The sequence below is a fragment of the Ambystoma mexicanum genome, chromosome 6p, assembly GCF_040938575.1.
Source record: "Ambystoma mexicanum isolate Mex_15411 chromosome 6p, UKY_AmexF1_1, whole genome shotgun sequence".
Classification (NCBI taxonomy): Eukaryota; Metazoa; Chordata; class Amphibia; order Caudata; family Ambystomatidae; genus Ambystoma; species Ambystoma mexicanum.
The window spans coordinates 219,198,283-219,270,371 of NC_090935.1; positions in this window are offsets into that span (position 1 = coordinate 219,198,283).

A 72,089-nucleotide genomic window follows, 5' to 3' on the forward strand; every position below is an offset into this window, starting at 1 on the left:
TGTCATTCCGCCCTTGTAACAGACCACAGTTTAAACAAATGTAAGCAGTGAGCATAGATCAAAGCCCAAAACAAATTGATGCATGAACATGCTGCATAGTAACAGTGATAGAGAGAGACACAAATTCAAAAACATCTTATTGCTTCTAATACATTTTGTTCTTCTCATTGTAGACCATGTTTTTTATATAGCAGGTTTTAAACAAGTACACCTAACCAAAGTGGAACTAACATAACCTATTGTTCCTCTAAAATGAAGACCTTGGAATGGTCTAACATAGCCAGGCTAAAGGGTGACCAAAATAATGGATCGACGTCACTGAAATGGATCTAAACTAAGGTTTTAAGGGGACCTAACAACACCCTAAGGGGTTGAGAGTGTCCCAGGACGTTTCGGCTTTCAGTGGGTCACAGCCTTCTTCATGGAGCCAAGGAAAGGAGTCCCCTTTCACCGGACTGGGTCCTAAGTGGGAGCCAGGGGCTATGGATGTTTGAAATCTGATGAATTCCTCATCTGGGATGTGGTGCATTAAACTGCAGCGAAGAGCTTGAGGTTGTGGGACAAAAATCCAGCGTGGACATCAGTATTTTCTGAATGATAAACGTACTGGAAATGCGTGCTGGAGAGGCCTAGCGCACGGTGAAGGAGCGGTGCTGCACGAGTCTGCCGTTCAGGAGCCGCTGTGAATGCGTCAATCCGGGAGCTAGCTGGATCCCAGAATGGTTCTCTATTCTGGGATCCAGTTCGCTATGGATGTTTGAAATCTGATGAATTCCTCATCTGGGATGTGGTGCATTAAACTGCAGCGAAGAGCTTGAGGTTTCGGGACAAAAATCCAGCGTGGACATTAGTATTTTCTGAACGATAACGTACTGGAAATGCGAGCTGGAGGGGCCTAGCGCGCGGTGAAGGAGCGGTGCTGCACAAGTCTCCATTCTGGGATCCAGCTCGCTCCCGGATTGACGCATTCACAGCGGCTCCTGAACGGCAGACTCGTGCAGCACCGCTCCTTCACCGCGCGCTAGGCCCCTCCAGCACGCATTTCCAGTACGTTTATCGTTCAGAAAATACTGATGTTCACGCTGGATTTTTGTCCCACAACCTCAAGCTCTTCGCTGCAGTTTAATGCACCACATCCCAGATGAGGAATTCATCAGATTTCAAACATCCATAGCCCCTGGCTTCCATTTAGGACCCAGTCCGGTGAAAGGGGACTCCTTTCCTTGGCTCCATGAAGAAGGCTGTGACTCACTGAAAGCCGAAATGTCCTGGGACACTCTCACCCCCTTAGGGTGTTGTTAGGTCCCCTTAAAACCTTAGTTTAGATTCATTTCAGTGACGTTGATCCATTATTTTGGTCACCCTTTAGCCTGGCTATGTTAGACCCTTCCAAGGTCTTCATTTTAGAGGAACAATAGGTTATGTTAGTTCCACTTTGGTTAGATGAACTTGTTTAAAACCTGCTATATAAAAAACATGGTCTACAATGAGAAGAACAGAATATATTAGAAGCAATAAGATGTTTTTGAATTTGTGTCTCTCTCTATCACTGTTACCATGCAGCATGTTCATGAAACAATTTGTTTTGGGCTTTGATCTATGCTCACCGCTTACATTTGTTTGAACTGAGGTATGACAGTTACTTAATAAAAGCTGTTCCTCCCCTCGTAAACAAGCTAGCACATGTGGATTATTATTCTCTTTCATGTACACCTACCCTACGATATGCATAAATAGTGCCACCAAAGGGTAGTGAATACTCCATAACGTTGACTTGCAATAAATAAGTTGCAATTAGCTCTGACTCCTACAGCCAGGACGAAACCCCCTTTTTGTACACATTTATTTATAGCCCTTAGTCCTGGGTCTGTGTTGGGCACTCCCTCCTGTGTATACTGGTTGCAGCATGACAGGAGTCATATTGAGGTGGAAATAGCGGTAGCCGCGCCTAGTTTGCTCCGGTCGATTATCTTGCTGGCCCCGAATCGGACCCGCTCTCCAAAGAATTTGGTGGAAGTAACATGTAGGGCCTGGACTAGACTAGAACGAAAAAGGAGGGACGGAGTATTATACTCTCCCCAGCTTCTGGTTATATATACGCCGGAAATTCCCCTTACTAGTGAGAAAAGCTTTGTGGACATGACGAAAAGGCTGGGCATCACAAGCTTCGGAGATCTGTTTCCTGTGGGGATATTTGTGTCCTTGGAGGAATTGAGGGGGAGGGGGAGGCTCTCAGCCTTGGATGTGTTTCTTTATTTTCGGCTTAGGACGAGTCTCCAATTAGTGTTTAGTACCTTCCCTGACCAACCGCCGATATCCCCCATTCTGGACAAGACGCCTAAGGGTCTGCTGGGGAAGCGTGTGACCACGGGATTGTATTCAATGGCCATTCAGTCCAGAGGCGTGGGCGGGTCACACCCTCGGGTAAAATGGGAGAGGACACTGGGGAAGGAGATCCCGGAGGATGTATGGAAATACTGTTGTGAAGGCATAAGGAAGGGTGCTATTAATGAGGGGTATAAACTGATCCATTTTAAATACATCCACCAGTTTTATTATACACCTGCCAAACTTAAGGAATTTTTTCCGGATGCCACTGGGAGATGTAATAGGTGTCACCTGGAGGGGGCAGATTTCCTTCAAGTTGTGGGGAGCTGCTCGAACATACAACAGTTTTGGGTAGGTGTGCTTGAAACCATTGGGGGGATTGTTGGCCGAACAGTAGACCCGGATCCACTGATGGGGTTACTGGGCTATACTAAGGAGGTCCCGAGGGGAACGCGGAAACTGGTGACCCTGCTCCTCATATAGGCTAATCGGAGGATGGCCATGCTATGGGGGAAAGGTAAAGCCCCAAACATCTCCCAATGGAAAGACGAAATCATGTATTGTAATGACATGGAGAATGGGTGGGGGTCATTGTACAGGCAACGGTGTGTCCATCTGGGTATGTGGGATGCGTACACATGTTATTTGCTTCAACAACCTGCTATGGCAGATACTGAGTCCTTGGTGGGTGGCACTGGATGAAAGACTTTGATGAACTGGCCGGGGGTTAACTGTTTGATGCTGGTCACGGGTCAAGAGATGCTGGAAGATTGTGATGTCTGTTCAGGGGTAATACGGATAACAATGATTAATGCAGACTGTGTTTTAGATTGGCGGCCAATGTTATATTAGGGTGTGTCAAGGGAGGGGGAATGGTGTTGGGGGGTTTGTTAGTATGCTGTGTTGATTGTACGTTGTTCTTTTCAGAAAATCAATTAAAAAAAAGTTTTAAAAAAAAATATCCACACAAACCCTATATCTTTTTCGTCCCCGTTCTTTTGTATTTTTACCCAAACAGTTATTTTGTACCGTTTTACCCCGACCCTTCTTTTTCCCTTAAAAAAGTCTAGCAGCCAGTACTCACGTTTTCAGTTGGGTGGTCCGAGAGCCACCGTTCACGGTCTATCCACAATCTGGTCCGCACCCCAACCAAGCCATGACCCGCCCTGGCGAGCAGATTTTAGTTGGGTATTTGGCAAGTGGGACCCCTTGAACCCGCTCTTTTGTGCGCACGAACTGGTCAACCGTGGAGGCGATGGTTTTGATGGAGGGGTGTCCCGGATCTCACTGCACGGCACGGGTGCCTCGGGACACCTGTCCCAATCACGTCACGGGGGTCACCAAAATGTAGGCCCACTCCCCGTCTTATACGTCCAAAATATAACGAAATAAGACAAACCCCAAAGGGGAATGAGACGAGGAGGACAGGCTGCAAGAGTTAGTCATTTATGTAAAAATTGGCATCCAGAGAACTCTGCTGCCCGAGAGCGCTCTGGCAAACATTACAAAAGTAGCAGCTTAAGTAGGTATAACTCGTCACACATGACATCATTGTATAGGGGACTACAAAGACACAGGATTGGATAAAACAGTTAGATACATATATCTTGGGTGACGTTGCTCCCGCTCGATTGGTTGTTCAGTTGGCGGGAGGACACGTGCCACGAGGTCCAGTTGCCTGTGCCCAGGTGGGGTGAGGGTCAGGTCACGATGAAGCAGGTCAGGCACTAACTAATCTAACATAACATATTGTCTCAAGCATGCACTAAATAACAGTTACTGAGGCTCCTTTAAGCAAATCATTATACTCTATAAATTCTAAATCTATAACAACACCATTATTCACTGGGGTCTTGGGGGTTTATCAAGACTTGGGGGGCTCGGCCCAGGTGGGATCATTGATCCTGGGGTGGATCTGGGCACATCAAAGAGACTAGGGGGCATGCTGACATTTGTTAGTTCGGAGGTGCAATATATTGTGACAGAGGATGGCTTTCATTAGTTGGGGCACACTGGGGTTGGCATCACACCGAGGTTACGTGTCTGGCACATCAAGAGAATACCTAGCGGGGCCATGGGGTTATATTGGCAGTCATTTTCCAACGAGGGTGAGGGGGGCACAGGCAGGTTTGTGGAGACGGATGAGTTTGCCAGGCATGGTTCGAGCTGGTTCACGCACAGGACAGTGATCTCAGAGGACGGTTCAGGCGTTACATTTATATTGTCGCAATTACCCCCGGTTTAGGCGTGAGAATGGAGCTGCAGGGCTTTCAGACACGGGGAAAAAAGGTGGGGGCCTTTGAGAGTGCCATACATGGTGCTGTAGAGGGGAGAGAAGCCTTCTCGTAGTAACGCAGTGAGGCCTAGTCCAAAGATGGAGTCGAGGGTGCCCAAGATGGATGTCAAGTGTCTCTACAGCAGCCCCACCTGCGTCGTCGTCAGCACGGGGGCTGGTTATGCACACAGGGGCAAAAGGAAGCATCCCCCACTGTTGGTCGAGAAAGTGATGCATCTTAAACTGAATGGGTGAGGGGGGGCCCGAATGGCCCTGCCACTCCCACACACGTTCGATCCACTTGTGATGCTTTAAAGTCTTGACAGTATTTGTTCAATTCCCGGCTGGCCTTGAGATTCGCAGTAGCCTGACCTATCATTTGTGTCATCCTCCGTCTGAGGCCTAACACATAGTCCCCCACTTGCTTGGCAGGACCTGGAGGGGTGGCTTCCAAACCTTCTCGGATCAAAGCAAGGGGCCCCCTCAGTGGATGTCCAAAGAGTAACTCAAAGGGGCTGAAACCAACACCCTCTTGAGGTACCCATTTCCTCCTTACGAGCTATTCCAAAGCACCTAGCATGCCCTTGAGAGTTTTATTAAATCTCTCAACCAGACCACTGGTCTGGGGATGGTAAGAGGTGGAAAACTTGTAAATTACCCCGCACTCTTTCCACATCGTTGTCATGTAGCTCGGCATGAAGTTGGATCCTCTGTCAGAGACAACCTCTTTAGGAATGCAACATGGGTGAAAATGTCCAGGAGCGCCCTGGCGACCACCTTGGCAGTAACAGTCCAAAGGAGTATATCCTCAGGGTACCTGGTGGCATGTTCTACCAAGACCAGGATGAACCGATGTACACCTGAAGTGGGAGGGTCAACGGGAACGACGATGTCGATGCCCACCCTATCTAATGGTGTGCCCACCACTGGCAATGGTTGCAGTGGGGCAATAACACTGCCTCCAGTCTTGCCAGACAACTGATAAGTTGGGCAGGTCTTGCAGTGGGCCTCCACTTCTACTCCCATCTGGGGCCAGTAGAAATGGCACAGAGCCTCTGTTTAGTCTTCTTGGTACCAATATGACCAGCCCAGGGCACCTCATGTGGCAACTGCAGCAGGAAGGGCCTGTAAACCTTGGGTACCACCAACCTCTTGAGGGCACCAGGTTCATGCTTAGTGGGCTCACTAACAAGGAGCTCACCCTCCCAATAAATCTGGAATGCCCTAGGCACTTCTCCCTGTGCCTGGGACAGGGCCTGTTTTCTCAGACCCTCGCAAGAGTAGCACTCTTTCTGCCCCTTACAGAAGGCCACCCGGGAGGGTCCTCCTTCAGCTAACAAGCATTGAAGGTCGGGGTGGTCCTTCGGGTTGAGTACCTCTCCCACAGGAGAGTCTTCTGGCTCTACTCCCACAGGAGTGTAGGCTTGGGTACCCACTGGATCCAGCCCGGCTAGAGCATGAATCCCAATGGATGCTGCAGGAGCAGCAGGAAGAGAAGGGGTCCCTTTCGCAGAGGCGGCCTTCTTGCATTTCCTTCTTGGTTGTGCCTTTATTTTCCCCCTCGGCGAGGTTACCGGACTAACAGCTGGACCGGGTATGACCAGTGATCAGGTGACTGCCGCAGCAGTCATGGGTAGACCATCCGAGATCATCCCCATTTCTACCAAATCGTTTCCTAACAAAATGTTAGCAGGCACATTGTCCTGAACCAGGACAGGCAGACTTATTGTCTTGTCTCCAATCGTAATGTTGACTAAGGCTACAGGCGATAATTTGGGAGGCCCGCCAGCTAACCTGTCATGCTCGCTCCAGTGTCTCTCAAGCCAGTAGAAGGCTGGCCATTCAAGAGGACACTTCTCAAAAACCTATGGGTGTTCTGTGGGATTGTCGCCAGTACTTCCGTGTACTGGTCCCAGGCCCTTTGGGCCACTCGGGCAATCTCTACAGGAGAATACAAATGTGATTCCTGTAGAGGAGGGGAGGACAGTGGCCTCCACCTCAGGTAAGGAGTAGGGGTAGGTCAGGCTGACTGCCTGGTCTCCAAGTGCCTTACCCTTACACTTGGGGTCACCCCTTTTGTGATTCAGAGCCCCACAGTCCCAACAAGTGGCAGGAGTGTGGTGTACGTTACTAGAAGCACGGGGACACTTCCTTACAGCAGGAAGACTACTACTCTTACTCTCACACACAAAAGACTTATCCCCACTAGATTTATGGGTCTTAGGAGAGGAAAGTTTTGGTTTACCTGACTGTGATTGCTTTTGGGACTCCTCCGCCTTCTGAGAGGTCCCCTCTTCTTTGTCCTTGTCCTTTGCTGGCCCAATGATAAGTGTAAGGGCAAATGAAGGCCTAGCCAATAAATTGGCCAAGGATCTGGCGGATCTAGCTATGAAAATTGCACAGCAAAAGAGGCTAAGCTTGTCTAAGGTAAATGACTGCCTAAGACTGCTAGATCAGTCCCTTTTGCAAGCAGACACTGTGGTGGAGGGCCAGGAAAAGGAGGAACTAGAAGCAGTACTCACCACTAATAAACAGACTTGGGGTGAGCTGAGCTCACCACAGCGAGATGTGAGGTCCCGAGTGTCAAGCATGGATGACACGCTTGATAGGGGTTCTCATAGGAGAAAAAGGATTTCCCCCAAGGAAAAAAAAAAAAGAGAGAGCTTATCCTGAATCCACGTACATGGTCTGGGCCTCAGATGAAGATGATGGAAACGCTAAAGTGTTTGAGGAGATAGGTTCTCCGGCTTCTTCTTCCTCATCCTCAGCGTATAATTCCTTCGGTAACTAGGAGCCACAGGCGGAATAATGAAGGATCTGTGGTTACTTTGGAGTCGGTCCATATGATGCACTTACAGCAGCTAGTGATGGCATCATTATCCACATCATTAGCTCCCTTTACAAAGCTTTATGGGGGAATAAATAACAGCATAAAAGACCAATCTGCTTTGATTATAGGCCTGTCCGTCCGGCAAATTATCTGAGCTTGAGTTTCTAGCGGCAATAAAAAGGTTAGATAAGGAAGCAGAAACGTCTGTGGCTTGGCAAAGCAGGCTATGCGATCTTGCAAGGTGTGAAACCCTGGATAAGCCTCTGATGATGAAGGCCCTCCTCCAAGACTGTCAATGGATGAGATCCCACATGAAGGACTCTTCTCGAACCAAGAGCCCTCCTAGAGAAAAAAGGGGTGAAAAATCAGAACCTATTAAACTAAGCCATGTAAATGTGGAGCTGAAGCTTGACTCGGCAGCTGTGGGTAATAAACCTAGTTGCAGCCTTCCAGAAAAGAACGTTTTCTCAGTATTCAATGCCAAGAAAGGAAAGGACCATAGTAAAGTGCCAGTGGAAGCTGAGAAGATAAAAACCCAGCCTGCAAAAAACAAAAACTAAAAATATGCCATCTAATGCAAGAAAGAAAGCAAGGGGCTCTAGGGCCTTCCTAAGAAATATTTGCTCACTCCCTGTAAGGGACAATCTCCCGGCTCCACAAAAGGCCAGAAAGGAATAGTCCCTATCAAAAAAGCCAATTTGGAACCAGCAATGGCTTTTCAGGTGCCTATTGAGCTGGGAGATGAGACAGTTCCCGCAGGGGTTCTAAGTGTATTAATTGAAGAAATGGAGAGAGCTGATGATGATGGCAGTTGGAAAGATGTGAGCAATTCGGAATGAGAAAATATAGAGGGGCTCATTAGAAATGTTACAAAGCCGGCTGTTACGACACGGCCCTGTTTATGTGGAAAAGAGGCAATGAAAAAACCCCAAGGACTACGGGCTGTGCCTAAACAGCAGAAGATAAAAGAAATGGTGGTGCTCATCTCGTCCCCAGGAAGGTCGTGGAAGGTCCACAAATTCCTCAGGCCAACTTCAAGACATTAGAGGAAAAAAGAAATGGTGGTGCTAAATTAGATCATATGAAGACCCAAAAAATAAGTGATGAAATTAGAACATTCACCAAGGATATGAGATCAAGGGTCGATGAGCGGCCATATAATAAAAAAGAGAATAAAAAATGAAAGAAGTGCTGAGTCCTAAAATATATGTGGAAAGAATTGAGCCTGATGCAAGAATGACGGTGTTAAACAGAAGGAATGTCATGTGATTATTAAATTGCATAATACCAGCTCATAAATTTGCATCCAGAGACATTAAGATTGTGGAATTTGTGGAAGAGAAAAAGACTGACTGGGTCATACTTCACCTATTCTCCCAATTCAAGAAAGATCTAGTGTTGGCATCAAAAGAGAAGTACCTGCACTTGGGATACGAAATCAGTGACGATCATGCACAGATAAAAGCAAATTAGAGAGAGGCGATGATCTCCAGGGAGGTTAAGAAGATATGTCTAATATTGTATCCAAAAAGGAGGACGGAAGGGAAAAGTCAAGATTGACCAAGGAGAGGAAGGAAGAGATGACTGCGATTATAAATAAGACTTATCCACTATAAAATTGACCATTGCAAACCAAAATAAATCAATGGATGATGAGAGGGAGAAGTTTAAGGGTACTGTGAGTGAGCGAAGCTCTTGGTCTTGGCTGGCGAGAGTGCTAGGTTGCCTGAGAGCAAGTTAGACTCCTGTGGAAAGAAGACCGTCCCTCTTGAACATTGATTGTTGGAACACCAGAGGGCTCAGGTCTCTCTTTAGTGAAAAAGTCCTGGATCTTGAACTATTTGACATTCTGATGTTCCATGAGACCTGGCTAAGGAAATCCCCCCAATGTGATGGTTACTTGGCTCTATTGAATCCCGCTCCCAAGGGCTTGATGGGTCGTCCTTATGCTGGCCTTCTGACGTTAATTAAAATTGACTCTGGAAGGTCTGTGGTGGAACTCAAATGTCCAAATCCCTATGTTTAGACTCGCTTTTTAAAACAGAAAGCGGATACCTCCAGTTTTTCGCTGTTCTTAATGAATATATATTGGCGAGTAAACATGGGGAAAGAGACTAAATTTATGGACACCATAACAAGTTGTATTGATGAGGCCCTGTTGAATGGGAGGGGGTGAAGATCATGATATGCAGAGACATAAATATTAGGATCCATGTTAAAACTTGTTGACTGTTAGAGAAGAGCAAATGAAACAAAAGAGAATGGGAGTGGATGACTAGTTTGGAGCCAAGAGAAATGCATATGTTAAATGCCCAAATGGAGGGGGATATCCCGGGTCGTTCAAAATGGCGATGTGGGAAATTGGAGTCTTGTATAGACTATTGCTTTGTTTCTGAGAACCTAAGAGAGAAGATTGAGAGATTCTCTATTATGGTTCAGAAATGTAGCGATCATGAACTGGTGGCTATAGATATCCCGTGCTGGAATGTGAGTGAAGCCTTGAAAAAAATGGGATAGGTTGAACTAGGCCCTAGCGGGATTCACCTAAGATTAAAATCGCTGTAGGTGGTGAAAGTTGGTGGTCATCATCAGGCGCAGCTCCGTGAAGACCCCGCAGATATAGATTACATGGGCCTCTTAAGGGTGGTCAGTCGTAAAGGTGTTCCCAGGTCTAAACCAAATTGGACACAGAAGCATGTATACGACCCAGAGATTGTGGAAAGGCGAGGATTGTTGAAAAAGACAGTAAAAAAGATTAGGAGTGACGAGTTAGATCATAAAACAGAAAGAATAAGGAAAGCCTGTCAAGCTTGTAGAAACTGGTGTAAGAGCTTGAGGATTACGTTGCTAGAATGATACAGAGTCCGTTCTTAGAGCGGTTTGTGCCAAAAACTCCAAGAATATCTGGGAGCTTATTAATAATGGCGGTGTATTTTGTCAAGTGAATACATTGGCCATGGTGGCAGAGGGTGATTGGATTCAGCATTACACCACCTTATTCGCTGACCCAGGATGGACGACAGATGAGGAAGGGGAAGTTAGCTCATCGAGATGGAAATTTGTTTTTGATGAACATGATGCATTTATGTTGATTGGTAATTTGAGTGCCTCCCGTGTGGCCGAACTAGACGGCCTTTCAAATCAAGAACTGAAAAAATAAAGAACACTAGGGAAAAATGCTGGTAATCTTATTCACCCAAATTATGAAAAACAAGGTGATCCCTCCCTCATGGAGGGAGGCAAATAAAGTTCCCATCTTCAAAAAAGGCAATAGGGCGGAGCCTAAAAGCTACCACCCTATTGCCTTACTGGATTCAATTAGTAAACTATTCGCAACAGTGTTATTAAGGGATATGAGAAATTGGGCAGAGGAAAGTGGGATCTTGGATCCTAGACAATCGGGATTCGTAAAGGGGGTGGATATGGCCCTGAACCTATTCATCATAAACCTCTTTAAGGAAAGGGCTCTTGAGGATGGTAATACCCTCTTCCTGGCCTGCATGGACCTCGGGCAGGCCTTTGATGGTGTCATTAGAAAGAAACTGTGGGCAAAATTACAGGCCTGTGGATGTCCATGGGATTTAGTAGAGGCTATGGAAGCTTTATATACCAATACGTCGGTTAGAATTCGACTGTCAGCTAAGGGATCATTATCTCAAATAATCTGTACCTTTCGTGGGTACAGATTATTTAGCAAGGTTGCTTGTCAGTGCCCTTGGTGTTTTGCCTGTACATAGCAGATTTGGCCATGTCACAAAGAGGGATAAGAGCTTTCCCCCAAAAATAAATGGAGTAGAGGTGCTGTGGATTCTCTTTGCGGATGATTTGGTATTTTTGGACCATACTCCGATAGGGCAACAGGAGATTGGGAGCCTTTGAACTCTATTTAAAAGAGAACAGCACGAAGATCAATACTACTAAATCAAAACTTCTGGCTATGAAGGGGGCAGGAAAAAAGAAGATCGAGAAGTTTAAGTAGAGGGTGGAGAGGATCCCTTTAGAAACAGTGGAATTCATGATATATTTGGGAGTTGTGATAAACGAGAGTAAAAATTAGACTGTCTAACTGCAGTATTTGGGATCAAGGTTGATATCGCTTGCAAATCGAGGTAGAGCTTTCCACCGTAAATTTGGGAAATTTAGACTGGTTCCAACAATCTCTTTTTACAAACAAAAGGTGGCCCAAATTTTAATATATGGAGCAGAAACCACCCTTCATCTAGCTTGCTTTGTGGTGGGAGAAATTGGAGGGCCAGTTCGGGAGGAAGGTATTGAGACTCCCAAATAGCTTACCATCCTGTGCGATAAGATTCAAACTTAGACTACAGTCTTTGGAGTCTATGGCTGCATGGAAAATAGTCTCACTATACAGGAAGGATTGGATTGGATTGTATTTATTGTTTTTATATAGCGCTTTAATCCAATGCGCTTTACAGTTTAACAACAAGAATACATCAAACATGGAACAGTAGAAGCAATAACAATATACATGAATCAAACCAGAAAAACAATATGTAGAACAATTTGCATATGAGGAGAAAGAGGAGAGGAGGGGGTGGGGAAGGAAGCAAAAGGGAAAGAGAGTAGGGAGTAAAGTGAGTAGTAGTAGGAAGAGAGAAAATCATAGGAGAGATAGGGAAGATAAAGAGAAGTATGACGGGTACTAGAGGGAGAGAGAAAAGGGTGAAAGGGGGAAAAGGTTTCTGGGTGGGGAATGAAGTAGGAGCAATTTCAAGGAGGAGCGGAAGGAGGAATAGGTGGGGATGGAGCAGATAGAAAGAGGTAGGGAATTCCAGTGTAGGGTGGCAAGGAGCTGAAAGGAGCAGAAATGAGAAGAGGCACAAGGGGGACAGAAAGTAAGAAGAGATCAGCAGAATGAAGGTAACAAGAGGGGGTGTAGAATGAGAGAAGAGAGGAGAGGTATGGAGGGGCAAGGTCGTGAAGAGATTTAAAGACAAGACAAAGGAAGTGAAATTTAAGTTGGGAGTCGAAGGGAAGCCAGCCTAGGTAAGAGAGTGAGTTGGAGATGGAGTCATGGGGTGAGAGGAGACAGAGGGTACGGATTGCAGAGTGGTAGAGGGATTTGAGGGGGGCGAGATGGGAAGCAGGGAGACCGAAGAAGAGGGAAGAACAATAGAAAAAGTGAGAAAAGATGAGGGAGGAGATTAAAAGTTTGGTAACATGGGAGGTGAGAGAAGAACAGACTTTATGGATATTGAAGAGGTGGTAGTAGCATGTGTGAGAAGTAAGGGAGATATGATGGGTAGAGGAGAGTGAAGAGTCAAAGTAAATGCCTAGATTACGAGCATGGGTGGAATGGGTGGAAATAGGAAGATTAGAAGGGGGAAAATGAATGGAAGGAGGGGGAGAGGGAGGAAGAAGTGTGTTAGAAGGAAAGAATAGGACTTCCGTCTTGTAAGTGTTAAGAGAGAGATAGTGAGATGGCATCCAGTTTTTAATGGCGGTAAGACAGGAAGAGAGATTTAGATGTAAATCAGGATGAAGGAAGAAAAGGAGAGGAACAGCTGGGTGTCATCAGCGTAGAAATGGTGAGAAATCCCAAAGGAAGAGATGATAGGGGCGAGGAGTGAAGTGTAAAGGGAGAATAAGAAGGGTCTGAGGACAAAGCCTCGGGGACCGCCGTAGTCCAGAGGGAAGGTGGGGGAGGTTTGACCACCCCAAGAGACAGCAAAAGAGCGGTGGAAGAGGAAAGAGGAGAGCCAGTTGAGGACAGAGCCTTTGGAGCCAAAGTAGGAAAGAGTACTGAGAAGTAAGGGCTGATCAACAGTATCGAAGGCAGCAGAGAAGTCAAGGAGGATGAGGATTGAGGGTTGTTTAGAGTAGCGAGTGGTAAGAAGGGAGTTAAGGACATAGGTGAGAGCGGAATCATAGGAGTGTTTGGGGTGGAAGCCATATTGAGAGGGGGGAAGGAGAGAGAGGTTAGTGACAAAGGTCGAGAGCTGAGAATAGGCTAAGCATTCAAGAATTTTAGAGAGAAAGGGTAGAAGTGAGATTGGACGAAAGTTGGAAGCAAGAAGGGGATTAGCAGAAGGCTTCTTCAGGATAGGGATAATAGTGGCGTGCTTGAAGGCAGAAGGGAAGGTGGCAGAGGAGAGACAAGAATTGAAGAAGGAGTTTAGATAAGGAATGAGAGGGGGTCAATCTTGGGAATAAGAAGGGTTGGGATGGGATCAGAAGGGGCGGCAGTAGGGTGGGATTTAGTCAGGAGGAGAGAGACGTCAGAGGGAGTGATCGGAGAAAGTTCAGACATGCAAGCCGAGGGTGAGTGGAAGGACAGGGGGGGTAATAGGAAGGAGAACCATTAATTATTTGGTGAAGAGAAAGATTTTAGCTGAGAAGAAGGAGAGAGAGGAGATGTAGAAGAGATGTCCGGAGTGGGAGTGGAGAGGAGACGAGAGAGGGTTTGAAAGATACATGCACTGTGTGAGGGAGCCCGTTGTGATTCTGGCCTTGGGTAAAAAAAAACAAGACAGACATCTGGAACATTGGATATTAAAGGTGGAGACCTTTTTGAAGGGAAATGACATAGAGTTGGAAATGTTGATGCATAATCCAGTAATGGTAACAAAGAAGTTGATGTTACGGGACTGGATTACTACTATTGATCTATGTGACAGTCTTACATCGAGGGAATCGCTAACTGTGGAGGAGGGTGGTGTGAATTCCCTGCAAAATATCTCAAAATATTCCCTTGCCCAAGGTATAGAGATGTGCTACTTAGGTGTCGCTTGAAAATCTTAAATACAAGGGAGGTTCAGTGGATTCGGAAAACACTGGCGGTGGCTTATACTCAATGCTGCTATTGTAAGAACAGTGAGGTGGTGGAAACTCCTCAGCACCTGGTAACTGTTTGTGAATCCCTAATACAGACTAGAAGTTTCTTCCTTGATTAATTTAAATCTATGGGGCAGAGTCTTAGTGTACTGGATTGGTGGAAATGGGTGTTAATAGGGGATCAGACCAGGTTAGTAATCGCTGTTTTGAAAATGTTGGAATTCGTATCATCTACTGAGATCGAATAGGAAAATTGGTGGGTTTCCATTGTAGCGAATGAGGATAGAGATGAATGGGTAAATTGGGAATGTGTAAATTGAATGGTACATATGTGATGAAGAGCTGTACCCAAACAAATGTGAATGTTGACTTTATGACCTCATGCTGGTTTCAAGATTTTAATTGTGCTGGGTAGGGAAAGATTTTAGGATGTACATGATGGGATATAATGTTAAAGGTTTTTTTCTGTTGTTATTAACAAATGTTTTTTTACTATAAAACCAATAAAACATTTAAAAAATAAAATATATATATATACTTTTTGGTGATATACATATCTATATCCTGTTCCGATATAAAATATTAAAAATCATAATCTTCATCAATGCCGTCTAAGTTTAATAGAGTAATTGTTTTTTCAGCTAAATCTACATTTAGTGCAGTCGGTATTGGTTTAGGTATATGTGGTTTGTATAATATAGGACCTGTTTCAAAAGATTTCTTTAATTTGAGACGTCTGCAAAACTTGTAGATATCTATGTTGGTTTGCATATAGTCCATGGGATTTGTAGGACTAAATTAAAAGCATTTGTTAAATCCTGAGATGAGATTTGTTGAAGGGTGCATGTCTCATAGATTACTTACTATATCTTCTTGTTGTACTGTCTCATTCCTCGTGATCTTGTTGTGACTCCTGTGTCCTCTTCTTCTGCAGGATTTCCCAGCTCTTTTGCCTCTTCTACGTTTTTGAAAGTCAAATCAATAACTCAATACTATTCTTTGAAAATGTATTCTAAACAAAGTTCAAATTCAATAGCAAGCTATTTTGGAATCTGTATTGTAGAAATCTGATATTAAAAGTTTGGATTGACATCAAAACACAATTTGGAATCCATGTATTGTTAAAGCTTTTTCAGTGTCTGGCGCATTCAATCATGCAACTGCAAGTTTTTTTTTATTATTCATACAAATAAATATTGACTGAGAGAAGTAGACTCTAATATACTTTTCCCCCAAAAAGATATAACATGAAAAATAAAAAAAAATAAAAGTATTTTTCATAAAAATATTTACTTTAAATTATTTCATTTTTTTAAGAAGATTAAAAAATATATATTAAAGAATGATTTAAACAAAACGAGGAAGGCATTTCATAGAGCCATCACTTCACTTGAATCTTAATGTCAAATGTTCCACAATTTCATATTTTGGAGTACAAACCACATTCGCAATGTTCTTCACACATTGGCAATGTTCTTCGGCTACAGCCGTCATCTGATAACATAATCTGTTGTCAGTCTGTTCATTTGTGTGCTCAGCACAGTCCAAGTCAAATTGCATCTGCCCTAATATTGACTTAACTCCCATTCTTTTTTCTTTTTGTAAATGCTGTGTTGTAACAAGCATACCAAAAACAGCAGATTTTCTTGCTTGTTCCCTACCAACGTTCACATTGTGAGCATGTGAAGCCAGCCTTGTTCTGGCTTTCATAGTGTCTATGCCAAAATGCAACCTTTTAGGCCTGTACTTTAGGCACATATTATGGAGAACCTCAAAATCTGCTGTGTGGCAAAATTCAGTGAGGCCCTTCAAATCTTTGCTAGGCATTGTGTCGCACACTATCTTTTGAAGGGCTATGTGAGGAGAGGAGCCGTGCACCAGCCACCTTATGTTATGACCATGCTCATCACTCAAAGGTCCATGTACACACTCGTGATAATGCTCGGTATCCACCCAAGAGTGTATGTTTGAACTATGATGGAACAGTGAATGCCACTTTTCAACCAGAATCTGAACTGAACCCACACAAGTTCTTGAACACCACCAGAGATAGTTGCATATGGAATGTGACCATTTTAAAATGTCTTCTGATTCCTTTTTTTACCAGCAGCAGTGGCCTATTTTGATACTGATTTGGTGACATGCCATACATCAAATTGATGCTTTATATGAGGGAACTGCTGTCACATGACCTTTGCTATTCCCAGGTGCCTGTCCCGGGCTATCAATTCTATTTGCAATCCCCTTGAGTGCAGAAGTTCTATTGATTTATTGAAACCATATTTCTCCATGGCAACAGAGGATGTACATTCTGACATTTGCACCACAACAGAACTCACTATTTTATGGATGTCCATGTCCTGGCAGTGGTAAGAGTAGTACTTTGCTGAAAATCCAAGACTATCACAGTGTCCATCACCATCAGGCCTGAGCCTTTTGTCTGACAGATCATTGTCAATGGCAGTCTGAGATTCTAGGTTTGAATAATAGTAGGAAACAAGAACTATCTCTAATAATTGTATTATCGAGTTTTAGCAAGGTACTCAAGTCCTAAAAATGTACAGAACCTTGAGTTCTTACTAAATGTTGATCCACTGAATAACAGTGCACAAGAACTAAGTACATTTCCAGCTGATATGGTTCCAAGAATGGATTGAGCGGACCACAGAAATGTTGAATGGTCCTGCACACTGATCCCCTTGATCTTCCAGTTGGTGACTTTAACTTCTCAAGTAAACCTCACCAATTGCTCCCCACAAACCCTCCCACATTTCCCATAGTTGCATTGAATCACCTTTATAATCTCAATCAGGCGGCAGTCAAAACATTTATTTTGGTTCCCTCAATAGTCAATTGTCTTGTGATCTAGTCATTTCAGATTCTATGGTGGTGGATAATTCCTCCACACTGCCCAGGGTGTAATCAGTGTCATGCCCATCGTCGTCGATGATTTCAGGAAATGCCTCAGTGATATTAATATGTGATATTTCTAAATTGTCAGACTGTATTGGTGAAACAGGGAAGATGTGATTTTGTCTTTCTTTGACAGAAATAGTTTTGAAGGCGTAGATTGGGTGAGAGGATCGACAAGTAATGATGAAGGACCTTGTGTGTTGTTTGTCAGTCCTGGTGGACGTTGCCTGCTGTAACAATGATCCATCATTACTTTCAATGAGCCACTGGCGATTTTCATTTCAAATTCAGGTCACTGCACATCGACACCCCAACTTGATCCGTGGGACATGCATTGTCACCCTCAAACATTAGTTGCCCCAAAGTGACATTGATTTGACAAACAACATAATGTGTTACTGGTCTGTTCTTAGTCTTCCTATTCTTCTTCTTCCTTGGTCTCTAATAAAATAAAAAAATAAGCATTATGTATTTCCCACTTACAAAACATATGAATATCAAACTTGCAATGTAATACCAATGAACACATTTCCAAATAATGACTTTGAACCAATTTTTAAACCCTGATTCATTTTTACCCTGGTTTTGGTAGTGCGTTGAGTTCAACCACCATCTGTAACATTAAGTTGTAAACAAACGTAAATTTAATGTTTTATACATTTCCTCCTTATGATGGTAGACAATCAAATAGAAGAGTGCTTAAATCCATGCACATTCCAATGCATGAAAAATATTGAATGGCAAAGTATTTGTCGTTTGATTAGTATTTCACACATTTATGTTTTCTATACCACAGGTGATCATTTTTTACTTTATGATGAAGATTCGCAATATTCTGCATCTAAATATAGCTACATACATGGACACCTACATATTTCGTTGTTTATCTTTTTAATCAAGTAGATTATGAATTGTTTGATCCATAAGATGTACTTAATAGTACAATTCACTTTTAAGAAAGTATAATATATTAAAAAGTAAATGTATTATAAAGCTATACTATTGCAAATACTTACTCAACGTAACCATCACACAGTGTTTTTTTAGTAGAAACGATACTTACTGCTTTACCTTTGAATACTTTTATCTTTGGTGTTAAACTTTATCACAAAACATTATTTACATACCTGGTGACCATCACTAGTGTCATGGGTAATTGATGGAACAGATTCCACTAATGTATCCTCCAGCAAATGATAAAGAAAAAGATATGATTTGAACACACATAAGAACTGTGCAATTTTGGGAAGAGAGTTTTTAGGAAAGGAATCCATTATCACTGACAATGAACCATTAATTAAATCATATTTCATCTGCAAATGTGTACACATGTTAAAATAATTCTGATATCTTCATCGCCCCTAAAACACTCTGTAAAAAGCCAATCCATCTATATCGTGTTTTTTGTATGATATACTGACAGACCATTCAGCGGCCTCGATCCTTCGGTGTGATGGCCACTAATCTTTGTCCATGCATCATACTTGAATAGGAACAAGGCTGTTTCCCTGGGTGCATTCCCTCCCTCTCGTTCCCCCTCCGACCTCCTTACTTTCGAACATTTCTCCCACTCCCTCTTTTCTTTTCTTGGCCACCTCTGTCCCTGTTCCACAATCCATTTACCCTTTGCCACCAAACACATATCCCAACAGCAAACGCTGTATAGTAAACATAAGAACCCCCCTTAACCAAGTGTGTCTTGAGGTGCCATATATTTCATGTGTACAATTCGTTCAACAACATTTTCCCCCTGATGGATGCCCCCAATGCATTGAGCCTCCCACAGAAGCAGTCTACGGCACCATTCTCCTGACCATCCACATAATAATAACCAACTTGTGTATGTATGGATCAATCAACTTGGCTAATCTAAATATAGAATAATGCAGAGGATGCAGAGAAATCCAACACATCTTTCCCACTAAAATAGACCCTGCTAAAGGAAAGGGCCTTTACTATGAAGAGGCATAACTGGGTAAAAGAACGTTCACTATTGTTATACAAATTTTAGGCGCGTTAATAACATGTTAGCCTTTACCTGTGTGCCAACGTGCAAAACGCAGTGCCTTATGGGAACGCTAGTATTCTGTAAATGCACATTGCTCTCTGAACGTTTACCCCATTCATGGAATAGCATTTTATGTTTGCAGGCTGTACTTTAATATGGATCTGCTAGAAATTCAATGACAAGGCCACTGTAACAAATAATTGCACCCCCAAAAATGTGTGCAATAATCCTGCAAGGGCTGCGCGCCGAGAAGGGCATTGCGCGAGCCTGCGTGCAGAAGAGAAAAATGCGCACCTTGCATATTCATGGAATTGACAGCGCAAAGTAACCGTATTCCCGAGTCGCGCACAGGTCTTCCCTGACACGCCCACATGCAAAGCATGAACAGTCAGAAAAGCTATCTTTGCGCACTCCCCCGGGTACGAATACACGCACCCTTCAAACAGTGCGTGGGGTCCCCCATAAGCATGACTGCGACTTGAGAACCCTGTGTTGGGTCCACCGTAACTGTATCTGGCACACCGATAACATGCGTATAAAAAAAACGTATCTCAGCAATCACTCGGGAAATCTGTGTGCGAACCCACATAAAACATTCCTGCACTCCGCTATACTGCTTACGCGCACCCCTAAGTTACATCGGAACCCCGATTGAGTACATGCACCCCAAAACCCGACATTCGATCCCACCTGCATGCTGACAATCCTATGCGCAAGTGTCCTACGCCTGCCTTCGGGTGGCTAATCGTATGGAGGACTTGCATGGCCATTTCCAGGCCGAGATGTTGCGCAATCAAATCCATGAATATGTCTCATGCCGCGCAATAGTGGGCGTGCAGGGGTCTGCCTGCAGGTCGCCCTCAGAAAGTTCACTTTTTCACAAGTTTCTCCCAATTTTTTTGTGTTCTGCCCCTTCCCAACCCTCTGCACAGGCCACGCTCACGCTCTGCCCTCGACGGTTTGCACCGACGTGCCGAGCCTGCGCAAAATCCACTCAAGTCCAGGGAAAGTACAGCGCATTCAGTTCCATGAATCGACTAAGGCAGATTTGCACGCAGTTGCATGCGCAAGTACCCTCTTTTCTGCACAGATAATTCCATGAATTGGGCCCTAAGAGTATATTTCCTGAAGTTACAAATAAGAAATGCATCAATTCTTTATTGGGTTTGTTTGTTTGTTTGTTTATTTGTTTGGTAATGTGCACCATGCCCTTAGGTAGACGGGCGCAACAGAAACAAGAAATCTTAAAACTTAGTTACAGTACAAGCTAGCAATACATAGAGCAGTGATTGCAGTAGGAGCAAAAATACAGGTACAAGATACATTAAATATGAAGCAATGGTCTTGGTAAATCAAGGAGGCATTATCGTGAGTAACAATATATGCACACATACATACAAGCTAGCAATACATAGAGCAGTGATTGCAGTAGGAGCAAAAATACAGGTACAAGATACATTAAATATGAAGCAATGGTCTTGGTAAATCAAGGAGGCATTATCGTGAGTAACAATATATGCACACATACATATACAGATATGTATATACAACCTTACATGTCTACGTTAACGTGTATCCAGGGTGCATGCAAATATGACAGAACAGACGACCATGCGTGTATAGTTAACCAATCTACAGTGTAGTTTGAGGGAACAAAGGGTCGTGTAGGGGCTGGAGAGGTAGAAGTGTAATTCGGCAGTTAGGTGTCGTTAGTGTGTAGCCAATTGAGTATCTTATGTCTGAATTTAGGGTAGGGTTGTTCTAGTCTGAGGTCAACTGGTAATTTGTTCCAACATTGTGCCGCTTTAGCAGGGAAACTGGTTCCTCCTGCTGTTGAGCGTTTGAACCTAGGAATCTCTAACATAAATGAGTTTGCAGATCTCGTAGGGCGGGTAGCTGTTCTCCTGGTAATTTTAACCATAAGGTATGGGGGTGCTAGGTTATTCAGTCATTTGGAGGTGAGGGATGCTGTTTTGAGGATAATTCTGTCAGTTATTTTCAGCCAGTTAACCTCCTTCCTGAATTCGGTAATATGCTCTCTGTAAGGGATGTTCAATGCTGCCCTCAGGGCTTAATTCTGCAGTCTTTGGATTTTGTCTGTAATGTATTTGTTGGCTCCCGAGTACAGGGCATTACAGTAATCTAATCTTGACATGATAAGACGTTGGCTAGTGTGGTGCAGCTCGCTCTCGAGAGGTATGGTCTCGAAGCTCTGATGAGTTTGCAAGTGTACATTGTGGATGAGGCAAGGGAATTGACTTGCTTTTTAAGAGTGAGAGAGGCGTCTAAGTAGAATCCTAAAGTTTTAACTACAGACATCACCTTTATAGGGTTGTTATCAATGTTGAAGGATGTGTAGTTTGGGCTGAGTTTTTGGATATTAGCTTCAGAACCTAAGATTAGTAATTCCATGTTTTCGTCATTCAGGCATGGGCCATGGGATGCCATCCATGCCTGAATGAGGGTGTATATTTTGTTCACCAAGGCTGAGTCAGCCTCGAAGTTGCCCGAAAGGGGTATGAGGATCTGTGTGTCATCTGCATAATTAGTGCAGGTGACACCCAGTCTATCCACCATGTCAAACAGAGGCTTGGTGAAGATATTATACATAGTAGGGGATACGCAGGAGCCTTGTGGGACCCTGCAGGTTATTTTAATGGGGTCGGCAGAGGCTGAAGTAGAGAAGACTCTCATGGTCCGGTTAGCTAAGAAGGATTGGACCCAAGCTATAGCATCTTTGGTGAAGTTGGCGGCAGATTGGAGGTGGTTGCATAACACTACATGGTCCACCAAGTCGAACGCTGCCGACAAGTCCAGTAGGAGTAGCAAAGCTATTTTTCCATTATCCTTTAGTTCTTCAATTTGTGTCTTAAGGTCTAACAGCTCTGTTTCAGTGCCATGGAGAGGGCGGAAGCCCGATTGTCATGAGCCAAGTAGGTGGCTGGCTTCTAGATAGTCCTGAATTTGTATGTAAGCAGCTCTATCTAAAATTTTAAGTAGAAATGTCACAGTGGCGATGGGTCTGTAATTGGTAGGGATAGAGGGGTCCAGAGTTTGTTTTTTAAGTAATGGTAGAACCCAGAATTCTTTAAGATTGTCCGGTACTGTATTAGTTTTAAATGAGGAGTTTATCGACTTGGAGATAAAAGGGGCTAGGTCTCTAACTGCAGCCTTTATCATCTGTGCTGGGCACGTGTCGCCTTTACAGTTAGAAGGTTTGAGGGAGAGTATTATTTTTCTGTTTCAATTATGGAGATAGTCTTGAATCTAAATGGTGTGGTTGTCCTAGTCAGCGAAGGTTGACTAGTTTGTTGGACAGTGAGTGGTAGCGAGGCCTATTTTTTTGCAATTTTGCATTGTAAGGACAGGATTTTATTCGATAGAGCATTTTGTATGTTAGTACACCATACTTTATCCTTTGGGGCATTGTCTACCGGTTGAATTGGGGATTCTAGTTCGCGGAGGATAGAGAATAATTCTTTAGTGTTGGATTTTAGCTTCCTCAATCCTGTCATTGAAGGTGCTCTTTTTGGCTTTGGTTATTAGATAGAAGATATGTAAGGTCTCTCTCTGTGTTAGTGTTAGCTAGATACCATTTACCTGTTACTTCTCTCACGAGTAGCAAGTTAAATCGTGCTTTTGTAATAAGTCATGCAGGCGGGCTTCTTGGACCTTTTTTATAAACAGGTCATATAACAGCTTTATTACAAAGGCGTGGGGGGGTATATGCCTGAAAGGGCTATGCTATTAAAACCTATGGTCAAGAGTGGAGCACAAAAATCTGTGAGGCTGCCAAAGAGGTCTGCCAGAATACTATCGATTCTGGGGATTCATTATTTGACCTTTAGAGTATCTCGCCTATCTGGAAAAGGATTGTACCTAGTTGTAATGAATTGTTTGTCATTGTTTCTGAACTTAAGTTTGAAGGTGCTAACTCTAAATCACACCAAGTAGGGAAAAGATGAATCCATTAAGAATCTTGTACTGTGGTTTCAAGTCCCATATTTTGAGGCAAGAATTAAGGTCCCTGGATTACCATTTGCCAAACACAGCAAGAGTTGTGGCTTACTGAGGCCTCAAGCAATTCGTCCTATGCCTCTGCTGCTAGAGTAGACTTTAGAGGGCCTGTATTGATCATCAAACCATTCTTGAGCTGTTTTCAGTCGAGAAGTTCTGGCCGGTTTGGAAACACTGAAGAAAATGTGTCCATGTAATTAAATTATAGCAGTGTTTGAGTCCCTGCACTCATGGGTCCGAATCTTCTCGATATGGGGGAATAAATAATAGACTCCTGGTTAAGGGTGTGTTCTTTGGTTGCATGCTATCTGATGGTTTTGTGTGAGTTAGCTGTCTCTATCTCATCCAAGTGTGGAATGTTTGTTTCAGCGTTTTTGGAAGGGGTCCATTTGACTGTTAAGACAATTGCATGATAGTCGCTGAAGAGGTCTGGTACTACATGAAAATCTACAATAGTCGACCATCTATTTATAGAAAGACAGAAATAATACATGATTCAGGACCTACGGAAAAGTCCCTGGATATTCAGAGGGGAAATGGCCATTAACTGGTTGAAGTTCTAAATCGATTAGTAGCTCAAGGATAGACCTTCCGAGTTTGTTTTAGGATCAGTCATGATGGAGGTGCAAATATTAAGATTTAATTCCTCAGTAACACCAAAGAAAAGTTTATCCAAGCCCTGGCCTATTTTTGCATTGAAATCTCCTCCTATGACAAACCAGTACGATTTTTCTGAAATGTTATTGGAGGATAGATAAACAATAGCTTCCTTGAGGTCACCTAAGAGAGATGTATGTCTACTGCCAGAACAATTATTATAGAAGATATTTAGATATAATATATCATTTTAGTTATTCTGGAGTTGGAGTATTAATATATTATGTGAATCGAATGGTATGCGATTTATATCAAACCCAATTGTTGTTTTATGAAGGTTGCACTACCGCCTAAGAATCTTCCATGACAGCTAGTTTTTACAGCTCATATTTAGTGTAAAGTGATCCAACCAAGTTTTCTGCTGTAGGAGCATGTCAAATTGATTCAATTTATCTCTCATCTTTTGCTCAGTCTGCTTATCGTGAAAGCCTGTGATGCACCATGAAAGTAGAGATAGTGAAGTGAAGGGGCATTATCTCTCGTGATTAAGGGAAAGGCCTAATCGTGAATGGAAAAAGCACTGATCGGTTTGTCAGTGTTATTCCTTATAGTGTGAAGGGAAGGGATGGACACGGGGGTCTCTGCATTGTCACGAAGTCAGACTATTTCCTCTATAGTGGATAATACTTCAAAACTTCAAAGCTTTGGCATAAAGTGCTCTATAAATAAATAAATCAATCAATCAATCAAAACTATTTTAATTAATGAATGGCCCACTGGGTCCACGTATGGTAGGGGGATTCCTCGGGGGTGAAGACCTTGGGCCATTCAAATTTATAGGGGGCAGGATAGTTTCCCTTACACTGCTGTCAAACTTCACAGAAGTTGTGGATTTGATGATAAGACCAGGTTTGGTCCATTCATGTCAATGGAGTATGTGTCGTGATTGGCATAAATTTTGACGGTTCCTTACGCATTGTATGTACATGGTCAGAACTCTATGTGTGCCTAAAGGTGGAAAGGTAGAGGTTAGCTTTAATTATTGGAAGAGACATTAGCCTTGGAGGGTAGAAAATGACAGTAGGACCATTGCAATGTTCCCCAATCTATTTGGTGTGATCAGGTTGGAGGTGAGCACATTAAATTGGGTCCTTGAGTCAGAGAACGTGAGTACAATACAATCACTGCTGGACTGTTCTTTTCGTCAGACCAACCCATTGAACACATCTAGCCATATGGGATTTTCGTGGGTTAACAAGCAGGCCCTGGAATATTAGTGTTGGTCCAGTGGATGGATTTATTTAGTAGAGAGACTGTGTCCTCAGACTAACCAGCTTTAAATTTAGGGTCATCTATCAGTATGGCCACAGGATGTGCAGCAGCTGGTGGAAGGTCTAAGAATGAATTTGTTGTTGGCTATATCCATCCTTTGGGACTCGTATAGTTAAAGGGCTGAGTGGAGAAATGTCATGCAAATGGTATGTCTTTGGATGTAGAGACTTCTGCTTTGTGATAATAGGAGGGTTAGGATAGATTCCAATTGTGGGATCTTCCTGTGAAGGAGAAGGCAAGTTAGGGCCCTGTATCTTTCCAAAGATGTGGTGTTACAATAGCATTCAGTGAGTCGTTCCTTATAGACAAGGTGACTATTGTTTTCTGTTTAAAGTTCTTTAAGAAGGAGAATATCTCCTTTAGGCTCAGGGCTAAGGTGTCAATCTTTCTGATGTGTTGGTATTATATCAATAGAGTCAAGCAAAATGGGCAAATCGGCAGTGTTAGGCGTATTAGCAGGTTTTCTTGACAATAAAGTTTTAGTAAAGTACAATGGTTAATCCGACTTCTGTGCTAAGCAGGCCCAGCTCCATGAATTTCTATCTGTGTGGGACAAGTTTGTGATCAGGGGGGCCCAGCTTTCATTGTGTGTGGATGTAGCAGTACCCTAAAAAAAAGTGCTGCCATTAAGCCTGATTTCTCAGATCCGTGATCTGGCAAAAAATGTAATTCTGGATCTAGAAAAATAAATGTTCATCCGTAAATTGGTTTAGTCTGCTTCATAGGGTGCGAAGCCTGGATTCAAACCCAGAATGTGAGGACCAGGGTTGACATATTTACCCGCAAGGCTACTTGAATGTCTGATAAAGATTCTTGTTAGGATTGCACTCCCTGGCAGATTTAAGGCAAATTGATTCTTGGGCAAGGCTGTCAGATAGTCCCGGATAGGTGGGGCATGGGTGTGGAGTTTATGGTGGGAGTAGTTAATCGCTGTCATGAGTGCAACAAATGTTTCTTCTACTGGTGCTATATGTTTAGGGGTATGACTCCGGCTGGAAAAAGCCTGTTCGACTCACCAGGTTTTGCTGACATGAGGTGATTTCCCCAGGTTCACTCAATTTGTTCAAATGGGAAATCAGCTCTTGCTTTCCACCTGCTCATCCCTTCCAAAATTGCAGGCTCGCCATTAACCCTTCCAAAATATTCTGCTCTCTAGCTCCATCAGTACTTTGACCTTTCATTAGCTACTCACTTCATCTTCCATACGCTCCCCCATCTCCATAAGGAAAACTATTGCCAAAGCATGAAACATGAAAGCTGTATACTGCAGAACCCTTAACAAGAGTCTTTCTATTCTAGCCACTTCTCCTTCATGTTTCACCCTACAGTCACCCTCCATCAGCTCCCCCGACTACCATTCCCATTTACAGCTGCTCCCACCTACCCACCCTACCCCCACCATGTCTTCTTGGTTTGGCTAGGGAGAATCGAGGATGATGTCACCTCCTCCTCTGCAGGTTCTGAGCAACAAGGCCCCAAGTCCTTATCTCCTGAGCTGAGGGGTTCTCAGGACATGCCATCGGCATCACCACATGTGCAGAGACAGCCCAACTCTTAATGACTTTAGTCCCCAAGGACAATATTCAAAAATCGCTCACAGCAAGGGGGCAGTTAGCCCCAATGATGAAAAATTGCTCACAGTACAAGGGGCAGTTAGTCCAAAACCTCCTTAGGATTTTGCATTGAACCGCTTAACCTTACCCCTCAGGCAACACCCTGTAGGGTAGATGGGGCTGCCATTGTCAACTATGTCTCTTTTTCAGCCCATGCAAATAGTGGGGATTTATCAATTTCCACCTCTCTGGCATCCTCTCCTCGAGTGGAGGGGTCTGGAAACACCAACCTTGTTTTTGTTCCTGAGCTGTTAGGGCTCTGAAACTAAAATCACGTACGAGCCTTGGAGGCAAATGAAGGAGACCCTCATCCAACAGCTGAATAATTGTCATACTTCTCAGGATTTTTACGCTTACTTAGTGTCTTTGGATATATCCGCTGAGAGTTACCATGCTATATTGTTTGAAAAAAACCTTCTTGCAGCCCATATATCACCCCCAAACTGTCAACTTCCATGTAAAGTGAACTGTGCATAACAAACAAATCTGCCCGGAATGGGTGTGGATTACCAGACTCAACCCTTGGCTGCCATGAATTTTCAGCATTCCTGCAGAGCAAATTGCTCATCCCAACAGATTTGCCCTTACCAGGTGTTGATCACCAGGTACCTATCCCTGGGGCCTTTTCAGAGGGTTCCGAACTTGAGGCCATATCCCTTATAAAAGAAGCTTCTCCCCCATAGGATCTTGCAACAAAAAAGAAAACGCCTCCTGGCTCCTATCCCTGTCCCATAGTAGCAAAAACACTTAATTTCCGAGGCAGAGAGACCATCCTGAGATTCTCGAGAGAGGGTGGGGTAATTACCACGATAATTCCAGTATAGCTATATACCATGATTACACACCAATGGTCCAACGGGTGAGGAATTAATTTGTGCCAATCAAACCAAGACTCAGGCAACTACATCTTAAATACATGCTGATGTATCTGTCTAGACTCAAAGTGATATATAAATGGAGACCGGTCTTCTTGGAGACGCCAGCAGCGGCCAGGATGTGGATGGAACATAACAATCTAGACCAGGGCGAAGAACGAGTTACCTGAGCAGTACAGGATTGAAGCAATCACACTGGGGAAGGCGGACTTGCCAATTGCACCAGAAGTTGCTAGAAACATAGCGTGAGCTGCAAATACAACTACATAGCTAATTGAGATTCGACACATGGGGGGGTCGACGGCCTGGACGCTTCACCCAGAGTACGACCCACCCCATGAACTGTTAGGTGCCGGCCCGTTGCCGACACCACACAAACTTGCACATGAAGACCTGGATGGGCTGAGACGGTGCGAGGGCGCTGGAGCGTTGCAGCTGGAGTGGACTGCTGAGCGCAGCTATTTGTTTTTGGTTAAGTACTATCTGTTTTCTGCACATGTTAGATGCAGATTGTTTAGTTTAAATTGTTGGTTGTCCTACTACATGGTCTACAGGGAAAGCTCGACATGGGGTGAAAAGGCACCTGACAGGGAAGTGTGGAGGCTGGGAAGCTATGAGGGGAGGAAAATGGGGGGTGTGGTGCTGGGAAATAGAGCAGATTGCAAGGGGTCTGGGATACATGATCATGGCAGTTGACATAAAGGTAATGACATCGAATGTCAGAGGGATGGGCACCTACATGCGGAGAAACAGGATTAAATCTTACCTGAGGAGGAAGAGAGTTTCCATTGCTTTGATGCAGGAGACCCACCTCACCACTGATGGTAATAATAAAGTGACGAGCCGCTGGGGGACAGGGGTTTGGCGCTCCCTATTCTAAGCATGCTCGTGGGTATACACGTGGATACATGAAACGGTGCCCTTCCGGCTCCTATCAAAGGAGGTGGACCCAGAAGGGAGATACCTAATACTAAGTGGGAACATAGAACAGCTAGACATCTGCATAGTTAACTCTTACTCCCTAACTGTGGAACTGCGATATACCTGACCAAACTGAGCGCCAAGCTGGCAGCCTATCGAGGACGCTTCTTCATCTGGGAGGGATTTTAATTGTGTCTGGGATCCCTCACTAGACAGATATAACTCCCACCACAAGGATCACGATGGGCCTCGTCTCCACTAAATGAGGTTATAAAGAACCTAGACCTGGCAGAGGTGTGGAGAGAACTGCACCCTGAAGACAGGGAATTTTCCTACTACTCATCTCCCCACGACTTGTACACCAGGCTGGATTATTTGTTGATTGACAGAATGCACCTTCCCCAGATAGAATGGGCATCCTACCTAGGTAGATTAATCTCATACCACTCACCCCTAGTCATGGCATGGAGGACAAAGGGACCTAGGCCACCCAGACCTCTGTGGTGCATGCCGACGGCTGCCCTCACAGACCTTGCTTTTAGGGAAGACCTAGGGCAAGGTAATGGAATATATAGACATTAATGTATGGAGTGTTAAAGGCTGGGACACGACGGGGGAGGCTATGAAGGTCGCAGTTAGAGGAGAGGTCATTGTCAGCGTGGGTGGGATAAGGAAACTGCTCAAGGGTGAGTTGGAAACAGGAGAGGGGAAGATCCAACAGCTGGAAGCTCTGACCCAAAAGACCAGGGAGACAGAGTAGGACTGGTGAGCATCAGGGAAGAATGCCGAAATGCCTAGGATAGATTGTCAAAATTTGACTACATAGCCAAGACTACCAGAGCCCATGCAGAGGGGGACAAAGCAGGCAGACTACTGTCATGTCTGTGCAAGAAGGAAAACTCAAGACATCTGATAACAGTCATTAAAGATGACAGGTACAACACACACCATGCAGCTAGCAATAAACGAGGTGTTTAGGGACTTTTACTCTCAACTGTACAGACATGAGGAGCAGGTTTCCCAGGAGACTATACAAGATACGTTGGATGATATAGGGTTGCCGTCACTAGATGTAGCCCAACGAGAAATGTTGGGCGCGGACCTAACAGTTGAAGATGTGAGCGTGGCAATACAGTCGCTGGCCACCTGCAAAACTCCGGGGAGCGATGGGCTAACCCCCGAATTTTATAAAACATACAGCTCAGAACTAGCACCGGTCCTACACGAAGTGTTCAAAGAGGCATATAACAGAGGGATGCTGCCACGAAGCATGAGGGAGACACTGGTTTTCACGATCCTAAAACCAGGGAAACCTGTAGAAGAGTGTAGCTCATATAGGCCGTTAGCTATGCTAAACTATTGTATTAAGATTCTCACAACTATATTGCCGAAAAGGCTGTCGAAAGTAATAGGGTCCATAGTACATGAGGACCAGAATGGGTTTGTACTGGGCAGGAATACTGCCGGGATCCTACGTAGGCTCCAGCACATTATAGCACAGACAACCAAGGATCAGGGGAAATATGCAGTGATCTCATTAGACGCTACAAAAGCGTTCGACTGCATATATTGAGAATGATTGATCGCTACCTTAAGACAATTTGGGCTGGGAGATCGGTTCATAAAATGGATCAAGTTGCTCTATAAGGCACCGGTGGCAAGGGTGAAAATGGGAAAAGGTGGTATCGGCACTATGGGACATCCAAAGAGGCACTAGACAGGGCTGCCCGCTGTTGCCCATGCTGTACATTCTGGGTTAGGAACCGGCCGGGGGGGTGGGGTTCATGTTATATCACTATACACGAATGACATACTGCTTTAACTAAAGGACCCGCACCTCAATGTGCTGGTGATCCTAGATGTTCTGCAAAACTTTGCGTGAATATCTGGAATCCACTTCAGCACAGAGAAATCCCGCATATTCCCACTAGAGGGGCTGGCAAAAGTGGCCGAGGGGGACCTCCCAGATGTCATGATCAAGTGGCAAAAACACATGTTTTGATACTTGGGGGTGAACATTTGGCATGCGCCTGAACAGATGCATGGGGGTAACACAACGCTAGCGATACAGGGACTATGGAACTCCATGAGGTTCTGGGCAAAGTTTCCACTGTCATTAATGGGAAGGGTGGCCGTGGTTAAGATGATCGTCCTTCCAAGGTTCCTATACCTCCTCCATAACATACACTATTACATATCTGCCTCCTTCTCCGGCCTACTGGAGAAGCTGTTGAGGGAGCTACTGTGGGGCCCTGGCAGACACAAACTGTCCCTAGAAACACTTAACAGGAGGGGTTTAACTACTGGATTTTGAGAGATATTTTCAAGCAGCACAACTCAGTCACGTGGCCAAATGGTAGGCTGAAGAAATAACCTTGGAAACGTGATTGCTTAAACAGTTAAACAGTTAATCACACCAGTACACTTAAAGGAGGTGCCATGGGTACTGGCGAAGTGCCTCAGCACTCAACCGATGATTGTGTGATTAGGCAGGAAGGTCTGAATCTAACAGGGCTGTATTACTCCTATTCACCTGAAACCCCGATAGTGGCAGATGTATGTGCAACTAAATCAGACTTGATGAGGACCAGACAGTGGGGGAGAGAGATGGTATCTATACGTAGGGGGATTTGTATGAGGAGAGCTCCTTTAGAGAGTTCGACTCTATGGTTAAAAATGAGGGCCTGCAAGCGGTCAGTTTCTATGGTACCAGAGGATTAGGAGAGTAGCAAGGAACGTCTGTAAGAGCTGGCCTGAAGAGCTGGCAGCGGCATCAATATTAACACTGCTGCACAACCTGGGTGACGGATGGAAACCAGTGTCTAGTATATATGAACAGCTTGCAGGTAGACCAAATCCTAGAGGCAGCGGGCTCGAGCAGGGGTGGGAACTGGAGTTGGGTGTTGACATAACTGAAAGAGAGTGCGAGAGGATACTGGAATATCCACGGGAAGTGTCGAGGAACGGCAGGTTTCGATTGATTCATCTGAATGTTCTCTACAAAACATACATGACACCTGGTGAAATTGCTAAGTTTTGCGGCACCACAGATCCATTGTGCCCCTGGTGTAAGTCAGAAGGTGCAGGCATGATACACATGTTTTGGGAGTGTTACAAGGTACAAATCTTTTGGCCCATGGTTGAACTGACATACAGGGGGGCGGGACTGTCAAGATATGAATGGTCACCAAAAGAATGCCTGCTGGGATCTTACCCGAGAGTTAGCAAGATCCAACACCTCATTAAATGTATGGACATGGCATGTGTGCTGGCGAAAAGGGCCATTGCAATGGCGTGGAAGAATCCTGGAGAACCGCAATATACTAGGTGGTATAATGAGCTGGAACGCTGGACGGGAGCAGAGACAAGGGTGTGGGGTGAGGGTGTTGCAAGGGCAGGCGGGGAATCGGGCCCAACGTATGAGGCTTGGAAGACACTGGTGTGGGACATGTTCTATCCGTATGATGACAGACCCCCTTGAAAAGGATAGTTTGTAAAAATTGATTGAATATGCATGATAACTGACCTGCTAAGAAAAGAAAATGCGGTTGATTGCTCTGACCCTGGTGGCGCTGCACATACCCTCTATGTTGGTACCCCGATATTGGGAGCAACCCACAAGAAAGTGCTACATGTTGAAGACCATATGTTGTAGTTGGATATTTTGTTATTGTATACTATAAATGCTGATTAAATCATTTAAAAAAAAATGAAAGAAACAAACAACTTCGGAACCATAGTCTCATCCCGTCAGGGTATGTTTCTGCGCCTGCGGAAGTTCTTGTAGATAGTAGTTTAGACCGGCTAACCTAAGGGGTCGGCATTGGAGAAGATCCAATATGCCAACACCCAAAGATGATACCACCAGAGCTCTGGTCACGGACAGTAGAAACTTCCTTATTACTAATGTCACGAAACCCCAGCAGAGAGAACCTAGAGATGCTCTGCACAGTACAATTCTTGCCTGGCTTTGTGCAAGAGCTGGACCCGGGGAGGTCCGCTGCCCCGACTTGAAGTTCCGGCGCAGGATTGAATTGGACAACTGGTGTGTCCAGGGGAATAGGGATTTATCCTGGTGGGGTGTGGAGCCCATACCCTATCTCTCTTTCTGGGATTATGCACATATCTGCCCATGGGCTCTTCAAACCTTAGTTTAGTAGTCTGATTCTGGTTAGTCTGCATGGTTAGAGAATTGATGGGTCATTAATTGGTCTTTTTGTAACTTGTACCTTCTCATACTGTGTTTTCATGAAAGGGATTATTCTTCTTTTTTCTCTTTTCTTCCTTTGTTTTGTTTATTCGTTTGTTCTGTTGGTTTGTTGTGTTTTTTTTAAGCGCTTTGAGGCCTATGGGCATAAGGCGCTCTATAAGAACTCTAAATAAATAAATAAATAGATTCCATCTAAGATAGTGTGTGCTCAACAATACCTTTCTGAATACTGTGGCTACTCCCAGCAGGTCACAGAGGAGGTGCTGGTGGTCCAGCCATTTTGTTGTGTAAGACAGCACCCCTCCTCCTCAATAAATATTGAAGCAAGGAATATGATATTTTGTTTCTTACAAAAAGACATTTTGAAGCACAACATTTTATTATTTTAGGGAGGATGGGAGCGCTAGCGTGCAGGAGGGGGTGGGATCATGAGGTAGACAATGCAGGTTGAGGGGTTTTTGGCCTCCTGGTATCACTCCCGGTTGGATATGGTTGGGAGTAGGGGCTGCTACTACCCCTGTCATTCAATATACCCCATTGTCTGGTATGTACTGTTTACGAATTGTTTATAAAAAAGCAATTGTCCATGATGGCTTCTCGTTTGACATGTTTACTTTGCGTTGCTATTGAATGTCAAAATGTCATTCAATACATGTGGCCTTATATTTTCCAAAGAAAGATGTGTGTGTGTGACTCCTTGGCAGGACTTGACCCCTGCTTTGCCCATCTATTAAACCATGAGTGGGGCTTTTTTCTCAGCTCATACTGCAACCTGAATCAGGCTCCTAATTATTGCAGGAAACACACAGTATGGTTATATGATTTGCCCAGGATTACACACTTTGGTTAAGTGGTAAAGTCAGAATTTGAGCCTAGCCTGAAATGTAGGTACTTGACCACACATCTTCCTAGGTCAAGTGGGTACATTTAAGTATTAAAGTTTGGTTTTAAATACCTAAAATAATAACATTTGGAGTTTAGTCACTTTCTGTACAGATTTTTAAATGGTACTTATATCCCACTTACCATAGCTGCTACTCTGTATATAAAAGAAACTTTAAGTGATAGGGATGATTTATAGGAAAATAAATGTTATTGTTATGAATTGTATACTTTTATACCAATAATTCTAAGCCATGAACATGAAATGCTGTTTATTATTGTGAGTTTCTGTATTAGATTTTTCTATTTACTTTTCTTTATCATTTATTTAGTTTATTTTTCTTACTTCACTAACTTCTTTTGCAAAGGCTTGTGATAAACCATAAACAATGAAAAGAAATACTCAATTGTATACAGATTACTTTAAAGAAATGCACAAGTCACATGATAAAACAAAGTGTCCATCATTGTAGAAATCGGTTGATCGGAAAGAGTATTGGGGTAATTTTGTTTTTAATCCAAAATTGCATGGAAGGGACCACTCCTGTTTGCACTTCTCAGGCAATTTTAATTGTTTCCAGAAATTACTGGAAAAGTGAATTACAGAACATAGTGAAAATCACCTTTTGTCTTCACTTTTAAACTGCATGCCTGGAAAAGTGTAAATCTTCCCACAATTAACAATTTGGAATCCACTCGCTTTTACCAATAAAGCTACAATCATAAGTTGTAATTTTCCAAGTCCTGTGGAGTGGAAACAGTGGTAATAAAATGGTTTGTCTCCTTCACCCTCCCCACCTCTGTCACTGGTGGGATCCGATATTAAAATAACTTCTACTTCCAGCACTGCCTAAACACTGAGCAGTTATATCATACTTTTCAAACAAGACCCACAATACAAATGATGTATTCTGTTTGCATACAAACATTGTTAATGCTAACTCCAAAAGTATGATGTTATCAAGGCAGTACTCTATGTTCAGTTCATGAAATGTTCTGGCCAGGCAGGCTAGGCTTCCGTACAAAGATACCTACTATTTAGGTCGGAATCCCACTGGTAAGTATGCATGAGAAGAAGAAAAGGGTGCTGGTACGTAGGCATAGGATAACATTGTATGGAAAATGCCCATATAATACTTATACACATCACAAAACTGTAGGCTTTGCCATTGCTTGTTTTAGGATTCCAGTGCAAGGAACAGATGTGAGGATGCCAATGTTGCTTTTACATCTACTGGCCGAAAGCACACATTGTTAAGAGATGTTTTATTACAACAGAAGCTCATTTACAGAGGCAATTGAGTCATGAAATACTCAAAAAAATGCTAAGATATAACAGAAGACGGCCCAATACAGCACACAGTCTGATGGTACTATGAGGCAGAGCTAGCTCTAGGAGTAGCCAACAGGGTATGTTTCAGCAGGGAAGGGGCGGGTAGTTGGTGAGAATAACATTGGGATTAGCATGGCAATGGATGAGTAAATGACTAAAACACGTCCATAGAATGTGTGTCCCTCCTAACATCCTTTCTCCATCCTATCTGTGGTCCAATGCAATCGTTCTGGCTTACACCTAATGAATTCAAATCCTTACAACGCTTTGATTTTACTACACTGTCCCGTCCAGAATTACATTTTTCTTACTTCCAACATTATTTGTTTGACTTATACTCAAATAGTTCATGCAGCAGAATATATACTTTGAATGTAATGTGAAAGGGCCCGAAGTCTGGTGGATGTAAGTCTAAGAATCAATCATAACCACTGGCATTGATTTGGTCAGGCTTCCATAGAGTTGTTTGCAAATCAGCACTGGCCCCCCTGCCACTAATGTGAGCAGCCCGGCACAAACTGCAGGACCACAAGGCCTAAAAATGCTTGCGGTATCTTGTGTTCCAGAAAATGTAGTTTGTTAAGGTCCTCGGCTGTTCATGCACCTTGTGCAGAAAGCTGCATCATCCCCTGCCATTAATTGTCCACTACAGCTGACCATCTTATTAAGCATGATGGGAACAACAGTTATATTCCCACACAAAAAACCTACTTTAAATTACAGAAACAACTAGATAATTGGTAAATGAGAGGTTTGAAACGTAAGTAAGATGAACATTGCAGTTAAAAAAGCTACACGATATCTTGCTAGATAGTAGGAGGCTACCTGCATGAGCAAGTGTGCTACCTTCTTTAAAGGTGTTAATGGCCCTCCACATCCCTGGTAATGTCTGCTTTCATGTTATTTTATGTTATGTTAAAGGTTCTTATACCGCGTACTGTCACCACCTGTGTGATCTATTGGCGCTCTGGCGGATCTTTAAAGCAAGGGGGAAGGTGGGTAAGTGGGACTCAGCAGGAAAAAAGAACAAGAGAGCTGTGATGTGCTGTCGGCAGCTTTAGTTCGGTGACACCGTTTACTGAGCGTGTGTTTTTCAGTTGGGTGCCGCCATGTGGTGTTAGGTGAGATTATGTGTGGTTTCTTTCGTTTTTATGGTGGTGTGAAGTGAGTGCAGTTTGCTGTGCTGTAGCGGTATGGTTGTGTTTAGTTCAGAGTTTTAGACGGTGTACACAGAAGGGTGAGTTTTTAGTAGGATTAGTTAGTGACAGTACCTTTCCTACCCCCACTGTTCTGACTAAATGGGGCCCATATCCCTTCCCCTGTCGTGCATTATGTTGTGCAGCAATTACCACCATCGCAGGTTCCTCTAAGGTTGATGTGTTCCTTGTGCCCCACGGTCCGTCCGTGTGAGATATAGCTCATTTGCACAAAAGGGCTGAATGCGAGATATGGCTCACTAACACAAACAAGCTAAATGTAAAATATGGCTCACCAACACAAGTGGGCTAAATGCAAGATATGGCTCACTAACGCAGATGGGCTAAATGTGAAATATGGCCCGCCAACACAAATGGGCTGAATGCGAGATATGGCTCACTAACACAGGTGGGCTATATGCAAGATATATCTCACTAACACAGATGGGCTGAATGCAACAAATGGCTCACTATCACAGATGGGCTAAATGCAAGATATGGTTCACTAACAAAGATGGGCTAAAAGCAAGATATGGCTCACTAACACAGATGGGTCAAATACAGGATATGGCTCACTAATACAGATGGGCTAAATGCAAGATAAGACTCACTAACACAAATTGGCTAAATGCAAGATATGGCTCACTAACACAAATGAGCTAAATACGAGATATGGCAGACTGACAGAAATTATCTATGTTCTAGTAGGTAATAAGAGTGGTGGGGCTTTACTGGAGTACAGTAATGGCTGTACTCCCTGGCCAGACCACACTTACCTCATCAGTCGCTGCTGGTTGACTGCAGCAGGCTTCTGAGGCAAACACAGGCAAACATGGTTTGGAGCTCCCCTTTGCCTTGTGGCCCTTAGCCAAGGGCTGCCCGGGCAGGGGCTGCCCAGAGTGGGTGTCTGAAAAGGGCCTCTCAGGCCAATCAGAGGGTGGTGGGCAGGGAGAGAAGGAGAGGAGAATGGCCGACCAGGAAGCAGGTGGAGGATTTCCACAGGGACGGGGTTTGCTGCATGCTGAGGGCTAAAAGGCCCCACATGTAATCAAAATGGATGTGTGGAGCTGGGATCTCAGGATGTTACTTATCCCAGGTACGGGTCACAGAGAGTGGCTCTGAGGGTATGGTGAGGATGCCACACCTTATCTAACAAAACAATCAGCCTTCTGGCCAATCAGAGGGTGGTGAGCGGGTAGGGAAGGAGGTGAGAAGGACCGACAAGTAAGCGGTTGGAGGATTGGAGCGGGAACAGGGTTTGCAGCACACTAAGGCGCTAAAAATCCCCACATGTAACCAAAATGGATGCATAGGGCTGAGGGCTCAGGATGTTACTTACCCCAGGCATGGGTCACAGAGAGTTGCTCCAGGGTATGGCGAGGGCATGACACACTCTCTAACAAAACACACGGCCTTCTTGCCATTCGCATGGTGGTTGGTGGGGAGGGAAGGAGGAGAGAAAGGTCCACAAAGAAGCGGGTGGAGGATCAGAGTGGGTACAGGGTTTGTAGTGTGCTGAGGCTCAAAAAGGCCCCACATGTAACCACTTGATGTGTGCGGCAGGGGGCTCAGGATGTTACTTAACCCAGACACGGGTCATAAAGAGTGACTTTGTATGGTGAGGGTGCTTCACCCCCTCTAACAAAACACTCAGGCTTCTGGCCAATTATAGGGTAGTGGGCAGGGATGGGAAGGAGGGAAGATGGGCTGACTAGGAAGCGGGTCGTGGATTGGAGTGGGGACAATGTTTGCAGCGTGCTGAGTCGTTTAAAGACCCCACATGTAACCAAAATGGATGCTTGGGGCTGGATGCTCAGGATATTACTTATCTCTGGCATGGGTCACAGAGAGTGGCTCCGGGGGTATGGTGAGGGTGCTACATCCCCTCTAATAAAACACTTGGCCTTCTGGCCATTCAGAGGGAGGTGGGCAGGGAGGGAAGGAGGGAAAAGGGGCTGACCAGGAAGCAGATGGAGGATTGGAATGGAGACAGGGTTTGCTAAAAGGCCCCACATGTAACCAAAATGGAGGTGCGGGGCTGGGGGCTCAGGATTTTACTTACCCCAGGCCCTGGCTGTGGAGCATACATCCTTGTCTAAGGCAAGCAAACAAATCATGACCGGGCCTCCTCCAGTGCAGCCCCTCAGAATGTTAATCACTAAATCCCCCCTGCCTGCAACCCCCCAATTTACCCCCACAAGGTCCCAGTGGTGGCTAACTTTTTCATTTTTTTATATTTTTAATATTTTTATTGCGTATGGTTAAAATACATTCAAACTTTTGCAAATGGAAGAAGAAAAACACTAACAAGGCCTCCTTTTGTTGGCATTGGGTGGAGCCGGTTCTCCTTTCCCCCTTGCTGGAGCCAGTCCCGCTGCTAAGTGAGGTCATTGATGCTTTGTTCATAGCGACTGGTGGCTCAGTAGGGTGTGGCAACGAAGGAGATACATGTGTGTTATCGGTTCCTTCCAAGTGCTCCGTTGTAGTTAGAATAAGTTAATTTGTGGGATTTGTGGTCGGGGAAGCACGGGAAAAGCCTGCTCTGCTGCCCACTCTGCTCGGTCAGTGCTTCTGTGGGTATGGCCAGCGATGGGGCTCCTTCTTCCACCTTCTCAGGTTAGCAGGTGCAGACACACAAGTGGGAACAGCCTGCACCGCAGCCCGCTCATCATACTGTCACTCGTGCCTTTCATTCACAATCTGTCGCTTCTTGCACTGTCTGTCTCTCTCTCTGCTTCCACTTTCTTCCTCTCTATCCACTTGCACTTTATATCTCACCTTACTATGCATCTCTCTCTCATTCTGGCATTGGATTTTTCTGCCAGTTTCAGGTGGAGGGCATTCTCCGGGGCGTCCCGCCCTGTGTGTGAGGCCTTTCCACACTTCCCTGCTACTCAACTATATCAACAGAGGTAGAAGGGGAATAACTTTAAAGGTGGGAGGTATTTTGACTTATCCAAAGCGGCTCTCTGAGCACCTTGTAAGTGACTTCAATCTTGCAATCCAACTAAGTCAATGCTTAGGATGGGATGCCCAATGGAAGCCCTTATTTATATATTTTTATATCAAAGTTCTTTAAATCTGGATGATGAACCCTTATATAACGCCCCTCTCTTTGAATTCCCCTGACCTCACTGAGCCAAGATGTAGGTTTGTTTTGCAAATTAAAAGGTTTATTTGAAGAATTACACAATATATATCACACTTTTATGAACAAAAGAATATCTGAATAGCACACTTATGAATATGGACGGTAATCAACAAGGGGTAAGATTACAAAATTGACAATCTCTTTAATCACTTAGGAGTATGAATATGAAGGATACTGTTGCAGAGAATACCTTATATGAGTCAAGAAAATGCATTAATGGGAAAGAATGCAACACAGAAATAAACTTGATATGATTTCAATCAAAAGATAATATGGTCACTTTTTCCCCTGTGACTACTCACTCCCCCCCTATGCAATATGAAGAGATGGAAATGAGGGCACACAGGTTTCAGGAAAACAATCAAGATGGCAATTCAATTCCAGTTCCCCCAGCAAGCTTAGAGATACAGGTATGATTTTAAAACAGGCAAAAATACTTTTGAATATAATTGCAGTGAAGGTGAAAAATATGCTGAAATGATTTTAATTCACTAAAGAAGATTCAGGATAAGTGATAGTTACCTGGAATTGGTTCATGTCAACACTAGCAATGATTCATGAATGATTATCAAGTTGAAAACGAATTTCAGCAATTGAGAACAAGGAGCAGCTATATTGACAGAAAATGAAATTGAGCCAAATTGCAATTTGCGGCAATTTTTCCACGTGTTTAAATCGTGATTACGCATCATCTCTCCGGATTCCACAGATGGCCAAGTTCAGCATCTTTTCCTCCATCAGGGGTGGATCGATCGGTTCTCCTTGCCAGTCCTGATGGGAGTATTGAGCGATACCCCGGGCCCCTCAGATCTTTGCTGCTGGTCCCTGGGTCATTCTCCTTGGTCAGTCTCCATGGTTTCTCTCTCCTAGGATGACAAAGAAAAAGGCAACAACATATTAGTAGACATTTCCCCACTACTATAAATGTAGTGGGGCGGGCATATATATTTTGTAAATCAGGAGACATTTGCATTCTTATTATTGTATTTTATAGACTATGGGCCGCATCACGACTTTGGTGGTAACCCTTAAATCCGGCGGTCACGCTATTACTGCCGGATTTAAGGGTCCGCCAAATCAGGACTTCGGCGGATTTTACCCCAGCTCTTGGCTGGGGGGAAATCTGCTGAAAATTCGCACTATTACCGCTGGCGGGAAATCTGCTGGCGGTAAGAGCGCAAATTTTCCCCACTGAGCCCAATGGGGAATGGGGCATTCCCGAATGGGCTCAATGGGGAATTACATTACCGCCGAACTCGTGATCCGGCGTTATTAGCGCCGGGGAGTTCGGCGGTAGGGCTAATAATACCGGCGGTAATACTGCCGGCATTACCGCCAAAGTCGTGATCAGGCCCTATGTGTGGAATGGTTTTAGAGTTGGAATTTTATTGGTCTGGAGTGGCCCCCTCTGGGGTTCCAGAGGACTCCTCCAGTTGCTGCAGAGTGTGCCTGGGATGGCAACACTTTAGCTGATTAATATGAACCCACTTATCTTCCCCCTCCACCAAACTGCCTTTGGGGATGCGGATCTTGTAGGCGACTGGTGAGATCTTGTCTACAATTTCAAAAGGTCCCTTTCAGGTAGGTAGAAATTTCCGCTGTTCGGCCTGGTACCTTTGGAAATTGTATAGATAGACCCGGTCTCCTGCATTGTATTCTTTCCTGGAAGTCTTCAAGTCATAGTGGGTCTTCATGCTATCGGCTGATCTTTCTAGATTTCGCTGAGCATAGGCAAAAGCATGTTGAAGGTGTTTTCTTAAATTTTCAACATACTCATGAGTTGTGGAGGCATTGATCAATGTCTGCTCTTGGGTCCTGTAAAGCAGATGCTGGGGAAGCACCATCCTGCATCCCGTCATCAGCTCAAACGGTGACATTTTAGTTTCAGATGAAGGGGTAGATCTGATGGCCATTAGGACAAGAGGTAATCGGATATCCCAACTTGGCCCAGAATCTGCCTCAAACTTTCTTAAGATGCTCACAATGGTTTTGTTGTAACGTTCTACTGCACCACTAGAGGCTAGCCGGTAAGCAATATGTAGCTTCCTTTTAACCGCCAGTATCTCCCACATCTTTATCATTACTTCGCTGGTGAAATGGCTACCTCTGTCTGACTCAATCCTTTGGGGTAGTTCAAAATGCAAAAAGATGTGATTGATCATCAGGGCAGCTGCTGTTTCTGCCTTGCAGTTTGGGGCCGGGAGACATTCCACCCATTTAGTAAATAAGCATGTCACGGTCAACATGTACTTATTCCCCCTAGAGGAGCGAATCACAGGCCCGATAAAGTCGACTTGTAAATCTGACTATGACAGTGTCATCCCCCTCTTTTGGAGAGGCGCACGGTGTGTGAGGGATGTTGGCTGAAATTGTGCACACGCAAGACACCCCTTCAAGTATTGGTCGAGGTCCCGCCCCATGTGTGGCCAGTATGAAACCTCTCTTAAGATCTCAGGTGTTGTATGAAACCCCCTATGACCGGCTGTGGCCACATCATGGGCGTGACTTAACATCAGGCTTCGGAATGAGGTAGGAACCACCCACTGATCATGGCCAGCTTGAGATTTCCTTACCAACAAACCGTCTTGGATTCAGAACATTTCTGGACATTTCATCAACACTCTGAGGTCCTCTTTCTCAATGTAATCGGTATCCATCAGGGGACAGTTCTCAGGGTCCTCAATGTGTTGATAAAACTTACCAATTATTGGATCCCCTTTTTGAGCCATAATCAAATCAGCATCTGGGGTCTCCTTACTCCATTGTGCAGTTGAGAGATCATTGTGAGCATTTGTCTGGGACCTAGTGATATCAGTGACCTGGATTTTCCCCAATAGGGACTCGATCTCTATTAGATACCCTTGGATGGCCCCGGTTTTGGCCAGCTGATCAGCTAAGTCATTTCCAATTTTGTCTGGTCCCTCTACTTTGGAATGACCCTTGATCTTTTTCCAGTAGATGGTCAACCCATTCAAGGTGACCAGATCATCAATATTTTGAATTAACTTCCCATGTTTCAAGAGTTTGTTATTAGCCCATAACATGCCTCTGGTTTTCCAATTAACCAGGTGCTCCACGAACCCGTTCCGTACATAATCCGAATCTGTGATTACGACCAGTTCGTGGAGTTGATGTTGGACAGCAGTGAGGATGGCTTGAAGCACAGCCATCAACTCTGCCACCTGACTACTTCGGGGACCAATCTTGTACCCAGTGGAGGGTTCTGGTGACGCATTCACCCATGCATTCCATACACCGGCAACAAGTTATTTTGCCCCGTTCTCAACATGGTAAGAGCATCCATCCACATAGACAGTGGGCATTCTCTCACACTTGTCTTCTTCAAAGACTTTGTGTGGGGAATTGAGGTATGCCTCCATGTTGTCCTTGAGTTTTAGACTATCGTCCACGAGACAGTTTTCTCTGGCACAATCATGCAAGTAAGCCAGACCTTGTGCAAGGGGACTCTTCTTGTTTTGGCCATATCTGACCTCCACAGGAAAGCCTTGCATTGACAGAATCCAGGAAGCAATTCGGGAATTACTCACATATCCGGCCCGGATTCTGTCACTTTGGAGATACTGCAGAGGCTGGTGTGAAGTCTCCACTATGATGTGTTCCCCCTGGATAAACGGGCGGTAATTCTTCAATGCCCACACCGTTGCCAGGAGTGCCTTCTCACAATCGTTGAATTTTTCCTCCACAGAGGATAAAGTTTTACTCGCATAGGAAATTACTTTATTGACCTTGTCATGCTTTTGGTATAATACTGCAGTCAAGCATGTCTTAGAGAACCCTGTCTCCAAGAAAAACTCCTTATTTCTGACAGGGTAAGCTAGGCAAGGCACTTGTGAGAGGCTCCTTTTGAGCTGTCTTACTACCTCGGATTGTTTTGGACCTCATTCCCACTTGATCCCCCTCATCAAGAGACGAATCAGGGGTCTGGTTATCTCTGCGTAGCCCGCAATGAACTTTCTGCTGTAATTAGTCAGTCCAAGGAGGCTCCTTAGTTCCTGCAGAGTTGTGGGGTCTTTCAGTTTCTGGAGTGCTTGCACTTTCTTTTCCTGGGGACAGAGACCCTGAGGAGTAATCTCATGCCCCAAGAAATTAACACTGGTTCTACAGCACTGTGCTTTTTGGAAGGAAGGTTTTGCTCTGGAGGCCCTCAACTGACGGATCTCCGCTATGTTTTCCTCAACAGTTGAGCTCTTGATGAGGACATCATCTACATAAGCAGGTTACCCCTTGCACCCAGGTCGGGCATGGCCTTATGTAGGAAAATGTTGAACTCATTACCGGAGTTGAGGTATCTGAAGGGAGTCTGTGTCCATGTGTAAAGGTAAAAGCCAGCTTGCATTGGTCCTCCCTACTGACAGGCACAGTCCAGTATCCATTGGTCAGGTCTATTGCAGTGAATACCTGTGACCCCTGGATCTGGGCCAGTCCTTGGTCAATGTAGGGAAGAGGCCATCGGGAAGTATGGACCCGTTTGTTGAGCTCCCTAAGGTCAGCGCAGAGCCTCCACTGGCCGTTTGGCTTCAATATCCCCAGCACCAGATTATTGAAGGTGCTGTGGACTGGACGGATTATCCCGCGGGACTCAAGGTTCTTAATTATTTCAGTAAGGGACTCCATTGATGAGAGAGGCAAGCGATATTGTTTCACAAACACTGGAGTCCTGCCAGGGTCCGTGGGAATTGTTGTTGTGTGGATGTCGGTGCAACCACAGTCATATGAGTCCACCGTAAAGAGATCTTGAAAATCCAAGAATACTTGTTTCAGCCTTTGCTTCTGCTCCAGAGTCACACAGGCATCAGCTAGGTTGACTCTCTCTTCAACCATCTGCCTGAAGCCTGGAAAGACTTCTGGTTTCGCTATCTCAGCGGCCTCCTCCAGCTGGGTGAAGAAGTCCCTGGTCAGAGTGCTGATTTGGACTGGTGGCTTCAGGTGGGAAAAGCAGTCCTCATGGGCCTGGAAAATCACCTCATCCCTCCTGAAGTCACAAGTCACATCTTCCTTACCATAAGGGCAGGAAGTGTACACCAGGAAGTTCTCCCCATGCCGGGTAAAGATCCTGTCTGGTGTTGTGTTGTCATCACTGCCACTGTCAAAACAGTCCTTGGGGATTGGTCCTAACAGTTCATTGCCTAAATCAATGGAAAAATGTCAGTCATCAACCGCCATTCCCATAATGGTGCCTGCGGCTAGAGTGATACTCTTTAAGTCGCTGTTATCCTCCTCTATTGGAATGGTGTCATGTTCTATATTCATTTTTTTATTTTTTTTATTTACTTGTTTATAATCAAAAGCATTTGATTTTTACAAGATGTTGATACGCAAAACAGAGAAAAACACATTTTGTAAAATAAATATCATAGATGCAGATAAAAAAGAGGAAAATAGAAGTAAAAGAGGATAACAAGAAACAGAAAAACAATTGAAACCAGGAAACTAGGCACTTCACTACAGAAACTTTGTGTCTCAACAGAAAAGAAAGTCACTGTTCTTTGAATTACACTTGACTAGTTTGTAAGTTCTGGTTTAGACTCAATGCTGCTTCTAAATCTTTACTGTCACCGTCGACCACTTAGTTCTGTCTCCAGCAAGCAGACAACACCACCATGTGTTTTCCTCTCGGAGTGGTACGTCGTACATCAAAGGGAGCAAATAGGCTTCCCGCAAAAATGAGGTTCTAGTGCAAGTCATAAGTAAATGTCTCAGTGTTTCCACTTTTCCTGGGTCCAGACAGAATCTGCAAGTACGAGCGTCCGTTTTCGTACGGATTGCTATGATTTCCTGCTTTGGTAATTGATTGAATCTTATTTTCACAAAAGTTTTCTGCATTTTTTTGTTGGGGAATTTTATGCAGTAGCTCATAGGTTGGTTAAGTTTATTTGTTGTTGCTGGTAAATGAGTCAGGAGTTTGTTTCCTATTGTTTTTTCACAAGTTTGGATCCAATCTGCTTGCGCTATTTTTGTCTTGATTCTGTTGGGGTTCGCGATCAGATCGTCTGCCGAACAAGCCAAATCTGCTAGTTGTTTTGTGAGTTTTTGAACCCAATTATTTAGTGCTCTGCAACATCCTTGGTTAAGCTCTATCTGGACCAACTTGTAAATTGGAATGGTATCTGGAAGAATAATTTTCCGAAAGAGACGCATCTTGCTTTGGTCTACTGATGCTTGTAATGATAGTAAGCCCAATTCACGTCTAACAGCAGCAATTGCAGAGGATTTAGGCAGCCCTAACACGGCTTTCCATAGGTAGCTTTCCAGTTTGGTCCATATGGTGTTATCAATGTTCAACGCAGCGTCAATGCCATGTTCTATATTGACTAATGGTGTTGGGTTTACCCCCAACCCTTGCTGTTGGAGAGAAGCATTTAGATGAATTTAAGCATCAGGGTTTTTCAATTTCTGTCCTCTTTTAACTTTCACTTCCAGGGAGAATTGTCGGGTCCTTTCTGGGATGGTGACTTCCTCTCCAATCTGAATTTCAACTGCATAAGGTAGCAAATGAGCTGACCTAAATGCTTTCTCTGGATCATCATAGCCCATGGAATTATCCGCTAATCGGGACCAAGCTTTGAAGTTTATTAGGTCCATACTAATGGCAAAGTGATTGAGAATATCACTGATTAAGTAAAAGGCAGCAGTGACGTCTCGCACGACCCAACAATTATAGATTATGCTCTTGTCGCCTATGGAGATTTTGAGCATACACCTGCATGGCAGGAGATGTTTGGAATTGGGTGCTTCTAGATCCATTTCCAATTGTCTATCAGTTTGAATGTGGGAATGGCTGGATCTTTTGGGAGTTGGCGGAACATGGCTTCGCTGATGAAGCTCTTACCGTTGTTCACACACACTTGGGAGAGAACAGAGTCCTTCTCTTCATTTAACTGAATTGGGATGAACAATTGCTCTCCAATTTGCTGAACATCAGCCAGGCTCTGAGCTGATTTCACATCTTTCTGGACTATTGGAGATGGAATGTCTGATTGTGGATTGGTAAAGAATTTCAGAGTATTTCCTTCCAGTGTGGAATACCACCTTAAACTGGAAGGACGGTTGATTTTCAGAAATAGAGAGGACCCCCCATCACCAGTCTGTTGCCCTACTGCTATTACTGTCACGTCTGGAATTTGGATGTTCTGGAAGTTTTGGGTTTGTTGGAAAGCTTAGGATCTTAGCTTTAAAATGGCAGTTACATTTCGCTTCTAGGATGTGCGGTTCAAAAGTTACGGATGTTTTTGTGAAGGTAGATTTTACAGAAATAAAATCAAGATTTCAGAAATGACAGATGCGCTTTACAGATTTGAAATCAACAGGATCGACACAAGATTCTTTAATGCAGTTCTGGACAGGTTAAAATGGTTGAAAGAGGGTTACTTTAAACTAAGAGATTGGTTATGGACAGTTCTAGACTAGATACTCACTCCTAGCTTTGGAATGGAATGGGCCTCATCAAAGATCTGGTCAAGGGGTTTGGCTTCACTCTCGCCACCGGACAGGTCTCAGGCCCTCTGGGTTCTGCGTTCAGCACTGCACGGCGGTCTGTGGCCTCTTGAACTGGATCTGACAGGTCTTGGATACAGCTCTGCTTTCTGGGTCTGGGTCTTGGTTCTAGCACAGGGTTCTTGGCTAGAATAGAACAGCTCAGCCCGGCTGTTGAATGTGAGAATCAGGTTGCTAGATTCTACAGGTCTGCTGAGAAGAGTTCAGCTTTTGGTTTAGGCCTCTCTGCTTCAAGGTTCTAGAGTTTGGGTTCTAGAGTTCTGGTCTCTCGATCTAGATCTGGAGTCTCTGTCTGGATATTGTCTGGATCTGGTCTGGCAGAGTGCTTCGCAGGAATTGGCGAGTAGTGGGAAAAAGAGTGTTTTTTATCAGTCCTAAACAGTCTCTTTTTATGTGTTTCCAAAGTGGGTGGGTATGCTGATTGTCTATGCCCAACCCCCTAAGGATTTGATAGGTTAGAGTATTCTCTGTCTCCTGACTGGAGAAAGAATCAGCATGTCACCCGGTGTCATGTTTATGTCTTAACTGAAATCCCTCCCCTTTGCTTTTACAGAGAAAATCAATTTTACCCAAAAAAACATATTTCCCAGATACACAAGTTGTTCATAATACACATACATATCACAAATTACTTAAGGTACATTCTTGTCCAACTCTGATCTTCCTAAGAGCTCTAGTTCAGAAATGACAATTTATTTGCGCTTTTGGTGGGTTTCCCAAAATTGGTTCTGCACCAAATTTTACACAAACATACATATCCTATCTGGGCACATTCTTGTAAATTCTTATGTTCATAGCAAAATCACTGCAGCTGCAATATTAATAATTCTGGGGTTTGGTCTCAGAACATCACACGGCGTACAGCTTAGTCTTGAATTGTGGGTGAATTTTTAATTTTAAGAATCCCAAAGTTTCATATTTCTGTCAGCTTGGTAAAATTTGTTATACGCAATTTTATAAAATATATATTTGCTGGGCTACCTGAATCCACACTGGTTTGTCCCCGCCCCCAGAGCTGGCTGACTCAGAGGGTCACATGTCTTGTTTCTCCCAGAGCAGTTGTTGACCAGTCACACCCAAATCAGCATATTCTATTCATCCCAAAGCCTCCATTGTCTTGACTGAGAGCAACATGCCAGGGTGCCTTGGCTAGTTCCTTTTCACACCAGTCTGTCAATCTCTTGGCCAAGGGCAGAAGGAAGCTTCTTTGTCTAGGGATAAGGCGTGAAGGGTTCTCATGAACAGAAGACCTCTTGAAATGTTAACTAAATCAGATTACCTTTTAGTCAATTGCAATATAGTTCTTTGTAAAAAGAAATACATTTATAAACTCACAATAAGCAACATATCTTTAAATCAAGTCTTTTTCAACAATGAAATCACTGTGTGGCACTCTATGTGGCATTTTGATGGAATTCTCTTCTTTGGCATAGTTAACTTCTGAAACAGAGCTCTCCTGTCAGAATTATGAATCGCCAGCACCTGACAGAGGCGAGAAACGGTACTACACCCATTTTGACAGCTGTCTTTCCATCAAATATCTTTAAAAGTGGATGTTGTTCTAATAACACATGATTCTTTCTGACATTGGATTTATGTGGATTCTTGCAGTATAATGATGTGGAACACCCAACAAGGAGGTTGGATCTTTTTAGGGGGTTTGTGAGCCATGATTTTAGCAAATTGGACACCAAATAAAAACAGATTTTTGAGACAGCTCTGTATTCCTTGGCAGAGATTTTGCTCTGTGAGCAGCCAAAGGATGGGTTTTGGCAGTGGTCTCCGGTGCTCACTAAGATAGGCAAAAGTGGATGGCAGCCTATTTTTCAGGTTTTCACTGCGCATTTTCTGGTGATTTCTGGCGAGCAGCATGCTTTCCAGTGGCCATTCTGATGTTTCTGCTGCCAGTAATGCCTAGTGATGTTGCAGGGCTTGGATGAGTTGGTTGAGTCATCCCACAACCTTGTAAAGGATATAAACCACGGCTTTCCAACTGTGTTGTGTTTTTTTCACTTTGATTTGTGCGTTAGATATAAGTGGCATTTTATGTGGTGATCTCCCCTTGGGTTGATGTCCGCAAAGAGACAGGATGGAAGACGTTGTAATGAATGCAGAACTGGGGTAAATAGCAGCCTGTATATGAGTTCCCTAAAATACAAAACAACATAAAGTTGAGTCACTGAGCAGTGCACTTTCAGCATTTACTTTCCATTAAGAAAGTAAACAGAACGAGAAACATATCCACTCCTGGAATGAGTTTCACAGTTCTCATAAGTGTAGCGATGGTTGTTTTTTGCTTTGAAGAGGACATTTACTATGCACACAGCCCCGTTTCAGTCAACAGGGAGTGTTCACCCTCAAGGACACTCTCCTTGTTCATTTTTGGGAGCACTGTTTAGAATCTACACAGTCATGTCATAGATTAGTAGAGGTTCACCGACCTACTTCCCATGGTATTAACTATTTATGTCTGCCAGTGAGTGTGTAGACCGTGTTGTGTGGTGTGGAAGACTGCAGCTGCCATCAGGCCTGTGGAAACGTCCAGTTTCACCTCAGAACCAAAACCTCTCCACAGTGATAAGGTGTGATGTTAGCCTAATACGTACGTGCATGGTATGGTATAACCAATCCCAGTGTGCAAACAAGAGGCCTCGCTGCCGCCTACTGGGTGGGTTTCATTCTGTTATTTATCTAAAGGTGGAGGCCAGAGAAATGTGTGAATGTGGTGAGTTCCGGTTTGCCTACAATGTGGTCTACTCTGAGGGTGAATACAATCTAATGTGCTAACACACTAATATATGGTTTTATTCCCCAAGGCATCTGTAACAGGGCCTTTGCTGGTTAAATAAGGAGGCACTATGTAATTTGTAGAAATTTCAGGAGACTACTCTGGATTCTGACTCATGTTATGAACTAAGAGATTTATGGATGCTAGGAATGTATTTCTTTATGCCTAACACATAACCACCACCCATCAATTATTCATGTGCTGATGCTATTTATTTATTTATTTATTTAGGTCAGAGGTATAAACGCCAAGCATTTATTGGTCATATATTGATGCTATTTATTTATTTTTGCATTTAGGCCTCAGGTATAAACGCCAACCGTTCATTGGTCATGTATTGATGTTATTTATTTATTTATTGGCAAAGATATAAATCCTATTATTATTGCAGACAAACTCATGAGTGTGGTGCTTTATTTCAACTGTAGTCACCTCCATGTATGACCAGCTCATATAGAGATATGTTATCGGGTTGCACACCCATGGTGGTGGTCTTGATACACTGTCCCAGATTATGTCCCCTGAAGTCTCATGTTCGCACATGGGTGCGATAAGGTGTGTGTCCGTTTCTCAGGATCCCTGCAGGTTGCTAATTTAGGGTTCACTCACACTCCTGCACAGTGTTTCATTCAACACTCAAGGGCACACACCCCTTACACTCGTACTCTCCCTCTCACCCTGGCACCCTTGAAGATATCCTCTCTTGCACCCTAATTCCGTCTTCTAAAACTCGCGCCTTTGTTCGCAGCCCTTACTTTTTCCCTCATCCTTCCTCTCACATCCTCTCTTTTTTGTACCCTCCCACTGACACCATGTTACTTATTTCTCCTCTTACACACCATCAATGGCACTCTCAATGGCCTCCTCCCTTTCCCTTCTCATTCTCTTGCACACCTGCATCCCTTCTCACACACTCCCTTGAAACTTTCAACTATTTTACTTGCACAATGATTCCCATAAATGCAAAATGAAAAGAACAACAGCAAATGTCAAATCTATTGGCTTTGTCAATACTTGTTAGTTTGGGCTATTAGGTGGCAATTAAGCGCTACCTATTAGCCAAAACCAATGCATTGGGAAACAGGAAAAAGATGTCATGTGGGGTAGGGGCACACACTTGTGGGGGGTTTTGGTTATTTACCCACCCATTGACTGCCCATGGCCATGCAAATCCCTACGGCCATTCCCACCCACTACCATCACCTCCCCCCATCCAAACATGCATCCTCCTGGGATCTCTCTGAGTGCAGTGTTTCAATTAGTAACATCAAACCTCGGCCTGTCAGTGTTTTTCCGAAGCAGTCTGCCACGAGTTAATGGTTTAAGCACCGCTGTAAATGGTTTCTGGTGTAATAAAGATGTCTTCACCAAGTGCGCCTTCAGCCACTTGATTTATTTCTCTTCCATGCATTGAAGTCCTGTTAAAGCCAAGCAACGGCAAAGCCAACCGTTCTCCCTTGAGGTATTACATGGGCATTTGACACGTGCTGCCTTCATATGCCCGGGCAATCACTTCATTTTCCAGCTGTTCCGAGCTCATGGGCAGGGAGTAACTGCCTAAAGAAAAGCCAAACTGCTTGTTTTGCCAATGCTTATTCTAATTTGTAGTATGTATTTGTAATGTAAGTTTGTAGTATTACTGTTTGGCTATGAAATTATGGGTTTTATTGCTGATTTAATTATTTCTAATATGTTCTTATGTGCTATTTTTAGAAATGTTGTGTAAAGTTTCAATGTAAGCTAAATCACAATACATATTGTTATTAGTATGTATTTCACTGGTCTAGAGCTTGCGTGACACTGTAATTCCCAAACGTGTAAAAAGGTAATTCTCAAAAGTGGTGGCTCAAGTCCTCTGTGCCCGGATATTCTACAGAGCAGTCTGTTATAATGTATGTCTCCCTCTTATCCCTGAGTGTGGTGATGTCAGTGTAGAGTGAACGCTATTATGTGATGTCACTATGGAGTGTCAGTGTTGTGATCTGAATATAAGCTCCAAGGCTGACTGTTGGAGAAGGAGAGCTGGCTAAGAAGGAAGTGCCGGTGTTTGCTGTTACTATCTTAAACAATAAACCCACAGTAACATACCTGCTGGGTCAGGTGTCTTCCTTGTGGGTCCACGATACGTTGCATGCTATAAATCTACTTCAGAATGTATAAAGCAGCTTAAGATTGGCATTTCCAATCCGCTCTGCCAACCATGGTGTAGGTTGGGGTGAGAGCCACGTGCCCATGTGACCACCTCACCAGACAGGGTGAAGTGGCTGATAGAACTCCTTTATTGGCAGAGACCGGCAGGATAGCTCAGGGGCAAAGCGTGTGTCTTGAAAGCCTGATATCGCAGAGTACTGCTCCGAAGGTTAATTAAGTGAGGCACTGTTCTAGAACGTTGTGAAAACGGCAGTGCCCTCCTGCCTCTAGAACAAACACCCAGAGGGTGTGTAGGGTCAGCAGCACCTGGCACGGTGCTCTGAGGATTTGATTGTGGACAATAGCTACTAAACAGAACTGCCTAAATGTAAGCTTTGCAGCTATTCACAGAAAATGTATTTCAAATCTATCTCCGCAACATTCGAGAAAGGTAGAGAGGCCTGTAAATTCTCTTTAATCAACTCAAATGATACTGCAGCCACGAACCTTAAGGAAAGTTCGAGGAAGCAGGAGAAACGCACTTGGCCCTCAATACAACTTTGCAAATGGTAATACCATTACTGGCACTCAGTCCGGTGGTATTACCACTGGATTATGAGTTCTGTTGGCCAGGGACATCATTTCACCAAAATGCCTGGGGTAGCGGAAGTGACATCACACGACCCTTGACCCCTGATGACATCACAGGAAGCGATGTCATTTGACCCCACCCCAAAGTGATATTGCGGGAAGCGATGGAACACGACCTTTCACCCATTGACAAAACAGAAAGTTGCATCATATAGCATTGTACACTACTGAAAATATGGTTACGATAGCGCTATAATGTGATGTTCATTTCATACAAGAATGGATCGCCATATATATCATTAAGATCATTCTTTATAGACCCATATTACCAAATTACTGTGAATGCAAGCAGACGTCCATGATCAAATGATAATGATGTGTTATTATATAGCACGTACGCTTAAGCACTTTATATAGCAAAATATACACCCAATATCACCCAACCTGTGTTGGTACTCATTTATCGACCTTAGAAGGATGAAAGGCTGAGTTGAGACATTTAAGAACGGACTAAATCAGTTACTCACCCCTGAATTATGCCTGAAAAAACCTTTAATGAGTCTCGCAATTATTGTATAGAATTCCAGAAAGACACATTATTCGGTATTCCTATTCTTTCTTATTTAGGGTCAGTGCTCAAAGTGTTAGACTTGTGGCACTCCTGTTCTTATTTTTCTTCTTTTTTTAAGGGGCCTGAACAAGAAAGCCAGCCACTCCAGAAGACCCACATGGTGCTGGCCACAGCCCAGGAGCTTGCATTACAAAAGAAAAGGTCCTCCCTGCTGGTGGCGGTGGTAAATTTCCCATTCCGTGGAGTCTCTTTGAACTCCATGCGGGTATTTGCCGGTGTTACCAGTGCCAGTATTACCAGATATTTCGCCGGTCAGATGTGTGTATTACCTCAAACCTCTTAGCTGGAGGTTATTCAGGCATCTCACCAGCAAACTTGTAGTTAGCCGGTGCGGAAACATGCAGGTTAACGCTAATGCTGGGACGTTAATTCCACAACGGCCAACTCATAATGAGGGCTAAGGATTTTGTGGTAAAAAAATTGATGCTTGAGGCACTTTGCACGTCCAAGTATTTGAGTAATATAGCTCAGTAGGTTAACTGGCATGCTGCACGCATTTGTGTGCAATCCGTGGATCACAGATTCGGATGGGGCAGCTCAACCTTTCACCATTCTGAAGTTGATGAAATGACTACTGCTGACAGACTCATTCTGAAAGCTGTGGAAATGATAGGAGACCGAAACACAAAGAAATGCGTGTGCCAGTTTCCTGAGCGTCTTCCCATTCTGTGCCAGTCCAGTCCAGTCAAATTCTTTTGTATTTGTATTTATTTATTTGTATAGCGCAACCAGGCCCAAGGGCAACCGGGCGCATTTAGGCATCCCACTCTGTTGCTTTCAGAACTGGCTAATTTAGTGGACTTGGCCTGGCCGTTTTGCTCCTGCAGAAACCAGATGCAAGCCACTGAAATTACTGCTACAGTTATGCCCACTGTGTTTGCTAGGGCTGTAAGGTTTTTTCTTTATATTCTGCTCTCGTAGGTTTGTCTTTTCCATCAAAACTCTAGGATTGAAAGTACCGTAATTCAAATAAACAAGCATTAACAAAGCCATCAGTTTTGACCTTTGCCTAGCCACAGGATCATTATTTCCCAGGCACTGCCATGATTGTAGTAACTGGCCATGAGATAATAACAGCAGGAAAACGGTGTTAGGACCTGGGCATATCATGGAAGTGCCTGCCAAATGTTTATCTAAACTAGAGGCAAACCGGTTGGCTTTGCCAATGTTTCTTTTTAACAGTACTTCAGCTCAAGGAACAGTTCCAAGGACACACATGCTGTCTATTAATCAACTTGGGACACTGTCTATTACACCTGGATCTGGTTTAGATGGTTTATACCTGCAGTAAAGTTATTGCCTTTCAGAGGGCTGCTTAGAAAGCACAGCTAGCTCAGAGAGATCCCAGGGTGTGTTTCTGACAGGGATAGGTAGGTAGTGGGTGGCAATGAATTAGCCAGGGGCAGAGAATGGTTGGGTAACAAAAGCCAAACACCACCCACGGGCTGAGTGTCCCTCCTCACCAGTGGAGTAACTTTGCTGAAAATGTTGGGGGGGACATGACATCTGAAGAAAAGGTGCCCCATGAAAATGAATGGGGACAAAATGGTCTGCCATGAAAGTTGGGGGGGACAAACACCGCTTTCCCCCCCTAAAATTACGCCCATGCTCCTCACATTCCATCTCACTCCTATCTTCACTTCCCATGGGAATGGTTTCGGTTGATAGGCAGTGCTTACAGTGACACTAAAAAGGCGTGGATGCACATTTACAAATCACATGGGGTGTGTTGGCATATGTGCTTTGCAGCTGTGCTGTCAGTAGCGGATGCGCTAAGGAATCTCTGGGCGGCACAGAGCACAACCTCTGTAATCAGGCTCCTATTTGTCTTTGTTATATTTCTTTAAAGCAATTCCTCTGTTTGCTATTTTCTTGCCATGGCAACATATGCTCTGCAAAAGTAGCAATGTCACTTTCAATGCTGACTACAAGTAGGTATCCTATTTGACAGGTGAGGCGAACAAGGACACATAATAACGGATCATTTATCGGTTTGAAACCCTTGTTTTTAATCTCCAGCGGGCTTTAAAACATTTTTGGAACATTTGCCCGGTTCAAAGTGAATTTGCACTGCTGAAAATTGACTTTGCACTGCCGACACAAACCCTCATTCATGGAACCGTGCAAAGTGTATTTTTGCAGTGCAAAGCCCTTGCAAAGTCTGCGCATAGTCATTTTTGCAGTACACAAGGAGAGTAAATAAGAGTAAAATTGCTCCTATTGATCTGTGTAAATAAAGGATATCACAAAAACAGCTAGCCGCTCCTATTGATCTGTGCTTTGGATATATTCTAGTAGAAGGTCAGCCAAGTTTATTTCCTCAGTTTACATTGTAATTATCACCCCATTAGTGATTGCTGCCCAATATTAAAATTCTGTGATTTTCTTTGAATTTAAAATAAATAAATAAATATTGCATTCCCACCAACCGGCCTGGTTCATGGTCCATTGTGACCAGGGGTATTTGTAAAAGGGGTTGTGAAATGGGTTGGGTTCCAGCTGAATCTGAATTCTAGGAAATAAAGAAAAATGATTCTAATTGAGCGCTACATCCTAGACTAAGGGCCGGGGTCCTGGTCCGGTATGTGACACCCAATTAGAATCTTTAACAACAGCAATATTTTACATCTAGTAACTGTACCAGGCACAGATTGGCATTAATGCATTTCAAGCTGCACTTGGTATATGAGGGTAGCACCTTGTCAAGTAATTTTCTCTGGGATTACGTTGTGTGTCGTGCATCTGGATTTGCATGACCCATTAGCGTTCTGCGGTGTGTCATGCAATGACAGGTCAGGATGTTGGTCCTTATATTCCTAGTCTGTGATCTGGCAACAAGCTGCCTTGTGTGCTGTGCCAGGATGGTGCAGCGCCTTACAATAAAGACTCTTGGCAAAAGTATCTTATTGGTGGATGTCTTGTTGCTAACATTTAAGCAATAAGCCCCGAGCAGGGGGGCATTACTGATTCAGGTAACGCCCTGGGGCCCATAGTTGCAGCAGTGGTAAAGCCCCTCCAGCGAAGGCCTTACTGCTACTAGCACCCTGACCCGTTAGACGAGAGAGCTAATAGTGTCTTTTTTCAGTTGTGAAATGCTTCGGCGTTTAGCAACTGAAAAAAGAAAAGAGGGCCGCCATGGAACAGGATACGTAGTCCTTTCTCCCTTTCTATTGTGGCCATTCGAAAGTGAGAAAAAAAATAAACAAACAAGATGTCCACCATGGAATGGAGAGAAGGGGCTACACGTATCAGCACCTGTGAGGCTCTACCTTATATATGGTAACTGTAACAGGGACATGGCATAATTGGTCAATTTGCAGCTACACTTGAAACAAGATGGCAGCCCCTAGTTACATGGGGCAAGACCCTGTATACAGTGATAGTAAAAACAGGCAAATGATTGCATGATTAGGGTGCTTGAGGTTTGTAGGGTATTTTGTGGAGATTTGGGGCCTGACGGTATTTTATTACCGCCGAAAAATAACTTAGCAATAATCACTCCTTGTATTCAGATTGGGCCATGTGCCACAATAATACAGTGGACATGCATTATTTCAGCACTCAGACATGCATATTTGGTATGCGTGGTTGGTATGCGTGGTTGGTGGTATTTTGGTGAGCATAATTCCCTTGTTTTATTTGTGGCCCCAATGTCCAGAATCCCTTATCTTTGCTTAGATTTTTCGTGTAATCACTAGAGAGACCTCAGACCTACATTTCAGGAATACCACATTTTCAGTGTTAGTGTTAGTGTGCCACCATGGGCGATCTCACTGACTTATTTACGACAGAGAGCTATATGTGGTAATTTTGTGGTAATTTCCACTACCTTATATACGGTAGGGAACTATGTTCAGAGAGTCCCTCTTCCCATTGGCTCATGTACCTCCAACGAGCTATGCTACAAACAATCACTCTCAAATGTCCATACTGAATATGATCATGCACACATCTGTCTTAAAATGACAATTGCATTGTTTAAAAATCTCCCCTCATCATCAGCACTGTATTGGTAAATATAAAATACACCACCCGTCTGCTTTCAAATATTTTTCTGTATTATAAAAGTTGCATTTAAACACGATCTCACTCTTTACAGAAATAAATAAAATAGCACAGTAACAGCATTGTCTGTGATACACTGAAAAAAGAGTGGCGGAGAACAGAACCCAATTTGCAACATTAACATGTGATTAAGGCACCGGAATCTCCTTTCCTACTCTGACTGAATATTCTCGTACACACTCAGCTCCCACACTTATGTAATTACCTTATCTGTTCAGCCGAGTTTTCTTCAGCTGTTCTCTTTCTGAATGTGGCTCCCTTGAAGATTAACCCCAGTGAAAATGAGCGCCTTTCCTTCTCAAACCGGGGTCATTGCCTGGAACTCTCAGCTTTTTCAGCAGAAATGCTCCAACCAGGAAAACAACAGGTCCTTCTCCTAGCTCTCCAAATCTCCACTCTCAACAAAACTCTGATCACTCCCTCTAGCATGATACTTGCTATGACGCTGCTCCAATCAGAATCAATCATGCCATCTCCTCCCTCTCTACACAATGGCTCATTTTAATAGTAATACTTTGTAACCAACTGATTTCCTGTTCTTTCGAGCCCTTTTGCTTCCTGTAGTTATGTGGACAGAGCAGCAGAGAAAACGAAAAAAAAATGAATGTGCGTTTAAAAGTTCACTTTCAGAGTAGGCCTGTTTCTGCAGGGGAGACACATTTTTATTAGTGGATTATGTTAACTTCAGTTTCATTAGTCAGGTTAGTTATGAGTTATGTTAGTTATTAATTTTCAAATGTGTCTCTTGCACCATAGGCATTTCAGGTGAAAAATAGTGTGCATTTTTGAATGTGCACGTGTGCTTTTAACTGTAAAAATAGATTTGCATCTTATATGTTAAAATCGTTTTTGACTGAATAGCCTGTCTTTCCTTGTTAATCTGGTAACACATATAGCAATGCACCATAGGCATTTGGTGCTGCATCAAAAAAAATTGCTACCTGTGCAGTAGTGCTGTACTCTGTGCTGGTTGCTACCTGTGCAGTAGTGCTGTACTCTGTGCTGTAACATGCCAAATATCCTTACATACCCTCCTTTTGTTTTTAGAATTTGGCTACGATCCAAGCCAATTCCTAAAAACAATTTGTTCTTTTTCTTCTTTTCACAATATAGCAATCCAACAAAATGAATATTCATGTGCATCAATGAAAAAGTTGCAATCAACACAGTATTCATCTGAGTTCATTAGTTTACAAAATGTTCTACATTTGCCTTCTCAGTGGAAGTGGCATTACTCTAAGTTTAGATTTTACAAGTCAAATAAAAACAATGAAATAAAACAACTAACCAAAACAAATAATTAATATAACAAATTAAAATAAATAATTAAAATAATAAATACGTGGAACTCCATATGTCAGGACTCTTATCTGCCTCTGATATGTCCCGACCAGCGATGTTATTTGGTTCATTCGAGTACACTTTCATCTTGGCAATCTTAGATCCATAGGAGTCATCTTTTTTAGCATTCTGGTTATCTTGTCTTCACCTCCAACTGGAGGCAGGCATCTTTTGGTCTTCATCCAGGGGACTCCAGGACTCCATCGTCTCCCGTGGCCTCTGATCCCGGAACCTCCGACCAAATAATGTTAATTTTCTAAATCAAATAGAAAATAAACAAATTAAGTACATAGCACCATACTAACTTCACCCTTTTGCCAAAAATAAAACATGCTTGGTAAAAATATTTCGTTTTTTATTTTTTTTTTCTGAAATTAAACACAAGTTAAAAGAAAACAAGCACATATAAAACAGCATTCAATATTTAATACATTTTCTTTCTGCACACCAACCATGAGCTTCCATTATATATTTATTTATTTATTTATTTTATATTATATATTTTTACATATATTACAGTGTTTATGTGCCATTATAACAATCAACTTTTTAACTTCTTTGTCATTGCCTCCTGATTGCACCCATTTATTTTCTCTTTTTGTGTTCAAGGGACTTTATCTGTTTCTACATGCTCAAGCTGCCTGATCTCATGTCTGGGATGGCATGGTTTGATTTGATTTACATGGACAAACTGCTCTATTGCTGTTTCACCTTCATTTTTCAAAATTTTATAAACCACAGGAGAGACCTTATCTATAATTCGAAATGGCCCCTGCCAGGCTGCTAGAAATTTAGAATTCTTCTGTTTACTTTTTCCAAAATGAAACGTGTACACCTGATCCCCTACACTGTATTCCTTTACTGATGTCTTTTTATCATAATAAGACTTTGCACTGTCAGCAGCTCTTTCCAGATTTCTCTGCACAAAAGCAAATGCATGTTGCAAATGCCTCCTCAGTTCATCAATATATTCATGAACTGTGGATGCACTCACAAGTGTCTGCTCCTGTGTTCTATATAGTAGGTGTTGTGGTAACACCATTTTCCTACCTGTTAAGACCTCATGGGGGCTAACACCTGTTGCTTTGGCAGGAGTCGACCTGATTGCCATCAAAACCAACGGTAAACGTAAATCCCAGCTGGAACCTGCTTCTGCCACAAATTTCTTTAAAATATCCACAACAGACCTATTGCTTCTTTCAACTGTACCTGAAGACGCCGCCCGATATGCGATATGTAGTTTCCTTTTCACACCTAGTATTTGCCATACCTTACTCATTAGAGTACTTGTGAAATGACTTCCTCTGTCTGACTCAATTCTTTGTGGCAACCCAAACCTTGAGAACACATGGTTCACCAGCAATGTGGCTGCTGTTTGCGCACTACAATCTGGTGCAGGAATGCATTCAATCCACTTCGACATCAAACATACCACACTTAAAATATAACGGTGTCCCCTGCTCGACCTTTTTAAAGGACCTACATAGTCTATTTGCAAATCTGACCATGGGAGAGTTAGGCCTCTTTTCATCAATGGTGCTCTATGCATTGGTGAAGCAGGTTTAAATTGGGCGCATACTAGACATCCTCTAGTATATAATTCCACATCTTGGGACATATGTGGCCAGTAAGCATAATCTTTTAGTATTTCTAATGTTTTTTGTGAACCTCTATGGCCTGCGGTTATGGCATCATGTGCATGGTGTAGCATTAGTCCTCTGAATGAAAGGGGTACTACCCACTGTATTTGTCCTGTTATGGACTCTCTAATCATGAGTCCATCCTGTAATCTAATTCGTGTTTTGTTCTTTAATAGCACCCTCAACTCTTCTTTTCCCATACAATCATTTTCTGTTAAAGGATTTTGTTCGGGATCTATCAAATGATTATAATAGATTCCCAAAATTTGATCATTCTTTTGTGCCTCAATCAAATCTTGGTCTGGCGTGTCATGACTCCACTGCACCACCGGTTGATCTACCTCCTTTGGTGCTTTAGAACGTGTGACTGCATCAATTTGTATTTCACCCATTAAATAATCAATAGGTAGCAATTCTCCCATCACAGCCCCAATCTTAGCCAGGTGGTCTGCCTTATCATTTCCCTCCTTATCCTCTCCTGGTGTTTTTAAATGCCCACAAATTTTTCTCCAGTATATTGTTAACTTATTCTCTGACACCAATTTGTCTATGGCTTGTATCATTTTTCCATGCTTAAGTGGCTTTTTGTTATATGTAACCATGTTTCTTGCTTTCCAACCAGGCAAATACTCCACAAAGCTATTCCGTGCATAGTCAGAATCAGTCACCAGGACAATTTCACTGAACTTTTTATCAACTGCAGTAGCAATTGCTTTATAAATGGCTGCCAATTCCGCCACCTGACTGCTCCTATCTCCAATCCTCATCCCTATACTGGGGACACCTTCACATTTCAACCAGACATTTCCTATTCCTGCCACTAACTGTTTATTACTGTCATTTTCAATGTGAAAAGCACAACCATCCACATATACAGTTGGCAAATCCTTGCATGTTTTTTCATCAAAAGCTTTGTGTGGTGATTGTTCAAATTCCTGCAAACTAGTTTCTACTTCCAGTTCATTTGGTATTTGTTCAGCTGCACAGTCATGTAAGTCAGCTAAGCCTTGAGCAATTGGGTTCTTTTTATTTTGTCCATATCTCACTTCTACGGGAAAATCTTGTAATGCCAGCGTCCATGAAGTGATTCTGGATTGCGCTAGATTACCTGATCTAATTCTTTTACGCTCTAAAAATTGCAACGGTTGATGATTTGTTTCAATAATTACCGTTTCTCCCTGAACAATGGGGCGGAAATGTTGTAGCGCCCACACAGTGGTTAATAGGGCCTTTTCACATTCATTAAATTTCATTTCAACTTGGGAAAATGCCTTACTTGCATATGCAATGGTTTTGTGATTCAAATCGTGTTTTTGTGATAACACTGCTGACATACAATGTTCAGTAAAACCTATTTCTATAAAGAAATCCCTGTCCTTTATGGGGTATGCTAAACATGGTGCCTTTACAAGACATTCCTTTAATTTAGCCACTGCATCAGACTGCCCTTTTTCCCATTTCCAGGGAGTATTCAGTTTAAGCAGTTTAGTCAATGGTTGAGTGATTTCTGCATAATTTTCAATGAACTTTCTGTTATAGCCTGTCATCCCTAATAAACTTTTTACTCCTTTCACATTTTTAGGATCTTTTAATCTTTGTATGGCCTCTATTTTCTTCTTTTGTGGATTTAGCCCATGTTCAGTCACTTCATGCCCTAGAAAGTTCACTTTTTTCTTGCACCATTGTGCTTTTTGCAAAGATACTTTGGCGCCTGCTTTCTGCAATTGGCCAAGTACATGTCTTATTTCATCAAAATGGCTTTTCAGGCTTTCATTTTTTATCAGGACATTGTCCACATAAACTATTGTTCCTCTTTCCGCTGCATCCGGCATGGCCTTTCTCAAAAATATGCCAAATTCACTCCCACTATTGATGTACCCGAACGGAGCTCTAAGCCAGGCATATTGAGTCCTGTCAAATGTAAAGGAAAATAAATGTTGTATCTCCTCTGCCAATGGCACGCACCAATATCCAGAGGTGAGATCTAATGTGGTAAATACATTTGAACCATGTACCTGAGCTAGGCCCTGATCAATGAATGGCAGTGGCCATCTAGATATTGGTACTCTTTTATTTAACTCTCTCAAGTCTGCACACAGCCGCCATTGACCATTTGGCTTTAACACACCTAAAATAGGTGTATTGGATGTGCTATGAATGGGCCTGATGATTCCCCGCGATTCCAAATTTTTAATAATCTCTGCCAATGATTCTAAACATGCCAGCGGTAGTCTATACTGGCGTACAAACACTGGGTTTCTGCTACACCCTTCTGGTAGTGTGGCCACATGTAAATCAGTTAAACCACAATCATAAGCATCTTTTGCAAATACATCCTTAAACTCCATAAATATCTCCCTCAGATTGTCCCTCTCTTCATTGCTTTCACATGCATCCGCTAAGGAGATCTGCTCTTCTACCATTTTGGAAAATTCTGGAAAATCTTCTGGTAAGGGAATCTCGGCGCTTTCCTCTAACTGTGTGACTGTGTCTTTTTGTAAAGCTGCCACTTTTAAATATTTTGGCATATCAGCTTCCACTTCAATGGGCTGATTTTCTGTTTCATTTTCATTTAAATTAAATATTATGCAATCCTCTTGATGGCAGCACACTGTCTCATTTGAATCATAAGGATACACAGAATGAATTTTAAATATTCCTTTGGGCTGAGAGTAAAGGTGTTCTGGCAACTCGCCCTTGGCATCTACATATTTTTCAGGAATATTCCCAATCACCATGTTATTTAAATCTGCCATATAATGTGATTTTTGTATGGCCATTCCTAATGGGGAGTTTTCCTCTAAATGAATATCCTGACAACCTTTATTATTTACCATGATTTTTACAGATCCTTCACCAATGTCTACCAATGGAATGTATTCATAATACAGGCCTTGCTGTTTTATGGATTCATTCAGGCATACAAATGCATCAGAGCCTTTCATCTGCTGTCCATTTTTGCATTTCAGTGTTATTGCAAACTGTTTTGTAAATGCAGGAATAATAGTATCTTTCCTCATTTGTAATTCGATTGCATAAGGAACCAGTTGTGCACAATGATAAGCCCTTCTTTTGTCTTCAAATTCAGGTGCCGGACCACTTAGGCGTGACCATATTTTTTGATTAAGGAAATCTAACACCATACACATTCTGTGCATGATGTCATTGCCCATGTAAAATTCATTTTGTGCTCCACTCACTATCCAGACATTATGGTAAATTATTTTCTGCCCAATGCTAATTTTAAGCATGCATCTGCCTGCAATTCGGTTTTCAAAGTCTGGACTGTCCAACCCAGAAACATATTGGTTTTTAATCCTAAATCTCGGGATTTCTTCCCTTTCCATTATTTTTTGCAACAATTTCTCATTAATGAAACTCCTTTCATGTTCAAGCGCTAAAGTGGCTTTTATTGTTTTAAAATAGTCATTTATACCAACATGAACCCATGGTTGCCCATCTTCCATGTGTATTTCTGCCAGAGTGGTAATGTGTTTTTCTGAATCTGTTTTAGGAGCAATATTCGGTTTGCATGTTTTCTCTTTTAAATAAAAACGTAATGTGTGTTTATCTATGGCAGTCTGCCAATTTTTCCTTGGGTCCAAGTATATTTGTACAGGTAGTTTTTCATTGTCGCTCTGCATTTTGTCTTGACACATTAATATGACAGTGACACTAGGTATGCAGCTATTCTGGAGATATACCTCCACAGCATCATTTGTTTTGGCAACGGTGCGACATTCATTTATATTGCTGTTTTGTGATTTTAGTTTCTTAGGCCTCAATGGTTTTTTGGTTAAGGACCACAGCACTCCATTCACCCCATCTATTAGAGGAGACAATCTTTTCAGACAATCTGTCCCCATCAGAAATGGAATTTCACAAATATATGTGATCAATACCTCTTGTTTCATTCTGTGCTTTCCTATTTTTATGTCAACCTCAGTTACACCTATGATGGGCACCTCCTCCCCATTAAAGTTATGCACTGGGCCTTGATTTTCCTTCACTGTGATCTGACTCTGTGGGGGTCTCCCTTCATTGATACTCTTTACCAGCTCCTTGGACATAATTGTGGCCTGTGCGCCAGTGTCAATCATAGCAAAGGTGTGGCATTTTTCTTCTACAGTGATGGGTGCATAATATCTGTCCTCAACTTCCTCTAATACACATAAGAAATGTGAATTCTTACTGATTTCAGGGCTCACCTTTCTCAGGTCTTTTTCACTTTTGGCTAAACACATTGGTAAATGGAAAGACATTTTTCCCTCCTTTTTACCCATTTCTGCGCGAGAGATTTTATTCATTTCTCCATGTTCAGAGGTTTTTTGGAGTGTGGCCACTGTTCGCCCATCCATCTGGGTAACATCAGAGACCACATTACAATCCTCCAACTGAACATGTGTAACAACATCATTCAGCAATTTGTCATTTTTTAATTCTGTGCATTTGTGATCATTTAGTGTAATACCAGCCCTTTCAGCCTCTTCAAAAATATGTGGCTCAAAGAATTCTTCAGGTGATTGACTTGTACCCTCCTTTTGAGTATTTCCTTTTTCTGTCTGTGTTGGGTCATTGTTTTGCTTGCCCAGGGAAGGAGCTATAGCATCCCCACTTACTCCCTGTTCACTGGTATTCCCCATGCATGAATCATTTTTCTTAAATCTGTCCCTTTGTTCTTTTGGAATTCCTAATGTTTCTTTTTCATTTGTGCAAATCTTTACTGTTTTATTTAGCTCTAAGTTAAACCGTACCTCTTTTTTAGAAGTATTTGCACTTTCTGTCACAAGTTCATTTACTGGCACTTTCATTTTTAATCCATTAGGCATCTCAGAGTCGTTATGCAAAATTATATCAGAGCAATCTGTCATTTTGGCACTGCAGTTATCATGAGTACTTAGTCACTTTTCGGAAGCCCCCCGGTCATTGCTATGGCCATCAGCCCCCTCTTTGGAAGGTTGTTTTTGCGCTGTATAGAGCTTTCCTATTTGCTCAGCTAACATTTTCACTTGGGCCTCAAGGCACTGGAACCTTTCCATCTCTCTAGGATCCTCTTTTTGTGGCCTAGGTCGATATTGGTTGTTTTCCCCTTGATTGGATCTATTCTGATACCTCTCAGGTGATTGATGTCGGTTGGGATGGTTTCTGAACTCTTGATTCATTTGTGGAGGGGAGCGGGTTGCACCCATCCTTTGATTATAGTCCCCTGGTGGGGAATCATTGTACTGGCGTGGATTGTAGTTCACGTTTTGCCTCATGTCCTGTCTCTCAGATTGTGGGTACTGGCCCCTAGGTTGATTTCCATTATCAGTAAATCGATCCACATATCGGGGCCTATCCTGATTACCATATATCATGGTGCTGGGATCAAATCTGCTCTGTGTCCCCAATGACTGGTAGGGACCATCATTTCTTTGATCTTGATTTTGTCTCTGGTTATTGTTCATACCTGCCATATCAGGCCGGTATCCTACCCGGGGTCTGTCCCCTAAATACCTAGGGCTGATGTAGCTCTCTCTATTACTAGGATCATGTGATTGGAATATTGGTACAGGAAATGGCGATCTTTGTTGATTACCCCTTTGTTCAGGTGTCACATTATTTTTAGCTTGGCTTTGAGCAGACTCAAGGGACATTTTGGCTGACCTGATTTCCATTACTGTAGCTGAGGGTTCTTTAGATTTAGGTCTAGTATCTTTCATTTTGTCACTTTCTCTACCCTGACAATAGAGTACCTCATATAGTTTTGTGCTTTTATGTACAATCCATTCAAGGGACTTGTCACGGTCAAATTCACGGACCAATTGGGATATGATGTCTTTCTGTAGCCCATAGAAGTATGCAGTTTTAAACTCATTGGAATTTGAGTCAAAAGATACATCAAAGCGAGAAAATGCTCTTTTTAAGTCTTGTAAAAATTGGCGAGGAGATGTATTAGGTCCAGCAGTAATTGTGTACGCGACTTTCTTTGCCTCCTGCAATGACTGAAAAGGAGAAAAATGACGCCTAATTTCTTTTTCAAACTCCAGCCATGTCATATTCTGCTGTTCATTTAATCCCCTTATGATGCTGGCCGTCGGGGCATCTAAAGTTAAATGAAAATATTGTCTGTACTGTTCCTTAGGTATCTGGAGTGCTTTAAAAATGTCATGCACCGCTTCTAAGTGATCCTCAATGCAGCATTCACCTCCCTTTTTAAATGGTTTGATCAGGGCTTTAATGGATTTCATTATTTTTATGGGGCTACTTGTTGCAATGCATGGAATTGCACTATTTTGTGATTCAATCCTGTTTTCAGGTGTATGAGATTGATGGCTGCCCCCAATGGGAGTATCAAATCCCCCAAGGGCGCTGCAACCAAGTTCAGTCACCGGCCCAGTCACTGGAGCACTAGCTCTTTGGGCAGAGCTAGAATTCACCTCCACTCCATTGAATGTGGTACCCTGCCGCCTCTCCTGGGACCTGGGAATGCACATTTGCTGTTCTAAGTCCTTACACTTTTTAAGGAGTCTGTTGGCTTCATCTTGCAAATAGTTGTTTTCACCATTCATCTTATTAATCACCTCCTGCATGTCGCACATTTGCATTTGGCATTCATTGAACTCTTTATTTCTCTTGTCTCTTTCTTGAATCATTTTAATCATTTCTTGTTCTGCACTCTGGAGATCACCTTCTTTTTCACAATGTTCTTTTTGTAAAATCTGCATCTCTGAAACAACCTCATCTTTATCCCGTCTAATGTGATCCACTAAGGCTTTTAAGTGTGCCAATTCTTGCTCACTATCTTCAAATTGTTTCTTGCTTTTGGATAACTGAGTATCAAAGTCTCTGCATTTTAATTGCATGTCTTTTTGGCATACATCCAATTCTGCTCTCAACATTTCCTGATTTTTACTTGCCCCATCTAATTCAGTCTTTAATCTGTTAATTAGCTGAGTATCATTCTCTTGCATTCGCAGGGACTTGTTTAAAATAAACCATATTTTGCCGCATAGCCGTATTAAACAGTCTTTCTCTGCACTTTTATCGGCTGCCTTCAATAATCTTGTAAGGCAGGCCTGAATTATGCTGCCTTCTGCAAAAATATTGTCTAGTTTTTCTTTCTGCACCTCACCCTGAATGCGGTTACTCCATTCTAACGTGCTATTCGACGACCAATTCCCATGTGCAAACAACTTTGCCTCTAAATATTGCACTAGATCTGAGAATGTGGTTTCCCTTTGTGACATTCTGAAATTCGTTTTTAGTGGCACACTGCTATTATAAAATGGGTTCCCTTTAATGTGCAAATGGCAGTGTGAGACACGCTTGCCACGCCCAGTAGGTACTCTATGATCACTTTCCCGGCCTGCAACGCACCATAAATATGTAGGGTATTTTGTGGAGATTTGGGGCCTGACGGTATTTTATTACCGCCGAAAAATAACTTAGCAATAATCACTCCTTGTATTCAGATTGGGCCATGTGCAACAATAATACAGTGGACATGCATTATTTCAGCACTCAGACATGCATATTTGGTATGCGTGGTTGGTATGCGTGGTTGGTGGTATTTTGGTGAGCATAATTCCCTTGTTTTATTTGTGGCCCCAATGTCCAGAATCGCTTATCTTTGCTTAGATTTTTCGTGTAATCACTAGAGAGACCTCAGACCTACATTTCAGGAATACCACATTTTCAGTGTTAGTGTTAGTGTGCCACCATGGGCGATCTCACTGACTTATTTACGACAGAGAGCTATATGTGGTAATTTTGTGGTAATTTCCACTACCTTATATACGGTAGGGAACTATGTTCAGAGTGTCCCTCTTCCCGTTGGCTCATGTACCTCCAACGAGCTATGCTACAAACAATCACTCTCAACTGTCCATACTGAATATGATCATGCACACATCTGTCTTAAAATGACAATTGCATTGTTTAAAAATCTCCCCTCATCATCAGCACTGTATTGGTAAATATAAAATACACCACCCGTCTGCTTTCAAATATTTTTCTGTATTATAAAAGTTGCATTTAAACACGATCTCACTCTTTACAGAAATAAATAAAATAGCACAGTAACAGCATTGTCTGTGATACACTGAAAAAAGAGTGGCGGAGAACAGAACCCAATTTGCAACATTAACATGTGATTAAGGCACCGGAATCTCCTTTCCTACTCTGACTGAATATTCTCGTACACACTCAGCTCCCACACTTATGTAATTACCTTATCTGTTCAGCCGAGTTTTCTTCAGCTGTTCTCTTTCTGAATGTGGCTCCCTTGAAGATTAACCCCAGTGAAAAGGAGCGCCTTTCCTTCTCAAACCGGGGTCATTGCCTGGAACTCTCAGCTTTTTCAGCAGAAATGCTCCAACCAGGAAAAAAACAGGTCCTTCTCCTAGCTCTCCAAATCTCCACTCTCAACAAAACTCTGATCACTCCCTCTAGCATGATACTTGCTATGACGCTGCTCCAATCAGAATCAATCATTTCATCTCCTCCCTCTCTACACAATGGCTCATTTTTATAGTAATACCTTGCAACCAACTGATTTCCTGTTCTTTCGAGCCCTTTTGCTTCCTGTAGTTATGTGGACAGAGCAGCAGAGAAAACGAAAAAAAAAAATGAATGTGCGTTTAAAAGTTCACTTTCAGAGTAGGCCTGTTTCTGCAGTGGAGACACATTTTTATTAGTGGATTATGTTAACTTCAGTTTCATTAGTCAGGTTAGTTATGAGTTATGTTAGTTATTAATATTCAAATGTGTCTCTTGCACCATAGGCATTTCAGGTGAAAAATAGTGTGCATTTTTGAATGTGCACGTGTGCTTTTAACTGTAAAAATAGATTTGCATCTTATATGTTAAAATCATTTTTGACTGAATAGCCTGTCTTTCCTTGTTAATCTGGTAACACATATAGCAATGCACCATAGGCATTTGGTGCTGCATCAAAAAAAAATTGCTACCTGTGCAGTAGTGCTGTACTCTGTGCTGGTTGCTACCTGTGCAGTAGTGCTGTACTCTGTGCTGTAACACGCCAAATATCCTTACAGGTTCCACTTGACATATGATGCGAGCACTTGGGAATGTGGTGCGAGATATCAACTATATTGACTATGTTACCAAATAATGGCTCTTATTGTGGCATTTCAGGGTGAATTCCGACTATGAAGGCAGCACCTAGACTATACTTTTATTATTTAATTGGTATTTTGTGATGGGAAATCAAAACAAAGCTGTTTTAAAGCACAGACTTAAAAAACGCTAGCTATGTTACAAGGAAAATTAGAGCATTATTGTGGCTTTTTGGGGGAGGCATTTTTGGGGCCTTATTTAAACGACTGAGCACTATACAAAAAGTGGGGAATACAGAGGGGGAGCGACAGGAAGTTCTAGGATTTGGGAGTGGGCAAGAGGGGGAAGAGCTGCTATTCGAAGTCAATGGGGAGAGCTCCTTGAAGAGCATGCTCTTCTGTTCCTTCCAAAGCTGCAGGGGAGATGGGGTCAGACTGATGTGCTACAGATTGTTGTTTTGGCGCATGCCTGCCTACAGCAGGAGAAAGCTTTTACATGTATGTATGTATGTATGCATGTATGGTATGCATAAAGTGCAAACTAGACATGAAAAAGGAGACTGTCGTACAAAGTGAAATATGAGGTTCAGAAGACCAACAACACATTCTGGTGTTTTCCTGCACCAATGAGGAAGTTCTGGTATTTTCCTGTACCAACAGGGAAGTATGAACAGATTCAGGTCACTTTAGGGTTTTCTTGTGCTGTTCAGGAGGGCCTTCAATACTTCCCTGAACATGTATAGTGCTGAAGTAGTTGTATGGATTCGCCGTGGGATGTATTTGCTGGTTCTTATCTTCTGGCATCTTTGGATTGTAGTCGGGCACAGTTGTGGAGTCTGGTGCTTCGGGGGATTTCCGCAGATAATGTAATGTAGGCAATTTTGGAATGTGTTGCAGGGTTTGAGTGGTTAGACGTTATGTGGTCATGTTTCTTCACTCCTTTGAGAAGGCATGCTGCAGCATGCTGGACATCTTTCAGTGACACTGGGAAGGATGTCAGAACTCCAGTGAGGAGGGTGTAGAGGAGCAGCTGAAAGTCTCTGCAGGAAGTCCCGCCCCTAGCCTGCCTATATGTTGGAAATCGGAAATTGCACCATGTGCAAAGCCAGTAATGGTACCTATACCACAAAGAGCCTTTGAGACAAGTTATCCACTGAGAAAACCCTATATGATGTACCCCTGAAGAAATTACAGTCTCCTGAGGGAGATCCCCGAAGAAGTGTGAAGATGTGCAAAGGAGAGGCTGGTGACGTCATAAGAGGAGCCTGACACACTGAGAAGGATGACCGAAGAAGAGAATGCATAGACTGTATAGAATCTGATGGCGAAGTAAAGAATCTAGAAGACTTTCATGTGCAGAATGAAGATTGCATGTGTGAAGAAGCACTGCAGAAAATGCAAGCTGTTTTATAAGTGTACAGCTGCTGTAACGCAAGTAGACTAAGTAAGCTTAAATGCTGGCTATAGGTAGTGAATAGACTGCAGGTGGTGCCACCTTTATATAGAATCCGGATATTCAATGTCACAACCTTGGTAAGCTCAAAAAACATGGAGAAAGAAGGATGTATAGCCATGTGTGTGCGTCGCAGCAAAGAAGATGGACCAAAGAAAGGCTGTTTGGTTTGGTGTCAAAGGCTAAGGCAGTCAAAACTGGTTATCGGTCCTTGAAGAACAGTGGATGTGAAATGCTGAGACATCCCTTGTTAAGTTGCAAAGAGAGAACACAATGAGTGCCAAGTTTCTTTTTTCAAGACAATTAAATGCTATAAAATGGGCTTATTCACGGTCTCCTGTCACGTGAGTCCAGTATGGAAATAAAAGTGGGCATGCAGACCTGAAACTTGATAAGAACATGCTCACACTCCCTTATATTCCCAGAGATGGGAAGCTACTGCAAGGCCAAGTTCAAAGATACTCTGAATGGCAGACGGCATGAGTGATGAGAGATGATGGGCTAATTGGGTGGGGAGGTACAGTCAAGTCCACCCACCAGCACCTGGAGTACCAGCTTACGTGCTGCTAGAGAATCAAATGTTCCAGAAGGGTACAGGTGTGCTAACCAATTGTAAAAGGCCACAAAAAAAGGGCCTTATAGTTTGAGAGCCAATGATATGCTGTGTACTTAAGAACTGTTGAAGATGACTTGCACTAAGGGAGGGCATAAGTTGTCCACCTGACTGTAGAGACCCAATCACAATCCAATCCCTTATAGAAAGTATACTTAGATGTTCCCCTTGAACCAACCACAATGCAATTTAGGTTTTCTTAGTTTGCCATATAGTATGACGTCACGTATGACAAGTTTTTGTTATAAAAGTGTTGTTTTTTATGAAATGCTTCGAGACTATACTGTGCGACGTCCGTTGATGTCTGTTGCCTGATTTAGATAATTGAGAATAAAACAGAGACATTTTGCCAACTTCCTGAGTCGGTCTTATTATTGGGTGTAAGAGTTATTCTCTGTCGCCTCCATTGTACGATGTGTTACCTTCATTAAAAGGACTTTAAGGGTTCACTTGGTAGCATGTCGGATGGTTAAAGACCCATCGATCAGTAGACTCCAGTGTTTAGGACGATCAGGCACCCTACGCCATCTACCCGGAAGATCGTGAGATTCCTGTGGAGAGAGGCCGATATAGAAATCTTGCAAGAAAATTGAGACGGTGGGACGGGTCCCTCTTTGATGAAATCCCTCTTGGTTTCCACAGGCGCTTTGCGGACAGAAGGCGAAAGTGGTCGATTGGAGGAGGGAGTTGATACCAAAGGCCTCGAGCTGAACGAACGAATGGTGAGTAGACTAAGGGGAATGGCAAATTGAGGGGATGGGATTGTGGTAATTTAGAAGGTAACAAGAGAAAGAGAGAGAGAGAGAGGGGGAGAGAGAGAGAGAGAGAGAGAGAGAGAAAGAGAGAGAGAGAGAGAGAGAGACTGAGATTCCTAACCCAAGGGGGTTATAGAAGAAATTTTTATACACTTCGGTTGGAGAAAAACTAGGCTACCTATAGGACAGGGCCATACAAGATAACAATTTAAATCCTGTAATCAGGGTATTA